Genomic DNA, 69,672 nt, shown 5'->3' with positions numbered 1-69,672 from the left:
AAGGGGCCGGACCAGCGTGTGGCATGGGGAGCCCGCATCAGCAGCACACGTGGGGCAGGGGCTCGTGCCGGGCTCCACGGGAGGGCCCTGGGAGCCAGTGAGTGGCTGGTTGGGAGGGCTGGGCTCGGGTGGCCCCAGGAAGCAGGTAAGTGGCCTCCCACCTGCTGAGGGGCCTTCCCACCAGGCAGGGCTGGAGCAGAGTCAAGGAGAGGGGAGAGAGGCTGCCCGACTCCTCGCCACAGCAGGGGAGCGCGTGCGCGGCACCTTGGGGCAGCCTGGGCAGCAGCCCTGCACCCCACAGCCTCTGGGCGCGGTTCCTGGTGCGGGAGGAGCCTCCTCCTAACCTTCCCACAGAGCCTTCCCGCAAAACCCTCCCTGTGAGCCACGGGCAAGCAGCTCAGTGTTGCCTCAGGTGGAAGTGGGAAGTATATTTTCAGACTCGGGTCTAGAATAGTCTCTCCGTAGGTTTTATTAAAGTACAGGTACAGCCCATTTGCAAACATCTGAGGACACACTGCTGCCCACTTGCCAGCCAGAACACCAAAGAAGCTGCAACAGCCATGAGGTGCCGGGGGAGAGGGGCGCAGGCCTGGGCTAAGAGGGGACTGCCACCGCCCCAGGGTGCAGGCGTGAGGTGCCGGGGGAGAGGGGCGCGGGCCTGGGCTAAGAGGGGACTGCCACCGCCCCAGGGTGCAGGCGGCCCTACAGGGCAGAGAAGCAGGCCCAGGAGAGGGCGGAGGGGTGGCCAGACCTCACCCCCACAGGAAGGACAAGAGGCAGGACGCGGTTCCCTCAAGCCAGCGCACCCTGCTCCCGCTGGGCAGCAGGCTCCTGCATGGCACTGCCCACCACCTGTGCCTACCCTGCCGCTGCCTGTCCCTGTGGTCAGCCAAAGGCTGAGTGTCCACGCAGGTGCAGCCTTCTCAACGTCCCCAGCACTAGCCACAGGGACAGCTGAGCTGACCTCTCTCCGTGCTGGGAACCCAGGAGGGAGGAGAGGTTTTAAACTGGAAGCTCTCAGAGACCCCAAAGGTGGTGGAGCACATCTCGGTGGCCGCCCCCCTCAGCACCGCCATCTGCAGAGCCCTGCCATGTTGGTACGGCAGCCGCCAGGCCTTCCGGGAGCAGGGCGCCCTGAGCACCTGTCGGCCTCGCAGGTGGAAACACTTACGCTTGTCATTCATAAACCTCCGGCAGAATTCCTGGAAAGTGCCCCGGTAGCTCATGGTCCGCAGGGAGCGGTGGAACTGATAGTAGGCCACCACCAGGTCCTTGGGGTTCCGAGCCATGTAGATGACCTGCGGGCGGCAGAGCGTGTTAGCCAACTCCCTCCAGGCGGCCACGGGGCGCGCTCTCGACCAACACCGCCTCCGACCTGGGATGCGCCCTTGCCTGAGAGTGTTCCCCAGGTAAGCACTTGAGTGTCCATTTTATTTGTGTCCTCTGGAACTCGCTTAAAATCAGTGCAAGTCTTCAGCTCCGACCTGACCCTGGGGATGAGAACCACAGTCTGGGGCTGTGGTGCACTGGAGGGGCCAGTGGATGCGGCAGCGGGTCCTTCCCGTCCTGTGGGTGCATGAGCATGAGGGGACCCGTGCTAAAACATGGACAGAATGCTGGAGGTGCATGATTGGAGAAGGCACGTGGATAGGCCTTCGGGGACCGAAGTTCCCACCCAGGAAGGGGGCCAGGCCAGGGGAGGCAGCTGTGGTGTGTCTGCACGGCCTCGGACGCTCCGGGCTGGGGGCAGTGCGGGCCGGAGGGCAGGAGGCGCACCAACATACCTTGGAGTCCCCGTTGTGAAGGTCAGAGGGCAGGAAGCGATAGGGAAGGTGGCTCTTGATGAGGCGGGGAGAGGTCAGCTCCTGCGGGCAGAGGGCAGAGCTCTGAGAGGAGGCGGGGCCAGGGGAGGGTCCCAGACCAAGCAGGACCCAGCACACCACCTGACCAACTCCTCACGTGAGACATGCCCCCGACAATGCTGGGCCTGGGGTAGAGATGAGGGTCCCTCTTCCTTTTTCTTGGCAGTACTGGAGATGGAACCCAGGAACATTCTACCTCCGAGCTCCACCCCAGCCCTATTTTTCAGTCCTTTTTATTTTTAAAACAGGGTCTCTCTGAGTTGTGAAGGGCCTCGCTAAGTAGCTGAGGCTGTCCACGAACCGCAATCCTCTTGTCTCAGTTGCCTGAATGCTAGGATTACAAGCATGTGCCACCGTACTTGTCAGGGTCCCTCTTCTTAGCCTGAGGAGTTGACCACTCAGGGCCACAGGGATCTGCTCAGAGACCTGAGGCCTCTGATCTGGCCTGAAGTGGCAGAGAATAGCCCCCAAGCCTGGGCCCGAGATGGGCTGCACGGCCACAGAGGAAGTCGAGTCCCAGCACAGAGCAGCGCCTGCCAGACCACTGCGGGGACCCCTGACCCCTGGCCCACCTGTGCTCGGAGCCCTCTTCCCTGTCACCCTGACCACAAGCCCAGCCGGGCGGCCCGCGGCCTCCGCAGCTGCCTCCCTGTGGCCCCCAGGCCTTCTGGGCTTAGAGCGTCAGGCCCCTTGGACCCGGGCTGCGTCTGCTGATCCCGCTACTCCTTTCTTTCCTCGCCCGTCCCTTCCTCATCCACTCCCTCAATGTGATTCTGTTCAACTAAGACTCCTTTCGGGGGCCAGGGCGTGACACTCATCTCACTGATGCCTGGTCCTGAGGCCGGGCAGTGCCGGCACAGGGCGGGCACCCGCACCCAAGAGGTATTCACACGGAGGAGCCACCCGGGCCCAGTGGGTGCAGGCAGCAGAGTGAACTGGGGCAGGGTGCAGGCAGAGACGGGCTCCCCAGAGCGGGGCGAGGGTGCTCATCTAGCATGAGAGCAGGCAGGCCAGAGCCGCTGCATGTCCATGTGGGGAGGCCCTGGACCCCAAGGGACGGGAGGGAGCCGAGGGGAGGACCCAGTGCATCGAGGGATAGAATGCACACGTCTCTTTATTTCTCTTACTGCAAACAGCTCCTCCCCAGCCCCCTTCACAGAGGGGACCACATGGGGGGCATGGAGCCTGCCTCCCCCGGTGGCTCCTCACCCCCACGCATCTACTTCCTTCCCCTGGCAGGCTCCCCACCCTGGTCAGATGCCGGGTCACAGCCACAGTCACGGCCATGGTCACAGGCTCTCTTGTCTGAGGCTGCCCCCACCCCAGAGCCTCCCGGACCCCTTCGGAAGCAAGCGTGACTGCGGACGCGCCCAGCGGGCCGGGCCGGGTACCTTGATGATGTCCAGGCCCGGCTGGGGGTACTCCAGGACCGGCAGCTGCTCGTCGATGTTCATCAGGCCGAGCTCGTCAGGGTCGGCCCCCTGGCTCACCAGGTAGACCACCTCCTGCAGCAGGCTGGTGCCTGGGGAGAGAGCGGGCACTCAGAGGGAGCCCTGGCAGCTCTGCGCCAGGCCGCACCTGTGCTGACAGGCCAGAGAAAGGGCTCTGGGCTGGATGCTAGATCTCGGCCGAGCCCACCCCGCCGGGTGGCACCCACTGCGCCAGCATTTAGAGGGTCTGGAGTGTGTTCTCAGGCCACGGCACGCACTGCCCCAGAGCTGGCGAGATGTCAGGGGAGATGGCGCCAGCTCTGGGGCTGGCAGGCTGAACTTTTCTTTTTTGTGGTACTGGGGATGGAACCCAGGGGCATTCTACCTCTGATCTACACCCTTAGTCCTATTTTATTTTTATTTTGAAACAAGGTCTCGCTAGGTTAATAAGAATTTCACTGTTTGCTGAGGCTGTCCTGGAACCTGCGATCCTCCTACCTCAGACTCCCAAGTACTGGGATTACAAGTGTGACCACCACGCCCGGCAAGGTTGAGCTTCCACACCGATACAGAAGAGAGCAGGGTGGGGAAGTGACGCGGGCTGTTTCTATCTACCAGTGTCTACTGAAGTTGAACACATACACGACCCAGGATCCTGAAGAGACCAAGCGAAACGGACCACTGCTGGTCTACTGACAGGCGTGTTCTAGAACAATACTGGTCATCTCAGTCATAAAGCCGCCAAGCCTTGGAGACGTAAATGGCCATCAACAACACACAGAATGAGTGGACTGTGACAGTCACACGACAGGACGGGACAGAGCAGACAGGCGGACTCCTGAGCAGCGAGGACGGCTCCTGAGCAGCACCGGCCTGCCCGCGGCAACAAGATGGCGGGCTCCAGAGCAGCGAAGACGGCTCCTGAGCAGTTCCGGCCTGCCCGCGGCAACAAGATGGCGGGCTCCGGAGCAGCGAGGACGCCTGCCTGCAGTTCTGCTTCCTTTCCCTGAGGCCAGGCAGGGTCAAGAGCTCTGGTGACAGGCGGGCTCTAAGGTGACGACCTCAGAAGGCATGGGGAGGGCTCTGGGGTCTTTATGAACATGGAGTGATGCCCCACCAGCTCGAGGCCTGCCCCCCGAGACGCAGGGAGAGGGGCCAAGCCTGCGTGAGCCGCCCTGAGACCGGCAGACAGGGTGCTCTCACTTGCTGTGGGACCAGCTGCTCATGGGCCACAGACCTGCTCAGGGGCCCCCAGCCCACAAGACAGCAGCACAGCGCGCACCGGTCCCCTGGCAGACTTGGGGGCCATCCCTCTGGGATCAACTGCACACGTCAGGTTCGGACTCCATAGTCCCCAAACTAAAAGCCTTCTGTGGCTTCCTGGTGTTCACAGGTGAAGCACGCCTGACCTGGCTCCTCCCTGCACCCTGGCCTCTTTTCTGCTCCTCCCAGCCCGGAAGCGCCCGCTGCCATGCACCACCCAAGTACACACCATCGTCCACACCCTTACACGTGCTGACATGTGACCACAGCTGACCCTTCCCTCCCGCACTGCTGTCCCCTAGCACCTGAGACCCCTCCTCTCTGCCATCACACCCACACTTTAGCCTGCTCTCAACACAGCAGCCGACCCGCAGCGTGCGCACAGGAGCTAGGGCATCCACCTGTCCACAGGGACCCCGCAGGCTCTGACCACAGCAAAGGGCCCCAGCCTCCAGGCCCATCCGCTGCACCTGCGCCTCCTGCCAGCCGCTGCACCTGCTGCTGGCCTGCCTGGAGCCCATTCCTCATCCCTTCCTCCTTCTGTGTCCACGCAAATGTCACCCGTCATGGGCTCCCCGACCACATCCTTCACCCTGTTCCCATGGAGCCAGCAGCCTGGAACAGTTGCAAAGCCATTCCTGAGGCCCCCATACACACACACACACACACACACACACACACACACACACACACCAGGACTGGCAGCAAGGCTGAGCCTGGAGCAAGGCTGAGGGAGCGTTCCTGACTCAGCCATACAGAAAGGATTCCCAGTCCATGGGCCACGGGGCCTCCCACAGCCTGGGAGGTGCTGCCATCCATCCCCTGAGCAGAGCAGGCGCCAGGGCCACAGAGCCAAAGCAGGCTGGCCTGCCTGCTCACCCTGCTGGCAGGGACCCTCCACCCAGCAGCTCCACTGAGGTCCTTTAGAAAGCGGACCGTGGCACAGCTCTGAATGGGCCTCTCCCCGGGACATCTATTTTTAGCAGCCCCATCCTTCCCGAAGGCCGACGACGTGGACGCACGTTCTCTGCACGCTAAAATCTCCATCACTATTGACCACATCGACCCACAAGCTCCATCTTCACCTCCATTAGGCATTCATGCCGGAAGACGCTGGCCTCCTGAGGGCACAGGGAAGCTCCCTGAGCAGGGGCCGCCGCCCGAGACCCCTCCACTCGCAGCGCGGCCTGAGCACCTCCGGGCTTCCCTCCTCCCTCCGCAGCGTGAGTCTCAGGGGCCGACAAGGGCGCGCTGCCACTGCTGGCACCAGCCGGGGAAGGACACACGGACCAGCGTGTGGAGCAGGCCCAGAGCCGGCTGGTGAGCCCAGCAGTCATCAAAGAAATAACAGCCTCACGCTGGCCCCACCCCAGACATCCTTCCAGGCACCTCAGATGGAAGGCCAAGCGCAGGCCTCACGTCAGACACCAGGGCTGGGCAGGAGTCTTGCCAGGCACAGCCTCTCCCAGCATGCTGTCCACAGCCACCCCCTCAGTCTCATCACCCACCTGAGCCTGCCCAGCCCCACAGCGGCCCCAGCATCCAGGCCTGCCAGGCCGGGCCCTGCCCAGACACACAGCTCCAGCAGCTCCCCCACCTCCAGACTCAGCCATCCAAGGGCCTTGAAAGACGGCCACTGCCTGGCCAGCGTGGACGTGACCTGCGGCACTGCTCCCGGAGGCCTTCTAAGCTCTGACCGGGCCCCCTACTCCTGCCCTGCCTGCTGCGGTGCCATCACACTCCAGGAGGGCAGGGAGCTTGTCTCTTCGTGGACCACTCTCCCAGTCCTGGGGGTCAGGAGAGCCAGGCTTGAGGTATGGGCACGGTCACCTCTTTCTGGAGACTAAGGCAGAGTCCCACCCGCTGACTGCCCTCCCCCTCCTACCTGGATCTCACCCACCCATCCTGTAGCCACTCGACAAACCTGAACCCTTACCAGTGCCAAGCTGCCCAGGAGCTAGCTGTCCATTACGGAAGGCCCTCCACGGGCTTCGTGCCCCCCAGAGCAAACACGAGGCGCCCTCCCTCCTTCCCAAGAGGCAACACTAGAAGGGCCACAAAGGCACCTGCGCAAGGCCAAAGTCCACCAACAGCTGACCACCTCGATTCTGAGTACTCGTGCCGGGCGCCACCAGCTGGACCACACCACCGCCTCGAGGAGGAGCCACTGACAGCCTCGGGAGGGACCATCAGCCACACGGGCGAGGCACCGAGTGCAGGGTGGGGATCTGGGAAGCGGGGCCGCCCAGGAGTGGGAGCAGCAGCCCTGGGAGGGGGCTAATGCTCCAGGGACAGGCAAGTGGGGAGGGGAGCCATGGCTGCAGCCTTGCAAGGTAGCAAAGGCCAGGTACCCAAGTGTAGAGAGGGCGAGAGGGAGGCACGGGAGGGTCCAGCCTGGCGCCCCAGCATGTCTGGCCTGTAGGGAGGCATGCTGACAGGGCTGGGCCACCCCACAGGCCAGGAGCATGAGCCACACCGGCCCCTGCTGTGCGCAAGAGGCCGGACAGGACCTGCTCCTGAGGACAGCCACGCCAGAGCCCATAGCCTGGGATCTGTGGGACCCACAGGAGCCCGGAGCTCAGGGGCAGAACCATCAGCAACACCCATGGAGGTCAGAAAAGCTCCCCCCAGAACTCTGGGACAGGATACCAGCCCAGGGTCAGAAGCGGAGAGAGCCGGGAGGCTGGGCTGGCACGGTGGCTTCCGCCACGCTCCTTCCTGGCACGCTCTGCAGGCGCAGGCACAGCCTTGCCCTCAAGGGGGCTGGAGTTTGGGGCGCTCGTGCCTTCTGCTGCTCCTCACGCCGACGGGCTCCCCCCCATCCCAGGAGACAGTGGGAGACTGGAAGCAGCCCCCTGCAGGGGAGAGCAGCCCACAGAGGCTCAGGCAGGGAGGACTCGTCGCCCCATTCCACCCGGGCCAAGTCCCAAGTGAGTCTTCTTTGGACCCAATTTCTCCAGGGAGGCTGCCTCTGCCCTTGGATGGCGGCTAGAGCAGGGCCCGGGCATGCGAAGCCAGAAGAGGTGCTGGGAACTCCCCTCCCCAGACGCAGCTGCCACACGATACCCGCTGCATCCAGCCTTCACCTGCTGCCACCCGAGTCCCAGAGAAGAACCTGCTTTGAATCGCAGCCCCCGTCGTGGCTAAGGCCTCACTGGATTCTGGGAGCCCCGCAGTCAGAGCTGTCCCGGCCCATCGCCCTCCGCCTCTGCTGGCATTTAGGTTCTCTACAGACAGCCAGCTTGGCATCTCCTCTCCCGCTCTCGGGGCTCCGGCTTTTCTATCCCATCACTTTGGAGAGGTTTCAAGAGCAAGAGACTCGCGTGTGTGCTCTGCACAGCCCTCTACGCAGTCCCTGCCACACACAGGGCAGGGACGGGGGCAGGAGCTCCCGACCACCGCCAGCTGCCCCAGCTCGCAGCGCCACCCGGCCCTCGCTGGCAAACGCCCAAGGAAGGCTTGCCGCCACACAGGCCCCGCACCAGAGCCCACTGATGATGTCCCTGTCTGGGTCCCACAAGCCCCGCGGTGGCCATTATCCCCATCTCATTTCACCCAGGAAGACAAGATGCTAAGAGTCCTGGAAGGCCCCAGGAGGCGGTGGCTGGGGCCTGAGACAAGCAAGGTGTGTGGGCATCTCTGCTGCTGGCCCCCAGAAAGATCATGCTCAGGTGCTGGCACTGCCTCGGGGCCTGCCATAGCAACACAGACCCGTGTGGACGCCTGCTTCTTTCTCTGATCTTTTCCATCGTAAGACAGCATCCTGGCCAGCCCACCGGTCCCCGAAGATAAAAGGAGACACTGGAGCAGAGCTGCCAGCCAGAGGCCTGAAGCAAGGCTATTACCCTGCAGACACAGGCACAGCACCAGATCTGGCATGGCCTCGCCCAAATCAGAACCCACACCTAAGGCTTTATCACCTGGCCCTGCTCTAGCAGAACCTGCTAGTGCCCACACATGCCCTCAGCCACCAGCAGCTCCCAGGGAAGGTGCCCCAGACCTGAAGGCTTCCCGCCTCCAGCACCTGTGCCCGCTTCTCACCTGCTGCAGGGGGAGCCAGGGCAGGTGAGCAAGTCCGCACCTCCCCTCCCCGAGCTCTATTCACAGGCTCTCCAGGGATTCTGGCAGCTGAGCCGGGGGCGGGAACTCCCGCCCCCACACACAGCGCCTCAGCCTCACCTGTGGGGCCTGCGCTTCAGGGCCCCTGAGGGAAGCTGGGTTTCCTGGTTTGGAAACAGCCTGGAAGACTGGACGGGAGCACCGCTCAGCCTCTCTCAGCGGGTTTCCTCACCCGTGGAGAAGATGGCTCCCCCAAGGACTCACGCGCTCACAGAACACTGGGTACAGCCTCGCCGACCACAATCAGAGCTGGCACCACCCGATGCCGGACCCCAGGAAGGAGACACTGACCAGGGGCACCACCTGCAGAGCCCGCCTGCCCTGCCCCTGGTGGGCGGTGCTCTGGAGACCACAGCTCGCTGCACCTGGCCGATCCCCTCGAGCGGACTCCAGGAGCACATAGGGAGCCCACACCAGGGCCTCTGGCTCGCTGTTTAGCTTCCAGCAAACTCCAGCACCTCTCCAAAGCAGGCTTCACAGGGGCTTCCCCCGCCAAAGGTCCCACCGTGAGGGAGCCCTCCCTGAGGCCCTGCCCAGCACGAGCCTCAGGGGACCCTGTCATCCAGGACCCTCCTGGGGGCCCCTGGCAGAGGACACCTGTCCACCTGGGGCCTGGGCGCCGCATGCAGGTCTCCCCACAGCGCTCTCACGCCAAGGAGCCTGGAAAATTAAGATTCCAATGAACGCGGCGTTCCAATCCTCCCGCTCTTCACGAGTGGACACGTTCAGAGGGATCCTGGGCCCAGCCTGGGGCCACGAGGCGCAGAACCAGGTCCAGAGGCCCCACCCTGGGCATCCCCCACCAAGCAAAGCACTCCTTCCTTCCTGGTCGGCGACGGGGCCCTCTGGGTCTGGAGGGAAGCGAAGGGAGGAGGCACTCCGCGGGGCCAGGACCACATTCTGAGGGCCACATGCCAGGACTCCAGGGCCCAGCCCATCGGGCAGGAGGGAAGCAGGTGGCTGGGCACCGCAGCTGTGCTGTGCTCAGGGCAGGAGCAGAGCCAGGACACCTGAGCAGGCTGGGTGGCTCTGAGCTACTTCCCGCCTTCTCTGCACCTCTGAAAAAGAGTTCAAGAGCCCCTTGCAGATGAACAATGGCGGAGCACCTAGCCCAGGGACTCGGTAACGACCTCAGGAGCCAAGGACGGGCATTCTAGGTCCCATCCTGAGCCGTGACAATGGGCGAACACACCCCTCAAGGGACCCGAGAGCTGCCCCAAGTGTGCAGGTGAAGCACGGGTTTCAGACAGGGAAGGAGGGGTGGGGATGCAGGCTCAGCAAGGGTGCCACCTCGCTAGAACCTGCCCCGCCTGGCACACCCTCCTGTCCTCCCACCCAACACGGGTCCAGGTCTCTTCTCCAGGGTGGTGTGTGGGGCCAGATCTTCAGCCCGTCGGTCATTTCCTGCCAGGAACTTTACGAATGACAGGGTGGGGACCAGGAGCCTGCACTGGCTTCAGAGCAACCAGACTTCCCTCAGTGACACCGTCTACCCTGCCCAGGAGCAGGATGGGAGGCCTGGAGAGGAAGCAGACAGGAACAGGGCAGAGAGCGAAGGAGGATCAGAAAGACCTGCAGGACACCAGGCATCCCAGGAGAGACTCCCAGAACTCAGAAGTCCCTGACCCGGGAGCGCGGCCTCCCAGCTGTGGACCGGCCTCGCTGGCCTGCCGTGCCTGGGGCCCATGCCTTGGGGAGGGTCCCTGTGACGGTGGATACAAAGAAACTTGTTAGCTGCAGGGCATGCTTAGGGAGTCAGCGGCTGCCTGGTCACCAATGGCGGCCGCTCCTGGCTCCCAGGGCTCTTCCAGGCCCTCCTCCGCTGCCCTCGGGCAGAGGGGAAGTCAGAGGTGCCACGGTGAGAGCTGAAAAGGCCCTAGGCTGAGGAGATACAGGGCTGGCTGGTCTAGGCATGGCATGGCGGCTCTGGGCCACTGCTGTGTTCCCCGCCACCAGGAAGAGCCACCAAGCTCTCTCTCCTGGGGAAACAGTCAAGGATGTGCTTCTGCTTGTCTTTGAAAGATGTACATTACAAGCAAGATGTGACTACTGGTTACCTAAAAATCTTCCTTAAAATTAAGGCCCCTCACCAGGTGTGGCGGCCACACCTCTAATTCCAGCGACTCGGCAGGCTGAGGCAGGAGGGCCATAAGAACAAGGCCCGCCTGGTAATTAAGTGAGGACTTGTCTCAAAATGAAAATAAAGGGCTAGAGATATTAGATCCGTAGGGCAATGCCCCTGGGTTCAAACCCCAGTGCCAAAAAGATAAACAGAAATTATGACCCCTTTCCCCACCAAAGTGTCCAGGAGACCCCCCCCAGCAGAACCCTCCATGCCCCAACTCAGGGTCCCACTAAAGCACCCCGCCAGCTCCAAGTCCCCAGCGAGGCCGGCTCCTCCCCCAGAAGAGCACCAACACGGGGCTTCTCAGCCTACACCTCCTCCATCACGGAGGTGGTAAGGCAGGACCACCCCGCCCCGCAGCAGCTCCAGACCCTACGAGCTCCCCAAACCGAGCCTGGCACAATTCATTCAGAGGAAAATCCTGCCCGAAAACCACATGAGCCCATTTTTAATCTTTCTTTACCCAACTTCAACAAGAATACTCATATACTTTATAACAAAAATATAAATATGTCTCACCCCAAAATATAGCTCCAAACCTGGCTTGGGGCCATCACAACGTGTATGTTCTATACTCAACTTTTCCTCTGAAGACCCCAGACCCAAAGCCCACCCCCACGGCCTGCGGGGTGTTGGGAAGACCGTGAGGCCAGGCCCCCACAGCGCCGTCCCACCCCGGCTCCTCGCACTTCCTCCTCCCAAGGGCAGCCCGCAGGACCTCCTGACTGCGGCCAGCCCGGCCTGGACTTGACTTCTCCCAACCCAGCAGCCCTGGGGCCTTCAGACCCGAGACCCCTCCACTGAGAGCCCCTGGCCAACCTTCCTTAGAGACCTGTCTGGGGCCTGCCACTCTCCACAGCGTGACAGCCACCCACCCAAGACCCCGCAAGGCCGGCCACCTTCTAACCCACACTGGAGTGCCCGGGTGTGGCACCCATAAAGTCACCGTGGGAAGCCTGTGTCCATGCTCCAGGAACAGGGCAGCTGCCTCTTTAGCCCACAAGCCTCAGAGGAGGCACGGCACCATCGCCTTTGACAGGACGCCAGGGCCAGCCCAGCCTGGATGTAAGGTCCAGGGCCTCCGCTCACCAGCTGTGTGACCTTGGGCCAGCCGCCTCCCCTCTCTGTGCCCAGGCCGGGAGGCGGGAATGCCCACCTCCACCTCCGGGCTGCAGCCAACGTGGGCTGGCTCGGGGAACACTGGGAAATGTAACTGTCCCAGGTGCTGCCTGGGGATGGAGGCCGCCCTCAGCACAGGAGCGCACTGGACAGCTCCCCGGCCAGGGCGGCCCCTGCCCCCAGGGCAGCCCACGCGGGAACCTTCCCAGATGATCCCCAGGACTTGGCCCTCATTGCAGGCCGGGCCGGATTCGGGAACAGAGAGGTGAGGTGACCTGCCCAAGGTCACACAGCCGACAGGTAAGGGGCCGGGAAGCAGGGCGGGTGGCGGCGCCGGCCACCAGCGGGGCGCTGTCCACCCCGCCGGGCGCCGCCCAGGGCTCGGCCGGGGCCCCGCGGGCGGGGCGCGGGCGGGGCCGCGGCTCACCGGACTTGGGGTAGGTGACGATCCACACGTCGCTGGGCCGCACCGGGAAGTTGGCGATCTCCTCCATCTTCCCGCGGCAGAAGGGCGGCAGCCGCACGCCGTGGAACTCGAAGTACTTGCTCTCGAACTCCCCGGGGGTGCTGGGGGTCTCGGCCTCGCTCTCCGCCATGCCGCCGCCGCCGCCGCCCGCGCCCACGCGCCCGCCGGCGGCCAGCTCCGCAGCGTGACGTCACGGCGCCGCCGGCCGCGCTCCGCGGGCATGACGTCATGGCCGCGCCCCGCACGCCGCCCGCGCGGGCGTGACGTCACGGCGCCGGCGCGCCCCACCCCGCGCGCGGCTGGCCCTCCCCGGCGGCGCTCGGGTGTTTGGGCGCCGCGGACCCCGACCCGCGGCGGCCGGGGGTCCGCCCAGGGAGGGCCGGCGCGCGGCCGGGCAGTGGCCGCTGCTGAGACGAGTCCCGGCTGCGTAATATCCCGGGAGCAGACGGGGGGGGGGGGGACTGCGGCGCGCCCCCCGGGATGGAAGGCGGAGGGGGCAGCCAGCCTGACTCGGGGACACTCCAGACACCAGACATTAGGAGCAGCTAGCCTGCCGGCCACGGGCGTCCAGTGAGAGGCGGCGAGCGGCCAGGGACGCTGTGCTGGTGCTCGCCTGGGTCTCCCTGGCCAGAGGGAGCGCAGGGGAGGAGGGTGAACCCCACGGCACTGGGCTGGAACTGGAGGTACTGGCACCAAGCCATGATTTCTTTTTATTCTTTTCTTTCTTCCTGTGTGTGTGTGTGTGTGTGTGTGTGTGTCTGTACACCCGCGCATGCTACTGGGGTTTGGACCCAGGGGCATTCTCCCTCTGAGTTACACCCCTAGTCCTATTTTATTTTGATTTTGAAACAGGTCCCCTAGGTTGCTGAGCGGCTCACTGCATACCGAAGCTGTCCTTGAACCTGCGATCCAAGTACTCCCAGGTTCTGCCTCCCAAGTACTAGGATTGCAGGTCTGTGCCACCATGCTCAGCTTGAAGCCATGATTTTTTTGATAAATCAATTTCTTGCCGGGTGCGGTGGCACACGCTGGTAATCCCAACACTTACGGAGGCTAAGACAGGAGAATTGCAAATTCAAAGCCAGCATAGTGTGACTTAGTGAGACCCTATTAAAAAAATAAAAGGACTGGGTGTAGCTCAGAGGTCAAACATCCCTGGGTTCAATCCCCAGTATAAAATAAAAATCTATTTTTTTATCTTTACTGAAAAGACTTTCAGGCAGTGATATTTCCATAGCACAAGGTACGCCCATGCCCAGATGTTCATTTCTGATACTTCCCCACCCAAAGGAACCAGGGTTCCCTGGGAAAGGCCAATCCCAGGGCCGGCAGGGAGGTACAAGATGAGCCTGTGACATCTGTTGACTCCAGAGAGGAATGTTCAAGCATGATAGGAATGAGCCGGGCGTGGTGGGCACACTGTGATCCCAGCATTCAGGTGGCTGAGACAGGAGGATCGCGGTTCGTGGACAGCCTCGGCTACTTAGTGAGGCCCTCCGCAACTCAGTGAGACCCTGTCTCAAAATAAAGAATAAAAAATAGGGCTAGGAGGGTGTAGCTCAGAGGTAGAATGCCCCTGGGTTCCATCCCTGGTACCGAAAAAAAAGAAGGAGGAGGAGGAGGAGGAGGAGGAGGAGGAAAGAAAGAAAGAAAGAAAGGTTATAGGAATTGGTGGACAGGACCTAGTTGGAGGGTTACCACTGGGGAACTCTGAAACAGTCTGAGCTTATTAGATGATAATTGGAAACAAGTGAAATATCCATCTACATGAGAATGAATACTGGTGATACAGTACATTCTTGCAAGGTAATACCCCAACAACAACAAAAAAATAAGGACCTGGTAGGTGCAAGCACATGGATGGATCTCATAGAATGCTGAACGGACAAGCCACACACAGATGGTGTGTTGTGTGATTCAGTTCAAGGACAAGCAAGGCCAGCCTAGTGCTAGCTGGGGCATGGGGAAAGGTGGACTGGGACGAGGCACCAGGGTCCCCTGCCTCCAGAGTGCGGGGTGCACCCTCCCTGCGCTCAGTGGTGCTCACCTGGTGGTAGAGATGGAAACCATCATGCGTGTGCGCGGGGTTTGTGCTCAGAAGGGCCCACACATGGGCAAGTTCCTAACTTGTTCTGTGGTGTTTCAGCCTTACCCAGCTTCTGTCTACATCCCTGCCTTGTGACTATGGGCATCGGGACCTGTGGTGAAGAGGGTCAGGGCAGACACTTCCGCCCCACAGCCTCTCGGAGTGCGCAGGACGGAGCCACCCCTGCTCTGGGGCACGCTGGGGGCGGGGAGTCGGCAGAGGTGAGCCTCTTGCCACCAGTCCAGGGACCTCACTCATCTGGGTTGGAAGCTGCAGTGCCTTTAGGGCCGTGGACCCCTGGGAAGAGGAGACTCCTGGCCCGACTTCACCGCTCCAGCCAGAACAAGATGCGTCACTCCTGCAGCGGGCAGAGGAGGAAGCTGGCGGCTGGTGGGCTGCAGGCTGCAGGTGAGTCATAGGATGGGCCCCAGGATCGTGTGAGGGTCTGCACCTGCCCCACAGGATCCTCAGTGCAGAGGAGCGATGCTAAATAGCAAAGAAAACCACCATGGCAGGCCGAGAGAGGAAGCAGGAAGGGAAGGGAAAGCTTTTTACTTGGTGACACTGTGGCGGTTCTCTCCTGCTTTTGAACAAGACCTGCATTTCAGTCTCGTTCTGGGACCTGCAGATGAGGTAGCTAGTCCTGTGTAGATGTGTATATGTAAGGACTTACTGAGTGATACACGTGGATCTGTGTATTTATACTTAAACCGCAATTTACTGTGCATGCGCACTTATATATTTATACCTAAATAAAAATATTTTAAGTAAACAGATTGAAAAATAAAGTCAGACGCAGTATCGCCCGCCTGGCATGCCAGCTACTGGGGAAGCCGAGGTGGGAGGATTGCAAGTTCCAGGTCAGCCCGAGCAGCTTAGCGAGACGCTGTCTCAAAAGAAAAATGAATTGTGGAAGAAATGGAAGAGGGTCAACAACAACAACAACAACAACAACAACAAGGGTTTTTCTCCAAGTAAAACAGCTAGTAAGTTTAGGAGCGATGGAGTTAGAAGACTCTGTAGCCATTTTAGTGTCTTCTGGCCTGTTCCTCTGGAGGACCTGACTTTATTTTGATAACACTAACTTCATTCGATTTGTTTTCGTCACTTGGTTAATGTAGCATCTGAACCAAATGATCAAGATAAACATCAGCCTTAACGTGACTCTGGGCTGGACTCTGCATCATTAAAAGAAAGTCATGGCCGGGCGCGGTGGGCACACTTGTCATCCCTGCGCTTGGGAGGCGGGGACAGGAGGATCGCGCAGGTTCGAAGCCAGCCACACTGGCATAAGAGACCCTGTTTCCAAATAAAAAAATATAAAAAATAGGTGTCTGGGAGTGTATCCTGGAGGTAGAAGGGCTTCCAGGAACCCCAGTAACACACACACACACACACAAAAAAAAAATTAAAATAAAAAAGAAAGCCATAAAGGCCATTACTGAAACGATTTGCAATACTTAAATCTAGACTATATTAAATAATAACAGTGTTGATTTTAAGTTTGCTGAATTTGAAAATTGTACTGTAGTGGGGTTTTTTTTTTATCCTCTTTTGCTCAGGAGGAGCGTGCTGAAGTATTTCAGGTGAAGAAACAGATGTCTGACTCTTACTTTCAAGGGATTATACCTACGTGTATATTACTACCGAAAGTGCATGTGTATATATGCACTGAGAGAGGGGGAGAGAGGGGTGAGGGGAGGCGCAGCTGCTGACGCACCTGCACTGCGTATTTGTTCCTGTTGCTGTTGTGAAATGACCACAAGCCCAGCTCTGCAGGCCAGAAGCCTGGCGCAGGAACCACTCCCTGAGACGCGGTGGCAGGAGGCTGCACTCCTCCTTCCCGAGGCTCCAGGGTGTCCTGACTCTCCCCACTCTTCTGCCCCCTTGGCTCTGTCTAGCGGCTGCCCACCTTTCTTGGCTCCCAGTCTCTTCCTCTCTTGGAAGGCAGCAGCGGGAACCGGGCACGGTGACTGCCCCTTCCTTGGAGGTGTCTGAGAAGCGTCTAGGCCGCCCTGTGTCCTCAAGAAACTCAGCGTGCAGCCCTCAGAGGCCACGGAGGCGTGCACTGGTCGCTGTCCGTGGTGCTGAATTGTGTGGCGGGCAGATGATCCTTTGCCCTGGTGCCCTGGCTTCGCTTTAATATTCTGGTTTGACTCATATTTTCCTATTTGTGTGTATTATATATTTTAGGTTAAGTATTTGTTTATTGTTAAAATTTCAAAAGTATTAAAACTAGATGGAATGGCCTAATAAATTTCCACGACATTGCTGGATGTCATCTACCATCGACCTGCGTTATATGGCGCCCGCCCACCCTAGATATATCTACTCCCATACACACGCAGGTTATTTTGACACAAATGCTATATGTTATGTCATTTAATTCAAAACACTTCAGATCTCAAAGATCTCAAAGATCTCATAGATCTCAAAGAAATAAATCCTTGAGCCGGGGGTGGTGGCACATGTTTATAATCCCCGCGCTTGGGAGGCAGAGACAGGAGGATTGCGCTGGTTTGGAGCCAGCCACGCTGGCTTAAGAGACCCTGTTTCCAAATTTAAAAAAATTTATAAAAATAGGTCTGGGAGTGTAGCCCGGACGTAAAAGGGCTTCCAAGAACCCCAGTACCACCAAAAAAAAAAAAAAGAAGAAGAAAAGAAAAGAAAGAAATCCTTGAAAATATATTCCCAATACGCTAACATTAACACATCTAAAAATTGATGATCAGGTCTTTCCTTTTTGGTGATGGGAATTGAACCCGGGGCATTCTACCTCTGAGCCACACCCCCAGCCCTATCCTATCCTTTATTTTATTTTATTTTTTTGGTGATACTAGGGTTCCTGGAAACCCTTCTACTTCTGGGCTACGCTCCCAGACCTATTTTTATACTCTTTTTTTATTTGGAAACAGGGTCTCTTAAGCCAGCGCGGCTGGCTTTGAACCTGCGTGATCCTCCTGTCTCCGCCTCCCAAGCGCGGGGATTACAAGCGTGCCCACCACGCCTGGCTCTATTCTTTATTTTGGAGCAGGGTTTCACTAAATTGCCGGGGCGAGCCTCAAATCTGTTACTCTCTTGTCTCAGTTTCTCAGGTGGTGGGTACAGGCATGCACCACTGCACCTGGCTCGTAACCATTTCACATTGCCAGACATCCAGTCAGTTTACACAGTCAGGCCCATTGGCATACAAAGGTCAGCCGGCGAGACACCTGCCTGGGTGCCCAGTGTGGCTGGCGTGGTGCCCCGGCAGAGGTCACATCACCCCGCTGTAGATCAGCACGCACCAGCCTCTTGGTCCAGGTGACACTGAGCAAGTCCAGGCACAGGTGCTTGACTCAGGAAGGTGGTCATCCCATGGGCTGGCCCCTGAGGACAGGCGTGTCCGGGAACTGTGGACTCCAGCGCACTCCTGCCAAGCCAGGTCTGGGCCAAGATTGATCACACACACAGAATCTCTGCAGAGGAATCTGGAGCATCAGTGTGTCGCCACAGCATCCTGGTGGGCTGGGACCACGCCTGGGCAGGGCTGGGGGCTAACTTCACCCTTGACTGGCTGTGTAACCTGAACTCGGAACTTCAGCTGGCTGAGCCTCGGCTTCCTTTAACTCACCTTGAGCTGCCCTGCCTGCCTGGGCACCTCCAGTGCCCGCCAACGGTGATGCCCTTGCCAACCCAGTCGATTCCAGAGAGACCCATCCAGAGGCCAGCTCCTCTGGTGACTCCTCCTAAAGCCGTCTCCTCCCTGGCCACAGTGCTGCTGTTGTGTGTGCGGTCTTAGCGCTGAGCTGCAGGCCCCTTAGAAAGCGGGCAGTCCAGCCTCTGGCTTTAACACCCCCCCCCCATTCTGGTGATTGAATCCAGAGGTATTCGACCCCTGAGCTACACTCCCAGCCCTATTGTTTTTTTTTTTTATTTGGAAATAAGGTCTCACTAGGCTGATGAGAGTCTCACTACTTGCTGAGGTTATCCTTGAACCTGCAATCCTCCTGTCTTGGCCTCCCAGGTACTGAGATTACAAGCATGCCTAGCCTCTGACTTTTAAAGATTCAGAATGAGGAGGATGGAGGAGAGGGTGTACTCAAGAGCGTCACAGAGCAGGGTGATGGAGCCGGGGTGGTCCAGGGACCTTCCTGCTGCCTGGAGCACAGACCTGGGCATTTCCGGCCTGGCCGCCGAACCTCCCTGAGCTCCACGTCCCTCGGCCATGGGACTGGGAGAATAATGCCCACCTCTCAGGATAGCTCTGGAGTCGGATGCGATGCTCTGTAAACTGCAGGTTGGACGTGATCACGATAGTTAGATTCCTTTTCCCTCCCTAGAAATAGCAAAGCGACTTGAGAACTCTGTGGAGCGGAGTTGGGAAACCCCAACAGACAAGCCACTTTCTGTGATGCTTAGCCTGGCTGGATGCTAGAAGCCAGCCCAAGAATGTGGTCCAGGAATGGGAGCCACAGATGCTCTAGGGCCCCAAGGTCCAGAGAGGTCCCTGGCTGGGACGCTGGGAGGAGGAAGGGGGCAGGCCCATGGGTTCAGCACACCTGTTGGCTACGGCTCGGGCCAAGGGCTCTTGGCACACAGGTCAGGGCTCCCTCGCAGCTCCCAGTCTTCTATCTGGACTGGCCCCACCGAGAGGCTGGCACGGGGCTCGGAGGATGCCTAGTGGCGATGCCGCTCAGCCACAGAGTGGCGTTACCTCGGGTTAATTTCCGTCCACCCCTAATCATTTGACGTCTCTAAGGAGCATTTAATTTTCTCCACGCAATACTCCACGAAGTCCACGTGACTACCTCCATTCACACAGGGAAACTGAGGCTCCGGTCGGGGGGGACTTTTCCCTGGGTCACCTCCATGCTAAGTTGAAGAGACAAGACGCCAGCCTGCGCTGCCTGGAGTTCATGCCAGGATGCCGCCTTCACCCAGAGACCTCCCGGCCCTGCGGCAACAGGATGCTGGGACGGCTTGGGCCTGGGGTGCCCCCAACAGCTCATGTGTTGCTACGTGATGGTCCCCAACGCAGTGAGGCTCGGAGGTGGGCGTGGCTAGGGGAAGTGGGTCTCTGGGCGGGGGCCTTGAGGACTGGGCCTGGCGCAGGAGCATCCGCGCACTCACTCCCTCCCTCCCTCCCTCCCTCCCTCTCTTTCACCCTCCCTCCCTCTCTCTCTCATCCTCTCTCTCTCCTCTCTCTTTCTCTCTCCTCTCTCACTCTCTCCTGCCATGAGCCGAGCAGTTTTCCTCCTCCACACCCTGTGACCACGACATTGCTGCCTTGAAGCGGGCCGATCTGTGAGCCAAACCGACCTTTCCAGCGCTAGGATGTCATCAGGTATCCTGGTCACAGAGGTGAAAATCTTAACCAGGACGTATAGATCACAGGGGACCCTGACCCAGCTCGGCTCTGGGGCTGCCAGCTGGGTGTCACCAGACCCCAGGAAGGGCACAGTGCCGTTGGCGGGTGGTGCTCCCTGGAGCCCACAGGGGAGGCTGGGGTCAAACTCGCTCACTCTGAGATCACATTAGTAAAAAGCAGCAGATCACATTAGTAAAAGACAGGAGGTGGGAGGTGGAAACAGCTTAGGTCCAGTGCTGGTCATGGCACCCTGGGCACTGCTGGCCCCCTTGCACTCAGAGAGACATGGCACACAGGGTGAGGGACTGAGGCTGACTGAGCAGCACCCCTGGCTGGGGAGGTCCCTAAAGGGCAGCCATCAGGCCCAGCCGCTCACCACGGAGAAGAGCAGCTTCGGAGGGACCAGACAGCTGCTGTCTGTCCTGCCAGGCCGTCCCTGTCCCCGGCAGAGCGAGCAGGAAGGCAGGGCGAGTGGCCAGAGGGCCGAGCGGGTCCAATGGGGAAAGCCAGAGGACATGGATCTTTAATGCCTGAGGAAATAGCCAAGCCGAGCTAGAATCTGGGAAAGTGCCTGGAACCTGATGTCGTGAGGGCAGCTTGGGAACAGCCTGTGCCCGTGTGCAGCGTGGCAGACAGACAGGCTCACACCTGAGCCACAGACACTCCCGATCAGAAGTTCTAAGCAACGGAAATACGCAGCCAGGTAAGCACAAGCCTCCAACAGCGCGCTGCTCTGCAGAGCAGGATGGAGAAGGAGCCGGCGGCCAAGCGTCTCCCCGCCTGAGACACAAGACAAAGCCAGGGCGACAGCGGTGATCCTGGCCAGCCCCCACTGCGTAGAGCGCTGGCTGGGAGGGGCAGCAAGGGAGGCCTGTGTCCATGATGAGGGCAAAGGGCAGGGGGCAGGCGAGAATGTTCTCAGAGGCCTGAGACACTGGACCCTTAGCCTGGAGCCCCAGGTGGACAGGGAGGACAGCCCAGTGCAGGCAGGGAGGACCATGGGGCTGGGGTCACCTGGCTCGAAGTGGGGCCACCCCCATCCTGATGTAGGGAACGAGAGAGGCGGAGGCCAGCTGAGCCCAGTGGGTGCTGGAAGTGGCTGGGGAGGGGCAAGTCCTCCTGCATCTTCACTCTCTGTCCCTCCTCACACTTCTCCAGTCCCCCACCCAGATCCCCTCAACACACTCTGTTCACCGCCTCACCTGGCCCAGATCCCCACTTCTTAACTGTGACCCACAGCTCCAGCGCGCACTTCCCCAGGGCCTTTGCACCTGCTGCTCCCTCTGCTAGCAAGACTCCTGGCCTCTCCTCCATTCTCAGTTCAACTGTGGGCTGCGCAGAGAGGCCTTCCTGACCGCCTGGCCCAGCGTGGCTCCCGCCCCACACCGCCTCGTCACCTGCTGCGGCCCCACTGTGTGCTGCGCAGCGTCTGCACCCACCTGCCCACCCCCAAGAGCCGAACACCCAGCAGGTGTGCGCCCAATGAACTAACGACGATCTCTTTGGTTCTCATGTTTATGCCCCTGTCCAGCCGCCTCTCCACCGCCCACCTCACCGGCCCAGCATCCCCGCAGGCCTGGCGAGGGGCCGAGTGTGGGTTCTGTCCCAAGGAACTGGAAGGACAGTGAAAGGCCAGAGGAGGCCCTGGGGAGGGTGGAGGACGGAGCGCGGAGGCTGTGGCGCAGGCCTCCTCAAGGCCCCCGACAGAAGCCCCGCACCTGGGATCTTGGAAGACACCGCTCCCTCCCAAGGGCGGGTCCAGGGAGCGAGGTTTGTGAGTGAGGCAGGTCACAGGGGTCAGGACAGAGAAAGGCAGAACAGGGACTTCGGGGAGGCCCTGCCCGCAGCCTCAACGGCCCCTCTGATCTGGGCACTGGGGCCTCGCTCTTCCCCCGGGGCGCCTGTGGGCCTCTGCTCAGCAACACTGCCCGGGCCAGCTGTGGGCATGTCCCGCTCCTGCCGCCTTCTCCCTCTGATGATCGGGCAGGAAGGAGGGTGGGCTGCACATGTCACCCAAGGGGGTACCGACACACAGGGCTTCTTCCACAAAGGAGCCCCAGGCCTCAAGAGCAGGTGTAGGGAGCAACGAGGGCCCCTCCAGCTGCAGGGAGCCAGGGGAGGGGAGGCTGCCTCCCTTTGTCCAGCAGATTCAGGGCCCTCCCTGCGCAGGGCCCGCCCGGCTCCTGGGGACGAGCCAGGCGCAGGCCTCTGACCGCACTGCCCAAGCCAGGGGTCAAGTACACGTTGGGGTCAGGAGAGGCCGGTCTCCGGGCTGGCCCTGCCCGGCTCCCCGCCCGCCCGCTGGCTGCACTGGCTCCGCAGCCAGGGCTGTGGACGCAGCTGCTCCTGGCCGGAGGGGCCCCCGTGCCCGGCGCTGGCGGCAGGCAGGCTGTGGAGGGAGCAGAATCAGTGTAAGCCACAGCCTGGTGTTCAGGGCCAGTGGGGCGGCCGTGTACACGGCGCCTGGCCACCGTCCTCCTGTCCTGCTCTGAGGAGACGCCCAGGCGGTGTGGCTGAGCTGGGAGTGGCAGGAGGGTCCCGGGGGGCTGGTCTGACTTCTGGCCCAAACAGATGACTGGCGAATGGGGCAGAAGGGTTGCTAGGGTGCCCGTGGGAGGGAGGGCAGGCGGGGAACAGCGACGTGGCCCGCAGGCCACACAAAGGCAGATCCTCCCGGGAGGCTCTGTGGGGATGTCTGGAACAGTGGGGTGGGGTGGCAAAGTGGGGGGACCCTTTGTCCTCCGCAGGTCACACCGGCTACCAATGTGCCTGGCCATGCAGCCGCACCGCACGGGGGCGCAGCAGTGACCAAAGCACGTGGCAGTGTCTACGGGCAGGATCCCGGGAGAGCCGGTGCCCCGGCCGCCGCCTCACCTGCACCACCTGAGGAGCTGCGCCTTCACCCCGGCCTGGAGCCCGAGGGCCAGGTCCTTCACCAGGCCGCACATCCACCGCAGGTCTGCGGGCGCGTCGGGCAGCCACACCAGCACCCTGCAGGGAGGGCCATGTCAGCCTCACCTCCACCCCAGCGCCGGCCTCCCGGGCCCAGAGTACAGGGCTGCACTCCAGGCACTGCATGGCACAGAGGGGGCCATCCAGGTCAGTAAGAAGGGCAGGACAGAAGCGCAGGGTGCCCGCGAGCTGGGATGACCCGTGCCGGCCTTTGAACTTGTGGGCGTGGCCAGCCTTAGGGTCACTGGCCAGGGTGGAAAGGCAGGCCTTCAGGGTCAGGCTCATTTTGGGGCGGGGGTACCAGCTCTCCTGCTCATTAGCGATGTGACCTGGGAAGGCCAAGAAACCTCTCTGGGGCCCTTCCTTCCTTCCTTCTTTTTGGTACTGGGGATGGAACTCAGGGGTTTTCTACCTCCAAGCAACACCCCCAGCCCTATTTTTATTCTGTATTTTGAAACAGGGTCTCACTGAGTTGCAGAGGGCCTCACTCAGTAGCTGAGGCTGTCCACGAACTGCGATCCTCCCGTCTCAGCCTCCCGCATGCTGGGATGACAAGCGTGCGCCGCCACGCAGCTCTCTCTGGGCCTCTTTCCTCGCCTGTGGGCTGAGGACCAGGAGGCCCCCGTAGTTTCTCAGCCTCCCTCCATCCCTCCTCCTTCTCCCCCTGCGCTCTTCCACCCCTGCCCTGCCAGTAGCCGGCAACTTTCCTAGAACATCATCCAGACAAGACTCTCCTGCAGTTCCTGCCACCGTCAGGACGAGCCGGCGCCAGGGCCAGGCGTGCAGCGCTGTGTCCTGCCTCACAAGCCCTGCAGGGCAGCACGGGCAGGTTGTCGCCCATGGAGAAAGCAATGCCAGATGCCTCAGACTCTGGGCACTGCGAGGCCACCCACCACCCCTGAGGAGGGCCCCAAGCCAGGGCTGTTCTGTGGAGAGCAAAACAGAAGCTGCACCATCAGCTCCCTTGTCCTGGACCTTCTGTCTCCATTAATGTGACCTGCATGTTGAACGTGTCGGGTATGGAAATAACCGGGGGCAGATTTCCCTGAGGCCTGGGAAAGCTCTCTGTCAGAGCCCACACAATGCATGGTATTTTATTTAGTTAGTTATTGCAGGTCTGGGGATGGAGCCCAGGGGCATTCTACCTCCAAGCCACACACCCAGCCCTGTTTTTTGTTCTTTATTTTGAAACAGGGTCATGCTGAGTTGCGGAGGGCCTCACTAAGTCACAGAGGCTGTCCACAAACTGCGATCCTCCTGTCTCAGCCTCCCAAATGCTGGGATTACAAGCGTGCGCCACCACGCCCGGCAGTATTTTTTTTTTTTTTACTGGAAACTTTAGACTTTACATTTATTCTTTCTGATTTCAGCGTGTAGTTTCTGTAAACAGCTCAGAAGGAAACGCTCTCAGTTGAAAGCCTTCTCCTGGCCTTGGCCACTGACAATTGAAGCAGTGGGGCTGACCCAATCATTAACTCAACATGAGACAGGGCAGAGACTCGTGGCTCACTGTCATAGAGAACAGAGAATTTTTTAAAGCCCAGATCTGCCGGTGACATCTCCCTGCTTCAAGCCTTCCCTGTCTTACCAACTCTCCCCAGATAAAGAGCTCACTCAGCTGGCTGCAGAGACCGCGGGGCCTGCCAACCTCCCCGGCCCTTTGCACAGTCTGATGATTTCTGCCACGATGGCCTCCCTTTCTGCTCCTCCAATGTACCTTACTCCTTTCTACCCCAGGACTTTTGCACACGCTGCCCTGTCTGCCTGTAACGCTTCCTGCTTCCCCTTTTTGCCAAGTGGACTCTTAGCCATCCTTCGGATTAGGGCTCATAAATCACTTCCTCTGTGACGGATGTGGTGGCACACGCTTGTAATCCAGCATTTGGGAGGCTGAGACGGGAGGATCGCAGTTTGTGGACAGCCTCAGCTACTTAGTGAGGCCCTTTGCAACTCGGTGAGACCCTGTTTCAAAACAGAGAATAAAAAATAGGGCTGGGGGTGTAATTGGGAGGTAGAATGTCCCTGGGTTCCATCCCCAGTACCACACACATAAAAAAAAACCTCATTACCTCTAGGCAGCCTTCCCTAGCCATTTAGCCCCCAGTGTGACCTCTGCCAGCTACAAGCCAGTGTAGACCTCTCCTAGGGACCTCGAGGAGGAGCTGAAATTGTGCAGGTGGAGGGACAGCTGGAGCTCCAGGGCTGCCGGCCCCACCGGCCAGGGCCGCCCCCAGGAGCCCCCACAGCCAGTGGTGCTGTGAAAGAGACGGGCAGAGGGGCCATCAGTCTGCAAGTTAGAATATCAGTGAGTGCTTAGCGCCGGGCAGGGCGCCCGTGGAAAAGGCACCTGGGGCCCAGAGCGACCAAGAGACCTGGCCCAAGCCCCAGGCGGTACCCTGGGAGGAGCCCACCATCTCTGAGGCCCTGATGACCGCGCAGTAGCCATGGGTCCAGGGCAGGGCCAGGGCGCTGCCCAGCGCTCCGATCCAGCTGCCCACTCTGCAGACGTGGGCAGGGCAGGGACATGCTGCTAACCCACTCGGCGCCAGCTCTGCCCGCATGGCCCCTCCCGCGGCCCTCCCTGGCCGCCAGCCTCACCTTCTGCCACGGTAGTAGACGTACTCGAAGGGCAGCGTGCAGGGCAGAAGCAGGTAGGTCAGCGCCTGCCCGGGCACCGAGCGGCGGAAGCGGGCCCAGGGGCGGGGGTCCCGCTGGCAAGCCTTCTGCAGCGCTGCAAGGGAAGCGTGGCATGGCCCTGTCCCTCCCTCAGCCCCCCAGGGCTCCCGAGGGGGGGACAGACAGAGACCCCTACGGCCCCAGGGCGCAGGCCCCCACGCGTGTCGTCGCGGCAAGCACGTTGCGGATTAGCCACACCAGCCGCGGCCACCGCAGCGCCCCCTCCCAAAGCCCCTACGTGCTGGACCACACAGCTCCTTGACTGTGCCAAGGCTCTGAGGCTTCACGGGCTGGGCAGATCCTTCCCTTCCCGGCAGCCAGGACCCGGGGCAGCTCTCTGGCGCCCCCGTATGGCTGTGGAGACACTGCCGGGGCCGGACCCCAGGGCTCAGCACAGGCCCAGGACCATCAGGATACAGGAAGAGGGGCCCTCCTCCTCCCCTCGCCTGCCGCCGCTCTCCCTGCCCTGGTCCTTCCCCCAGACTCCCAGCTCCAGCTTCTCCCTGCCCAGCTGGGTTCTCTGGGATCTCCCCGCCTGCCTCCCTCCTCTGCAGCACCCAGGGCCACCGGCCAGCCCATCCAGTCCCCAAGCTCACTGCTGCTAGCTTCAAAACCTGCTGCGGCCTCGAGGGCCACCCAGCCCCCTCCCCAGCCCCAGGACCTTTGCATGGAAGCCTCCGCTGAAGTCTCCCGGTAGCACAGGGAGCTGCTCCAACCCCCCCCCCCCCACCACACACACCATTCCATTTGCCTCGGGACCTCGTACTTTCCCGTTGTGATTTGGGACTAGCAGGGAGCAGACGAACCTGTCCCGGACAGAGCCTGGCTCTGGCCTGGGAGCTGTGCAGCCTGGGGCTGGGGTCCCCCTCTCTGTGCCAGCCCCTCGGGGCTGTACAGTGGAATGACTCTGTCCCACGCTCAGCATAGCTGGAAGGGTGGCGAGAGCCCAGCTCCCTCCGGGGAGCGCAGAGCCCTCTGTGTGTCCCCCCTGCTCTCTGCACCCCTGCCTGCCGAGCGTTCTGGGCACAGACCTGGGTTCAAATACCCGAGACCTCGCCAACACTGCCCCTCCCCAAGGCCCAGTTTCCTCAGCAGGGAAACGGGTAAGGATGGCACCGAGGCCAGGGTGCAGTGAGGAATGGGTGACCCAGCACACTTGGCACTTGGTAGGTGCCCAGTGAGCGGGTCCCATCCCCCCTGCTCTTGAGCACCCAGGTGCAGGGCCCTGGCCCCGGCCCGAGTGCAGGGGCGGCCAGTACCGGCCTCCAGCTCCGCCGAGAGCTGCTCAAAGTTGGGCACATCCTTGGCCAGCACATTGGGCACGTCCCAGTTGATAGAAGGGTGGACCGTCTGAGCTCCGTCAGGGCCTGCAGCCCGGGTCCCCTCGGCTGGCACTGGGGGCTCCCTAGATGCCAGCGTCCACAGCACCGGTTCCTTGGTGAGTCCTGGGCCAGGGAAGGGCCAGAGGAGGTGATGAGTCAGTACAGCGGAGGGCCGGGCATGGTGTCGCACACCTGGAATCCCAGTACTTGGGAGGCCGAGACAGGAGGATCGCGGGTTTATGGCCAGCTTCAGGTACTCAGGCCCCTCTGCAACTCAGTGAAACTCTGTTTCAAAATAGAGTTAAGCTGGGGGTGGTGGTGCACGCTTATAATCCCAGCATTTGGGAGGCAGAGACTGAGGATCGTGGTTCGCAGACAGCCTCAGGTACTTAGTGAGGCCCTCCGCAACTCAGTGAGACCCGGTTTCAAAATAAAAAATAAAAATTGGGCTGGGGGTATAGTTCGGAGGTAGAATGCCTCTGGGTTCCATCCCCAGTGCTGCTAAATAAGAAAATAAATAAATAAATAAATAAATAAATAAATAAATAAATAAATAAATAGAGTTAAAGCCAGGCATGGTGGTGCACGCTAGTAATCCCAGTACTTGGGAGGCTGAGACGGGAGGATCACACAGGTTCAAAGCCAGCCTCAGCTACTTAATGAGACTCTCCGCAACCTAGTGAGACCCTGTTTCCAAATAAATACAAAATAGGTCTAGGAGTATAACCCAGTGGTAGAAAGACCCTGGGTTCCATCCCTAGTACCACAAAATACATACATACATACAATTCTTAAAAATAGGGCTGGGGTGTAGCTCAGAGGTAGAATGCCCCTGGGTTCAATCCCCAGTACTAAAATAATAATAATAATAATCATCATCATCATCATCATCATCAGTACAGCGCAGCCTCCAGTGCCATCCAGAAGCTGCACCCGAGCCCAGCTCTGCGACCTGTGGGCTGCACCCTGGCCCCGGGCCCTCCCCGGGACCCCTTCCTGCCCGCCCACCCTGCTGCTCTCTGGCTGCAGTGACGTCACAGCCCAGACCCTGAAGCCACAGCTCAACACCGAGCTGCGTGACCTACCCCCTGTGCCTCAGTCTCCTTCTGCATAAAAAGGGAAATGAAGACCTATTTTATAGCCAGGCCTGGTGGAGCATGCCTGTGATCCCAATACTAGGGAGGCTGAGACTTGAGGATTGCAGGTTTGAGGCCAGCCTCAGCAAGTCAGTGATACCCTCAGCAACTCAGACCCTGCTTTGAAATAAAAAATAAACTGGGACTGGAAGTGTAGCTCAGAAGTTCAATCCTCAGTAAAACACACACACACACACACACACACACACACACACGAGCGCGCACACACACACGTGTCTTATAAACTGTTCTGAGAATTAGAAGCCACAGACACAGACTCGAGGCCAGGTCGGGGGTGCTGTCCGCCTGGCCTCCAATGTCAACTCTGTATTCTACCTTTCTTTTCTTTTGTAGTACCGTGGATCGAATCCATGAACATTCTACCTCTGAGCCACACCCCTTCTCATTTATTAATTTGAAGCAGGGACCTGCTAAGGTTCTGAGGGCCTTGCTTCGTTGCCGAGACTCGCCTCTAACTTGAGACCCTCCTCTCTCAGCCTCTCCAGCATTGGGAGACACTGGCCGCCGGTGTGTCTTAGACTCCGCCCCGAGGGAGGCCGCCCACCCCTCCTCCTGCCTGCTGCCTCATCCAGGCACTGCCTGGCTCCTTGGCTCTGCGCTCTACTGAGAATCTGGTCCTCACAGCTGGTAAACCCAGGTCACCCACCGCCGCCTCCTGAACGCCCTCCCTGCTGGCCTCTCCGTCCCCAAGCCGAGGGGAACGCCTCCTCTGGGTCCCACCGGGCTGAGCCCCTGCACCCCTCTCCCCTGTCTGTCACTGCCACCTGCACCAGGCTCCAGAAAGGGTCCCCAGCTCATGCCAAGCACAGAGACGTCTGCGAGGGAGAGCGAGCCCAGGTCCCCGGCGGCTCAGCGCCCGGGCGACAGGGTCTGCCTGGCACGGCGGAGGGGCCCGCCCCGGACACCTACCTCGTGACTCCAGGAACCACAGGGCGTCCAGGTAGCCTTGTCTGCAGCTGTCTGCTACCATCTGCCAACACGCGGGCGGCGGGAGGGTCAGCCGCGTGCTCCCAGCCCTGCCCGCCCTCCCGGCGGCCCCTCAGCGGATCTGTCGCCGTGCCCCTCCCTGAGACCCCATCCCTTCTCTCTTGAAGCTGTGGCTTTCAGCTCCTGCCCGGTCTGCCCTGCCCCAGCCTCAGCGCCCTCCTCTTGAAAACGGGGTAACAGGCCTGGCCAGGGTGGCTCGGCTTCCCGGTGCCCGCTGGTTCCTCTCTGCTTTTTTTTTTTTTTTTTTGGTACTGGGGATGGATTCCAGGGGCATTTTACCTCCGAGCTATACCCTTAGTCCTGTTTTTTATTCTTTATTTTGAAACAGGGTCTTGCTGAGTTGCAGAGGGCCTCACTAAGTAGCTGAGGCTGTCCTCAAACTGCGATCCTCCTGTCTCAGCCTCCCGAATGCTGGGATTACAAGCGTGCGCCGCGGGCTTTCTCTTTACCCAGCTCGAGGCAGGCCGAGGGGGCCAGGAGCCCCACAGAGGGGGAAGCGCCCGCAGGCCCAGGAAGGGGCTCTGCCCCAATCACCCTCAGACCGCAGTACCACCTCCCTGAGAGCCTCTACTCCCTGTGTATAAAGTGGACCGAGGCTCTGCCCATCCCAGGGGCATGGGGAGGGCCAGAGTCAATAAGCATGATGGCGCTGAATGTATTAGAAAGCAATGCACCAACCAGAGGGGGACGGAGAGCCAGGGAGGGGCAGGTGTGCGTTAAGTGAGCAACTATTTGTTGCTGAATTATTCATCTTCCAGAAATTGTAAGGGCAACAAGCAGGAAATGTAGGTTTGCTGCCATTTTCTGTGTGTGCTGGGGCCTTGCGTCCATGAGCAATGGCCCACATGGTCACAGTCTGGGGCTTGGGTCAAGACCCTGGTCCCCAATGGCTCAGCGTCTGGATTCCAGGCTGTGACTCTGATGAGCTGCTTACCCTCCCTGAGCAGCGGACAGCATGGCCACAGAGCCAGACGTCCCTGAGCGGGCTGGCCCTCACTAGCACCCCTGGGGGTGGTCAGGCTTCAGTTTGGAGAAGGGTAGGGTCGCAGCAGAGTCCACGGACCCAACACCGCGCGGGGCGGACCTACCTCGAGCTCATACGGCACGAGCGATGCGAAGCCCAGGAAGAAGTTCCTGGTGGAGATCTGGAAGCTGGCGTTGAACGCGTTCAGCTCGTGCAGGCTGGCCGAGGTGCTCCGGGGGCAGATGTCCACCGTCCCGTGGAAGGGCGAGACGGTGATGGTGGACGGGGAGTCCGAGAATGGGAGGTTGTTGCTCAAGGCCCCGTCGATGTAGCGCTGCGGGGCAGGGGCGGGTGAGCCGTGCTCCCTCTCTGGACACCTCCCTCCTCCCGCACCGCCGGCTGCCCCGGGGTCTCCAGGCCGGGACGCTGAGCCCCCAGCACTGGGGGGAGGGCCGGCAGGTAGCAGGTGCTCGGGGAGCACTGGCCTTCAGGCAGGAGCGGGAGCAGGGACACCCAGCGTGCACTCACCTCCCCTCTGAACTCGGGGGGTATCACCCCACAGTAGAAGGGAAAGTACAAGGTGCAGACCAAGGCCTGCAAGGGAAGACAGAGTGGACAGGAGCTGATCTCAGGGCGGAGGGGAGATGGAGTCCTGCGGGCGGGCAGAGGGGGGGAGCTGCGGATGGAGGCGGCACCCCGCCGGCCTCTCAGGTGGCTCAGCGCCCTCCCTGGCGGCCTGTCTGACTGACGCCACCCTCTGGTCTCCGCAGAAGGCATCTTTGATGATGGGGGCCCGCTGCTGATGACCCCTCCCCACCCAAAGGCAAACAGGAGCACCAGTGAGCCGTCTCTCCTTCACCCTCCGCAGAAATTCCCCTCGAGAATCTTTGTGTGTCTCCCAAAGACTATTCTCTGGGCATTGATCCAGACGCACCTCCGGCTGGGGGTGGGGGGGCACATCTGAGACCCCAGTGTGTGGGAGGCTGAGAGGGGAGGATCGCAGGCTCAAGGTCGACCTCAGCAGCTTAGCAAGACCCCACTTCAACGTTAAAATAAGCTGGGGAGCCGGGCGTGGTCGCGCACACGTGTGATCCCAGCACTCGGGAGGCCGAGACAGGAGGATCGCAGTTCGCGGCCGGCCTCTGTTTCTTAGTGAGGCCCTCCGCAACTCAGTGAGACCCAGTTTCAAAATAAAGAAGCATCCCCAGCACCGAAAGAAAAAAAAAAGGTGCCTACAGGGCTGGACATGTCGGCCCGGGGTCCAGCGCTTGCCTACTGCATGGGTAGCGCTGGCTTGGGTCCCCACGACTGAGGATGGGGGCAGTACTTACAAGACAGGCTGGGCAGGGGCTGGGCGGACACCCTCTGGCAAGAGCAGCCCCCTGGGGGGCCTGGAGAAGCCCGCTCTGTCCTCAGTGCAGCCATGATCTCTCCCCCAAGCTGGCACCACCACCACCCCGCCTGCTCTGCACCTGTCTGCTGGATGGGAAGCGGACTTGGAGCCTCAGTGCCCCTCTGCACACCCGCCAGGCTCCCCGGATGCTCGGCCCTGGGGAGCACCCGAAGGTCACCCTGGCACTAGGCAGGGCCGCCCGCCCGCCGCCCGCCCTGGGCCCCAGCACCCGCGCACCTGGATGAGCTCATCTTTGGAGGCGAAGTCGGTGACTATGAAGTTGGTGCCGTCCGGCCAGCGGGTGAGCGATATGCCCAGCTGCCGGGAGGCCAGGATGTGGCTGTTGTCCGGCAGACTGTCCTGCAGCCGCTGCCTGATGTGCTCGATGGGCGCGTAGGCCGGGTGGAGGATGCCCAGGCTCAGGCTCTCCACCTGCTTGACCATGCCCAGCAGGTTGGAGCAGCAGAAGTCTGCGAGGGGAGGGGCGGTGGGGCCCAGAATCCTCAGCCACCTGGGTGCCGGGCACACCCCACCGCCAGCTTCCCCGGGTGCCGCAGGAGTAGAGCTGCTTCCCTCGGCAGCTCAGCCTTCCAGAGCGGAACCCTGGCTTCAAATGTCCCAGTCACCTCTTGGTGCCAAGGGCGAAAGGCTCTGAGCCCCAGAGCCGCCTCTGCAAAAGCAAAGCCTCCGCTCCACACTAAATGGGGCTGGGTGTGGAGGCTTCAGGGCACAGCACCAGGCGCCAGGGCCTCTGGCCTCCCCCTCCAGTCAAGAGTCAGCTTCCCAGCCCAGAGCAGTGGTGCACACCTGTAATCCTAGTGCTCGGGAGGCTGAGACAGGAGGATTGCAAGTTGGAGGCCCGCCCTGGCATCCTAGCACCCCCCCCCTCCGCTTCCAAATAAAAAATAATATAGTGCTGGGGGTGTGGCTCAGGGGTAGAATGCCTGTGGATTCGGTTTCCAGAACCAGATCAAAGCAGCTTCCCTTGGGGGCCGGCCTCTCCCGCCGAGCCCGGACTCACCGACCGACTTGCCGCAGATGAAGCTGACGGCGTTGAGCGCCCCCGAGGAAGAGCCGTACCAGCGGCGGGCGCCCCGGAGGAGGCGCGGGGCGCGCTGGCGCAGGCAGTGGGTGGCGCCCACGTGGTAGAGGCCCAGGAAGCCGGCGCCCGCGAAGGACAGGCTCCAGCTGCCCTCCTCCGAGAAGTCCATGGCGGGCGGAGCCGGGATGCGGCGCGGGGAAGAGGGGGCAGAGGCCAGTGGAGCCTGGGCACCGCGCGGGGCTGCAAAGACCACTTGCGGGTGGCGACCGGGCGGGAAGGGGCCGGGGTGCTGCGCTGGACCCGGAGGGCGCCCAGAGGTGTCCTCTGGCGGGAGACCGCGCTCACGGCGTCCTCTGCCCTGCACCGCCCCCAGGCCGAGTCGGCCTGGCCCGGCCAATGAGGTTCCCGGGCGCAGTCGCCCCCAGCCAGGCGTGCCCCGGAGGCACCCACAAGCCCAGCGCCGGCCGCCCCCACCTGCCCGCCCGCTCAGATCTCAGCCACAGATGTCCAGATGACTGGCCACGGGACCGGTACCAACCTGCCACCCGACCTGCGGTAGTCTTGGAAGACGCGACCTGCTTTCTCAGGGAGAGTGGCTGCCAGGAAGCGGCCAAGCTCATCCAGGACACCTGGCTTTTGAGGTCAAGCCGGCTTAACCCTGCAGCTGTGGCTGCAGCCCCGCCACCCACACAGGCCTGGCCCTGCCAGACTCATTCTGCAGGACAGTGCTGACCACATCACGCCTGGGGCTCCGATGTGGGGCCCCACCGAGACCTTTCTGCTCGGATCGCTGCTAGCCACACGGCCCACCAGTGCCGGGGGCAGGGATGGCAGCGGGGACAGCGCTCGGCCCAGGCCCAGCCCTCCCTGCGGCGCCAGCGATGTTCTTTGCAGGCACCCTGACCGCCGTGTGTGTGCGGAGGGACCAGGTGTGCAGGGGCGAGGCTGAGCCTGGAGGGGCGTCCCACCCCGAGGTGCTGGGGCACGGGTGGGTAAGTACATCAGTGGTCTTGAACGTGACAGGTAAACGCAGAAAGACGTTTAGTTCGTGCTGCTATTCGTGTAAACATTTAAAAATACTCTCTAAACATTACTCTGTTTTTTTTTGTTTGTTTTTGTTTTTGTTTTTGTTTTTTTGCAGTACTGGGAATGGAAACCAGGGGTTCTACCTCTGAGCCACACCTCCAGCCCTATTTTTTTATTTTTATTTTATTTTATTTTATTTTATTTTGCAGTACTGGCGATGGAACCCAGGAACCCAGGGGCATTCTACCTTCGAGCTACACCCCCAGCCCTATTTTTTATTCTTTATTTTGAAACAGTCTCACTGAATTGCAAAGGGCCTCACTAAGTAGTAGCTGAGGCTGTTAGTGAACCGCGATCCTCCTGTCTCAGCCTCCTGAATGCTGGGATCACAAGCGTGCACCACCACGCCCGGCTATTACTCTTTTTTATTTTTTATTTTTTGTGGTACTGGGGGTGGAACCAGGGGCATTTCTACCTCCAGGCTATACTCCAGACCTATCTTATACTTTATTTGGAAACAGGGTCTCACTAAGTCGCTGAGAGCCTCGCTAGTAGCTGAGGCTGGCCTTGAACCTTGCGACCCTCCTGTCTCAGCCTCCCAAGCGCTGGAATTACAAGCGTGTGGCACTACACCTGGATACCCTGTATTTTAAAAATAGTATAGCTAGCCAGGTGTGGTGGTACACACCTGCAATCCCAGTGCTTGAGAGACTGAGACAGGAGGATCACGGGTTAAAGTCCAGCCTTGGCAACTTAGTGAGACCCTGATTCAAAATAAAGGGCTGAGGGTATAGCTTGGAGGGAGAATGTCCCTGGGTTCAATCCCCAGGACCAAAAATAATTAAGTAATAGAAGTAATGGTCTGGAGGGTCACAGATTCTGTATGCTTGGGGTGTGCCTATGGAGAATTTTTTTTTTTTTTTTGTGGTCCTGGGGATGGAACCCTTCTACCTCCGGACTACACTCCCAGACCTATTTTATATTTTTATTTGGAAACTGCGTCTCTTAGACCAGCAAGGGGCTTCGAACCTGCGCGATCCTCCTGTCTCCGCCTCCCAAGCGCGGGGATTACAAGCGTGCCCACCACGCCCGGCCTGTGTCAGCCTCTTAAGGACTGGGATTACAAGCGTGCCCACCACGCCCGGCCTGTGTCAGCCTCTTAAGGACTGGGATTACAAGCGTGCCCACCACGCCCGGCCTGTGTCAGCCTCTTAAGGACTGGGATTACAAGCGTGCCCACCACGCCCGGCCTGTGTCAGCCTCTTAAGGACTGGGATTACAAGCGTGCCCACCACGCCCGGCCTGTGTCAGCCTCTTAAGGACTGGGATTACAAGCGTGCCCACCACGCCCGGCCTGTGTCAGCCTCTTAAGGACTGGGATTACAAGCGTGCCCACCACGCCCGGCCAGCCTATGGAGAATTTGAGGCAAGGGCCCCAGAGAAGGAGAAGGGAGAGGCAAGAAGCAAAGTAAGAAAATAAAATAGAAGCCGCTCTGGGGTGCGATGCTGGCGGTGGGAGGGGCACTGAAGGTCGGCGGCACCCCTGGGGGGCATTCGCTTCCCGCAGGGCTCAGCGTGTCCCCAGGTGGCTTCATCTGCGCAGCTGCCCTGAGAGGGTCTGGCCGAGCCCATTTTACAGAGGAAGAAACTGAGACAGAAGCCAGGACCCGACGGAGCCCAGTCAGCAAGAGGCTGGGCCGGGCTCTGCCAGCCCCGTGGCCCTCGCAGGACTGAAGCCAGGCCAGGAGCGGGCGGGCTGGAGGAATCCCGGGCTGGGCAAAGCTCCGCCCTCTGAGGCCCTCCGGGTGGAGGCTGAGCCTGGAGGCCGGAGGCGGCCAGGCCCCCAACACAGCCAAGATGAGCCGCAAACACGGCGGCAAAGCGTCCACGTGTAAGTCGTCTTGTAGGAGCCAGAGGCGGGGAGCTGATGCTCCCGCGAGAGCTTCCCCATGCCTTCTGCTTTTGAGGGAAGGAGGGACAGAAGGAAGGAGAGACAGACAGACAGACGCAAGAGGTTACAGGACCACCTTAATGCTCTATGCACCAAAGAGGCCTGAAGCCCTATAGGGACTTGGACGCAACAGAAGCAAGTGCCTTCAAATTCAGGACGGGGGCGGGGCGGGGGCGGGGCCCAGACTCAGGGCGCGTGCCCGTGGACCACGCCGACCTCGCTGACCACGCCGACCTCGCTGACCTCGCTGACCACGCCGACCTCGCTGACCACGCCGACCTCGCTGACCACGCTGACCACGCCGACCTCGCCGACCTCGCTGACCACGCCGACCTCGCTGACCACGCCGACCTCGCTGACCACGCCGACCTCGCTGACCACGCCGACCTCGCTGACCACGCCGACCTCGCTGACCTCGCCGACCACGCCGACCTCGCTGACCACGCCGACCTCGCCGACCTCGCTGACCACGCCGACCTCGCCGACCTCGCCGACCACGCCGACCTCGCTGACCACGCCGACCTCGGCCTCCTGTTTTCTAGGATCGTCAGGAGGGGCCGGGAGAACATGGGTTAAGGATCCAGAAGCCAGTGGCAGGCGTGGAGGCGGCCGCCGCTGATGGCGGGGCGGGGCATTCGTCACGGTTTTCCACCCAGAGAGAGAGGAGATGGGCTTTCGGGAGGCTGAGGCGGGGGTCGCCTGAGCTCGGGAGGTCAAAGCCGGCGCAGGCAGCATCGTGAGACCCGGTGAGAGAGAGAGAAAGAAGGCGGGAGGGAGGGAGAAGAGAAAAGGAGAGATGGAGGGTGGACAGAAGGAAGCGAGGGAGGCCAGCCTGGGCTCGCCAGCTCGGCGGGTGCCCACCAAGGCCTGTTGAAGGGGCTGCAGGAGTGGGCAGCAGACACACTGGCGGGACCCAGAGGGCTTGTCCTCCCTCTGCCCTCCAGCGCCTGGCACACCTGCCCTGCTCTCGCAGCCCCGAGAGAGCTCCTTAGGGGAGTCACCTCCTCTCTGAGCCAGTGACACCTACCACTCCACCGGGCACGCAACGGGCCTTCCAAGTCACTGTGGGGAATGCACACGTGCAGAGCTGGCACAGCTGGGCCTGGCGGGGAGAGGCTGGCATGTTTGCTTGCTGGTACTAGGGTTAATCCAGGGAAGGTTCTACCTCTGAGCTATACTTCAGGGCTTTTTGTTTCTATTTTATTATATATTTTTATGTATATATTATACATTATAATAGATTGTATTATATATTATTTATTTCATATATTTTATTTATATATATTATAACATATATATATGTATGTGTGTGTATATATATATGTGTATATATATATATATATATATATATATATATATATATAAATAAACTGGTCTCTGCTAAGTGACCATGCGCTGGCTGACCTCAAGCCCGTGATCCTCCTATCTCAGCCTCCCAAATACTGGGATTACAGGGGTAAGCCAGGGATTACAGGGGTAAGCCACTATACCTGAAAAAGGTTTTGGAAAGAAGAAGTACAAACCAGAATGAGGTGTGAGAAGGAAAAAATAGACAGATTAATACATTGGAACAGGGCCAATTCTGGTACCAACAGGCCATCAGAGACGGGTGAGCTGGGGACTGAGAGGGGACCTCATTCCTAACAAGCACTCCTGGGATGGAGGAAGGCCTCACGCACTGTGCCTGCAGCCTCCGGTGCCTTTGTTTGTTTGTTTTTAGAGGATTATACGGGATATGAATATGTGGGCATATGGAGATCAACCATCCCTGGTGCACCATAGCTCCGGTGCCCGGGAAGCAGAGGCCAAGGGACTCCTTGGAGCAAGACACACCCTCTTTACTTAATCGTGGATCAGATATTAACTCTCCTTAAAGAATTAAGCAGACAGACGTGGTGGCGCACGCTTGTAATCCCAGTACTTAGGAGGCTGAGACAGGAGGATCATAGGTTTTAGGACAGCCTCTGAAACATAAGACTATTTTTTCTTTTCTTTTCTTTTTTCTTTCTTTTTTTTCTTTCTTTTTTTTTGCAGTACTGGGGATGGAACCCAGGGGCATTCTACCTCTGAGCTATACCTCCAGTCCTATTTTTTATTCTTTATTTTGAAACAGGGTCTCACGGAGTTGCAAAGGACCTCACTAAGTAGCTGAGGCTGTCCACAAACTGCGATCCTCCTGTCTCAGCCTCCCAAATGCTGGGATTACAAGCGTGCGCCACCACGCCCAGCACAAGACTCTTTTTCAAAACACTACAATATATATATATATATATATATATATATATATATATATATATATATATATATATTTGTACTGGATTGAACCCTGGGGCATTCTACCTTGAAGCTACATCCCCAGCCCAATTTTATTTTATTTTGAAACAGGGTCTCACTAGGTTGATAAGAGCCTCACTACTTGCTGAGGCTGTCCTAGAACCTGTGACCCTCCTCTCTCAGCCTCCCAAGTACTGGGATTCCAGATGTGCACCATCATGACTATCTCAAAAAAGGGACGGGGTATATCCCCAAAGTAGAATGTCCCTGAGTCCTATCCCCAGTACCACAAGCACACACACACCAAGACTTCAACAGTCAGGCCTAGTGGTGCACGCCTATAATCCCAGTCAATGGAAGGTTGAGACACAAGGGTCACAGGTTCGAGACCAGCACACGGTAACTTAGGGAGACCTGGTTTCGAAATAAAAATGAAAAGGGCTGGGGGTGTAGGTTGGAGGTAGATTGAAAAAAAAAAAAAAAAAGAGGAATTGGACCAGAGAATAGCACCCTTGACCTAGGACCCGAGATAGCGTGAAATCCAGGCTCCCTGAGAGGAGGATGAGAACCTCCGCTATGAAAGCGCTTCATAATCTTGAGGCCCTGTGCCCTGGGGTCGCAGCACGTGCGGCGGCCTGGGCTCCAGCTCTGGCCCCAGCACGCCCTGGCTGGTGGCTGAATTGACCCACACCGAGCCCCTGCACAGAGGATTCCAGCGCTGCCTCCTGCCAAAGGATTTGGAGGAGACCGGTTAACACAGGGAAGGGGTTTGGAATGGCACCTGGCACGTGGTCAGCACAGCCCATGGTTCCTACTAGACACTGCTTTTTTTTTTTGGTGGTACTGGGGGTGGAACCCAGGGGCTTTTCTACCTCCAGGCTACACTCCCAGACCTATTTTATACTTTATTTGGAAACAGGGTCTCACTAAGTTGCTGAGAGCCTCACTAAGTAGCTGAGGCCGGCTTCGAACCCGCGCGATCCTCCTGTCTCAGCCTCCCAAGCGCTGGGATTACAAGCGTGCGCCACCACGCCCGGCTAGTCACTGCTTTAACTGAGGGGGCACAAGCCTTCCTGTGTGAGCCCTCGAGGTGGGGGCCCATGCCTCCATCTCTGTCTGCACACACGCACTAAGTCAGGCTCCATGAATGTTTGTGGACTGAGTCTTTGACCCATGGCCCGGATCGGCCACTTTTAGAGGATGAGTGGAAGGGCTCGCCTCCCTGGCTACACACACTCACCTTTCCCCTGACCCAGAAGTGAGGGCCACCTTGCACGTGTGGGCACAGCGAGCAGCAGGCCCCAGGGGACAGGTCAGCCCAGCCTCCCTCCCACGGAGTGCGTGGTAGAGGGCCCAGTTGACCCCGTGCCTGGGGCACCCCGCTTGCCTCAGACACTTGTGCCGTCCTGATTCACCCGGTGGCAGGATCCCAGGGCTGTTTCTTCTGTCTCTCAAACTCTGCCTTCAGGAAGAGCTGGCTGGAAGGGGGCCGGGAGCTTTCTGAGTGTGGGAAATGCTTGGTCCAGATTGCAGGGGTGTCTGCATGCAAAAGACATGCCAAATTTGGATGTGGTAAGCAAGCCTGTAATTCCAGGACTTGGGAGGCTGAGACAGGAGGACCACGGCCTTGAATACAGCCTCAGCAATTTTGCAAGACCCTGTTTCAAAATAAATGTGATCCCAGCATTCGGGAGGCTGAGACAGGAGGATCGCGGCTCGCGGACGGCCTCAGCTACTGCTTAGTGAGCCCTTTACAACTCAGTGAGACCCTGTTTCAAAATAAAGAGTAAAAATTAGGGCTGGGGTTGTAGCTCGGAGGTAGAATGCCCCTTGGTTCCATCCCCAGAACAAAAAATAAATAAATAAATTAATTAATTAAATAAAAATAAAATAAGGTTGGAGGTATAGCTCAAAAGTAGAATGACCCTGGGTTTTAGTTTCCAGTACCAGAAGAAGAAGAAGAAGAAGAAGAAGAAGAAGAAGAAGAAGAAGAAGAAGAAGAAGAAGGAGGAGGAGGAGGAGGAGGAGGAGGAGGAGGAGGAGGAGGGGAGGAGGAGGGGGAGGAGGACGAGGAGGAGGGGCGGGGAGGAGGGGAAGGGGGGGAGGAGGAGGAGGAGGAGGAGGAGGAGTATAACCACCCAGCTGAGCACTGGTGACCAGGGCATATCCTCTGGTACATGTATGTCATAACAATTTTTAAAATCTTAAAAATAAGCCTCTCGTGTCAGGGGAAGTGGGGGCCTGTCCCTTGCAGGCTTCTGGTCAGCATTGGAGAAGACATTTGCAAAGTACTCAGTATGGTCCCAGGTGTGTACTCCTTAGCATTTGATCTGTTAAAAATCCCTGTCACGATACAGAGAGGTTCTAGGTACCTGCTCTGCCCAGAGCCGCAGAGTTGCAGGTAACAGGATTCCATGCCTGCCCTGGGACAGCCCTCATCCAGTCTGGGAGACAGGTGTACGCGGACGACTGGTTTGATCACTGCTCAGAATCAGCCGGGCCATCGGCCCTGCCCCTGGACGCCGGCTCGAAGTGGCCCCGCTGGGGGAGGGACTTGGCAGCGCCGGCCCCCGCCAAGGCCCAGGCAGCAGGAGGCTCTGCCCAGCACATTCACCTGCGGTTTTCCTGTGGCATTTGGTGCTACTATGCGGAGCCAGGCTTCCTGCAAGTTGGGGTGAGGGACGGAGGGGCAGCGTGTGTGGCCACCCTCCAGGAGACCCCCCAGGACCACGTACAGCAGGGTCAGTCCACAGGACAGCAGAGGTGCGTGGTCGCTGAGCGGAGGTGGGGGTGGGGAGGGGCTGCACCCGGGACTTAAGGCTGGGGCGGAGGACAGGGCTGGCTGGGAAGAGCTCTGCAGGGACCGTGGGGAGCCTGGAGGGGCAGCGGGGACACGGCCACCAACGTGACCAGCCCTGACGGCACTGGGTACTGGACCCAGACGCCAGCATTGACTTAGTAAGATGAGGCCCAGGAGCAAAGACAGGCCCTGGATCCCCAGACGGTCCCCTCATCGGCCAGAGTTAACAGATGGGGAAACTGAGGCAGGAGGGGGAGTCACCCCTCCCCTCCCAGATTCCCCTCCGGTTGTCAGAGTCTCAGTACCCAGGGGACAAGCCCTGAGGCTGTCTGTGCTGGAGCAGTTGACAGACCGAATCAAAGATGTGTGAGTTTGGAAACAGGGGCAGTGAAGCCCGCCGCCATGTCAGGAAGGGCTCAGCAGGTGTGGCGCCAGCCCTGCACCCTCTGGAGAAACTGGCAAAGCCTCAGGGCCCGGGCCTTAGCCCACCCCACTCACGCCGGGATGCGGGCACCCAAGCCCGGCACGACCCGCATTTCTCCCTTCTCAATCTGAGTCCCTCTCCCCAGGGCCACCCTCCCTCGCCCGTCCCTGGGTGCCGCTGCCTCCCGCCCGCCCGTCTTTCCCCTTCTCTCCCTCTTCTCCCCGGAGTTTTTAGGGACCAGCCTCCCCACAGACACAGAGCGCTTCCCCTCCCGTGTCCTCCCAGAGGCCTGGAGAGAGGTGCATCCCCTGCGCTGCGCCACGGTGCAGTGTCTGGCTTCTACGCACCTGTGTTAATTTGGTTTTTTTTGGTGGTGGTGGTACTGGGGATTGAACCCGGGTGCTCTATCTTTGAGCTAGACCCCTGGACCTTTTTATGTTTTATTTTGAAACAAGGTCTTGCTAAGTTGCTAAGGCTGTCCTTGAACCTGCAATCCCCCAGTCTCTACCTCCCCAAAACGGGACTACAGGCACGTGCCACCACGCCTAGCTCATGTTTGTCTGTCTTTCTTTCTTTCTTCCTTCATTTCTTTCTTTCTTTCTTTCTTTCTTTCTTTCTTTCTTTCTTTCTTTTTTTCTTTTTTTCTTTCTGTTTTTGTAGTACTGGGGTTGGAACCCAGGGTCATTCTGCCTCCAAGCTACACCCCCAGTCCTATTTTTTTATTCTTTATTTTGGAACAGGGTCTCACTGAGTTGCAAAGGGCCTCACTGAGTAGCTGAGGCTGGCCGGGCGTGGTGGCGCACGCTTGTCATCCCAGCATTCGGGAGACTGAGACCTGGAGGATCGCGGTTCGCGGACAGCCTCAGCTACTTAGTGAGGCCCTCTGCAACTCAGTGAGACCCGGTTTCAAAATAAAGAATAAAAAATAGGGCTGGGGTGTAGCTCGGAGGTCGAATGCCCCTGGGTTCCATCCTCAGACCCCGCCCCCCAAAAAAAGTAGCTGAGGCTGTCCGCAAACCATGATCCTCCTGTCTCAGCCTCCCAAATGCTGAGATTACAAGTGTGTGCCACCACGCCTGACCTGGTTCATGGCTTTTGTTGTTGTTGTTGTTTGTTTGTTTGTTTGTTTTCCGTGACTGGGGATGGAACCCAGGGGCATTCTACCTCCGAGCTACACCTCCAGCCTGATTTTTTAATTCTTTATTTTGAAACAGGGTCTCACTGAGTTGCAAAGGGCCTCACTAAGTAGCTGAGGCTGTCCTCAAACTGTGATCCTCCTGTCTCAGCCTCCCAAATGCCGGGATTCCAAGCATGCGCCACCACGCCCGGCCCCTGGCTCGTGTTTTGAAGAAATAAAACTGACTTGGTGAATCCTGGGGCAAGCAGCGCCGGGCTCTGAGGTCAGGCGGGTGCCCAGCGATCCTGGCCTGGCTTCAAACTGCCCCCACCCACCGTGCCCTTCACAGGCTGGCCTGCTCCCAGCCTGTGCCAGCACGCAGGCCGGCTGCCCGCAGCTCCTGCCCCGCCTGCTCTCTGGCCTCCCCACCTTGGAGCTCTTTCTAGAGGCAGAGCGCAGCCAGACGTTCTAAGCCTGCGGCCTGCCACCGCCCACTGTGGAGGACCAGGCATATGTGTGCTGCTTGGCAGGGCCTGGTCCCGCCCCGTGCCTGCCCACTGGGTCAGCTGAAACGCTTCTCTGCCAGAAGAGGGCCAGCTGCTCCTTCTCCAGCCGCCCAGGAGAGCCACGGCTCAGTCTCCCAGGCTCCTGTCTCTTGCCCCAGGATGGACCGGACCCGGGTCTCCTGCCCTTTCCCGCTGTTTATTAACCTGTGGGGGCATGTTCTTAAGGCTGAGTGGGCCTCTGCCCCTCCCCAGTGCTGTCCAGTTTCTTCATCACGAGTGACTCCAGGGCACTTTGAGAAGATGAAGGGGGAAAAATGGGCATGGTGGTACCTACCCCAGTGCTTGGGAGACTGAGACAGGAGGGTCTCAGGTTCAAAGCCAGACTCAACAACTTAGAGAGGCCCTCAGCAACTCTGTGAGACACTGTTTCAAAATAAAAAGCAAAGGCCGGGCGTGGTGCCACATGCTTGTAATCCCAGCATTTGAGAGGCTGAGACAGGAGGACCGCAGTACAAGGCCAGCCTCAGCTACTTAGTGAGGCCCTGTTTCAAAATAAAGAGTGAAAAATAGGGCTGGGGTGGTGGTGTAGCTCAGAGGTAGAATGCCCCTGGGTTCCAGCCCCAGTACTGTCCCCCCCCAAAAAAAGAATAAAAAATAAGGCTGCGGGGGATAGCTCGGAGGTCGAATGCCTCTGGGTTCCAACCCCAGTACCACAAAAAGTTAATAAATAAAATAAATAAAAAAGAGGCCACAAGAGAGGGAGGGGCCGGTCCAGAGCCACACAGCAGAGGCAAGGCAGCCCCTGGATCTGGCCAGGAGGTGTCGGCAGCTTCTGCGGGAGGGCAGAGGAGGCCAGGTTATGGCTGACCCCTCTCAGCTTCCTTCAGACCTGGGTAGTGGACCTTCAACCTCTCGGTGACACAATCCCCTTGAGAGTTAGAAGGAAGCTGGGCCTTCTGCAGGGAAGAACCCACAGCACCGGCCAGGACTCGGCGGCTGGGCTCCCAGGAGGCCGAGTCATCAGCTCTGAATCCCGGGCTGCAGGGATGGGGCCAGGGCTCAGGAAAGAGGCCTGGAGCACAGAGGATGCCCTGACTTCCCCTCGGTGTGGGCCTTCCATGCTGGGAGCCCCTCCCCCCACCTCCACCCCCACCCCCACGGTGGCTTGTCCTGTTGAATGCCGGGTAACAAATGTCCAAATGGCTGAATTGAGGATGTGACCACCCCTGTACTATTCCTGGAGGGGGGTATCTCCTGGGTGACAGGCAGGGGTTCACTGTCAAAGTGCAAATCCCAGACACCCAACAAAACACAGGGACTTCTGACTCTCCATCATCTGCCCTCCGACTTCCACACCTGCCGAGGCTCAGGTCTCGGGCTCAGTGAGCACGGCCTCACGTCCCCAGCGAGGGGCCAGGGCTTGCCCAGGTCACAGCTAGTGTGGAAGTGGTCCGGGCTGGGTCCTGCCTGGGTTGGGGGTGATGGGGGTCACCCCAGAGAAAGCACAGGCAGGGACTAGGGACTCCAGCCTCCCTTTGACCACAGCCCTGGGGCAGCATGCAGAGATTCCCTATCCCCTCCTCCAGATTTAGGATAAAAACTAGTAGATCCCTGGGCTGCTTCCTGGGGGCTCCACAACCTCTTGAAAATGGGGGAGGGGTGCTGACCCATGGCTTAGTACAATTTACTCAGCTGTACAGCCTCCAAGGTGCTAAGAACTCTTAGTCACCTATGGGTACCCTCTGCACGCCCCTGGCATTGTTGGGCTCTAGTTGGAAAAGAGCTAGTCAGGGCCGGATTGGGACAGCGCTCAGGGGAGTTAAGTAAACCCGCAGGAAAGGAAATCCGGGGCTCCCCGCCCAGGCGGAGGCTGAGCTCAGGCTTTATAAGAGTGATCGGAGCGGTGGCGCACTCATAATCCCAGCAGTCAGGCGGCGGGACCAAAGGATCATGGTTTTCCTACAACCTCGGCTACTTAGCGAGCCCCCTTGCAACTCAGTGAGACCCTGTTTCAAAAATAAAGAAGTAAGAGGGATTGGGACGAGATGCCCACACCCGCCACCCTGGGGGTTCCACTGGGCGAGGGTGGGAAAGTTTCTAAAGAGAAAACAGCGCAGGGGAGCTAAGCTGTGGGAGAGGAGAGAGGACCTCCCCGAATGCATATGCATGAGAGGAGGGTTTCCAGACCCATTGAAGCTGGCGGCCAAGCCTGGAGGCCATTCTCCACTCCTGGGAGCCGCCCCTCCCAGGTCCTCTCTCTGGGACACCAGCTTCCTCTGTCCTCGGCTATCTACTTTCCTAAATATACCTCTTCTGTTCCTCTGTCCCATGATTTTCAAAGACCCAGCGAGAGATCAACACATTCTATAGAGCTTTTCTTTCTTTCTTTCTTTCTTTCTTTCTTTCTTTCTTTCTTTCTTTCTTCCTTCCTTCCTTCCTTCCTTTCTTTCTTTCCTCCTCTCCCTCTCCCTCTCCCCTCCCTCCCCCTCCTCTCTCTCTCTCTCTCTCTCTCTCTCTCTCTCTCTCTCTCTCCTTTGCAGTACTGGGGGTGGATCTCAGGGGCATTCTACCTCTGAGCTATACCCCCAGCACTATTTTTATTCTTTATTTGGAAACAGAGTCTCATTGATTTGCAAAGAGCCTCACTAAGCAGCTAAGGCTGTCCTGGAACCACCATCCTCCAGTCTCAGCCTCCCAAATGCTGGACTCGGCCCCTCAGAAACAGCCATTCTTTCCTCCTCTTTCTTGGGAAAAAGACGCAGATGGTGCTCTGTCTCCAGGGCCCCATTAGAATCCTCTGGTCCCAGGACTCCTCCGGCACCTCTGCGAGCCGCCCCCAGACTCTGCTGGGAAGAGCTTCCCCTCCCTGGCAGGTTCAGTGATCAGAGGCCTCCCACTAACTGCAATAAAGTAACAGGAGAAAAGACATCTATAAATAGATGCTCAGGGGAGCTGCTCTGTAACAAACACTCAGAGGTAAAGCTTTAACATACCAACTTAATGAAAAAGGAGCTGGAGCAACAGAAAATTAAATAAAAAGAAGGGGGAGGGAGGCAGTTTGGGGCTTGAGTGGGAAAAGTTCAATGAAGTCTGGGAGTTCAGATAAGATTTCAAATATATCTATAATATAATATATAAGCTGGGCGTGGTGGCGCATGCTTGTAATTCCAGTACTTGGGACGCTGAGACAGGAGGATCACAAGTTCACAGCTAGCCTCAGCAACTTGTGAGGCTCTCTGTAACTTAGTGAGACCCTAAAAAATCAGGCTGGGAGTGGAACTCAGACGTAGTTTGCCCCTGGGTTCTATCCCCAGTACCAAAAAAAAAAAAAAGACCAATATATAATATATAAAACATATAATAATTATGTATTATATAATATTATAAAATAATTGTCATTACATATGTATGTTATGTGTGTGTGGCACTGGGGATTGAACCCAGAGGCTTTTACCTTTGAGCTCCAGCCCAATTTTATTCCTTATTTGAAAACAGTCTCACTAAGTTGCAGAGGACCATGCTAAGTCGCTGCGGCTGGCTTTGAGCCTTCAATCCTCAGTCTCAGCCTTCCAAGTGCAAGGATCACAAGCGCGTGCCACCACGCCCGGCTTGGATGTTTCCACTTTAAAATAATCTTTTTTGCCAGGTGTGGTGGTGCACACTTGTCATCCCAGTAACCTGGGAGGCTGAGACAGGAGGCACAGGTTCGTGGCCAGCCTCAGTTACTTAGTGAGGCCCTCCGTAACTTAGTGAGATCCTGTTTCAAAATAAAGAATAAATAATTGGGCTGGGGGTGTAGTTTGGAGGTAGAATGCTCCTGGGTTCAATTCCCAGCAACACACACACACACACACACACACACACACACACACACACACACACACAGGGCTGTGAGTGTAGCTTGGAGGTAGAATGCCCCTGGGTTCAATGCCCAGTACCAGAAAATAGAATAAACTAAATATAAGAATCTTTTTGCCCAAACTGCAATCCCTTCACCAGAGATATTCTAGCCCCTCTGAGACTCAAAACCATTGATCCTGTGAACAGAATCAAATCTCCGGGCTGCCTGCCACTTGAGTACCAGTATTTGGGACTGTTAACAGGAAGGAATCAGGTTTCTGCAAGGCTGACCGTGAAGAAGACGCAGGGACAGGTCCTGGTGTCATCTCCCCAGACTCAGGGCTCAGCAGGACCTTGCGGGGAGGGAGGGAGGCAGCAGAGAGACCTGAGAGTGTCCTCCGAAGGACTCAGTGGGTTTCCACGTGTCGCTGCAGAGCGGTCACTAAAAAAGGGTGTTGTGAAGGCCCCGTGGCTTCTGGGGATCTACAAAAAGGCTTAGCAGTTAACGTGAGGTGGCGCTTCCCTTGACCAGAAGGTTAAGGAGTGTGTATGTCGGAGGATGTGTGTGGGGCGATGGTCCCCTGTTGAAACAGGGGTGTTTCCTCTTATTAGGACTCTTGGCCGATGGATAGATCCTGACAAATGAAGTCCAAGGACTAGCGAAGGGTGTGGGAACATGAACATTTTATTTATTTATTATTTATTTATTTATTTTTGGTGGTACTGGGGTTCCTGGAAACCCTTCTACCTCCGGGCTACACTCCCAGACCTATTTTTATACTTTTTTTTGTCTTTGGAACCAGGGTCTCTTAAGCCAGCGCGGCTGGCTTCGAACCTGCGCGATCCTCCTGTCTCCGCCTCCCAAGCGCGGGGATGACAAGCGTGCGCCACCACGCCCGGCTTTGAACATTTTATTTTAAATTAGGGAAAGATGGAGGACAAAGCAGCCCCCCCCAAAGTGGGGGTCTTGGAAGAGAGAGATCTTGAAGCCCTTGGGGAACGGGCTTTGAAAACCTTCGTGACGTTTTCTATCTGTTCTTCTAGGATTGGTCAGAATTGGGTTTGGGGGACCAACGACTCTCACAGAGTTTCAATCCTTAACTTGAGTGATTCTCTGAGGCTGGCCAGGGCCCTGCTCCCTGGCACCCAGCAGCCTCGCCTTCTGCTCAGCTCCCCAACCTTGCAGATGGCCGCCCTGGTTCCTCCTGCTCCCAGGCCCTCACCCGCCCCACTGCTGCAGCCCTCGCCCTCCCTCTGGTTCTGTCCATTCCTCAGTCACATGGGGTTTAGGGAGACTGATCTGGCTCCTTCCGGTTGGATAGGGTCATAGATCTGGGTTAGAGGAATTAAATGGTTTGGCATCCATTTGATTCCGGTAAACTAGATGTCAGATGCTTAAGCCAAAAGGTGGAAGAAACGCTGCAAAACGAAGACCCCCATGCTTGGCCTGGTGCGGCGGTGCACACTCGTAACTCCAGTACTTGCGAGGCTGAGACGAGAGCTCAAGGCCAGCCTCAGCAACTTAGTGAGACCCTGCTTCAATAAAATAAAATAAAATGAGGCTGGAGGTTTAGCTCAGAGGCAGAATGCCCCTGGACTTTGCTATCTCCAGGACTCCAAAAAAGAAAAGAGTCATTTTTTTTGGGGGGGGGTGTGTCTAAACAGAGAGTCAGGTATAGTGGTGCATGCCTATAATTATAATTCTATACTTGGGAGGCTGAGACAGGAGGATCAAAGTTCAAGGACAGCCTCAATAGAGTGAGGCTTTCATTAATCCAATGAGACTCTATTACAAAAACTAAAAATATAATAGGGGTGGTAGTGTAGCTTGGAGATAGAATGCCCCTGAGTATAATTTCCAGTACAAAAGAAATAAATAAGAAAGAAAGAAAGAAAGAAAGAAAGAAAGAAAGAAAGAAAGAGAGAGAGAGAGAAATGGCCGTGGAGAAGATAAGGGGCAGGTCCTGTAAGTGCTCCCTCCAGCGTCAGGGGCGGGAGGAGCAGGAGGAGGCAGCCAGGCTGTGGGCAGGAGGGCGGTGTCTTCTTGTGGCTGGTCACTAAAGAAAGGTGTCACAAAGGCCCTCTGGGCTCAGGGGATAGAAAGATTTGGGGGCTAACATCTAGACAGGGCTTCTATTACCCAGAGGATTGGGGGTGAAAGGGCAAAGGAAAGGGGTAGGGGAAAGCAGTTTCAAGGGAGCCCCCATTACAGTCTACTTCCCGTGGCCCAGCCTGTGCGAGCCCCCACCTCTCTCCAGAGACATGCATTCCTCAGCTATATCCTTTCCACTGCAGACACCTCCGATGCCTCTTCCTTCTCTCTTGGTTAAACTACGTGCTAAAATCCTCACCTTCTCTAAGTATCCCACACTTTTCTGAGAAGAGGTGAAGAAAAGGACACAGCCCTGCGGTCTCAGCTTCATCCTGCGACCACTGATCTCCCAGGGACCCTCCACCCTGGCGACAGCCCTGCAGCTCCCCTCGGATAATCCTCCCTCCCGTCCTTACGCCTCGGGCACTTCCCCACGATCTCCAGGTGCCATCCTGTTCACGACCTGACCCACCCGTGTGCTCTGTCCCCGTGACAGTGGGTGGTCCCTTCCTGGCCTCCTTGCTTGCCCGAGATCAATGGCTAACTTTGATCTTGGTTAGCCCTGGTCACCTCCCCTGTCCATCTTATCTTCTCTGAAGTCCGGTTCTAGCAACATCCCCTTTGCACAATCCATCTCTCCATCTCGCCCCGCTCTTTCCACCAGCATGCATACCTACTTTAATGCCGCCTTTTAGAAAGCCCTCCCCTGGCCCCGCCTCTCCTTCCACATCGCTACATCCCTCCTTCCCTGCTTGATAAACATCGGGCCAAGGAACAGACAATGGCTTGTCATGGTTCTCCGGGTGTTGATAGAATCTGTCCTGTGCATTCTTCCCTCAGCCTGGGTTCAGACTTCTCTGTCAACATTTCCGGAAGAAGACTAAAAGCTGCCGGCCGTTCTCCTCTTTGGACTGACCCACCAGGGGGGAGGGCAACTACAGAAAGCCTCTGCCTGCACGGGGAAGGGAAAGAGGGAGGCCAAAGGACCTGGAGCCCAAGAGACACTACAGCCTCTCCACCTGTCAAGGCACCAGTCATTGGAATATTACGTTCTGACCGAGGGAACATTCAAAATGGAGCCACTCACGCTAAAGTCCCTGATGCTAAACTACTCATGTGTGAACTGTTCATCTCTCCTAAGAAACTAGAAATAACACTTGTGATCCCAGTACTTGGGAGGCTGGGACGGAAGGATCACAGGTTCACAGCTAGCTTCAGCAACTTGGCAAAGCCCGCTGCAACTTAGTGAGACTCTGTTTTAGGGTAAAATGGGGCTGGGGTATACCTCAGAGGTAGAACGCCCCTGGGTTCAATCCCAGTACCACAAAATAAGATAAAATAGAAATCAGAAATAGAGCGATAGCAGCCAGCTTTCCCATATGGACCAGTTTGGGTTAGTGTCATAATGCAGTTCCCTCTGCCTGACACCGACACGAAGGCAGGAACCTAGGACAATCTGACGGTGACCCATCAGTCCACCCTACTGTTCCGTCTCCCCACCTTGCAAAGTAGGTCACTTGGAGACGATTACTCCCCGTTTGCGTTTCCTGGCTCATGAGAGCGCTAATTCTATTTTATGGAGTTAAGTATTGCCACACTCTAGAATGGAAAACAAAGCCAATTCAAAAAAATTGCTAAACTGGGATGTTGTAACTCTGCCCACTGACAGTGGCATAAAAATATCGGTGACTTCTGGGAATAACAGAGGGACAGACTCTGCTAACACTGCTGCGGCCTCTTGCCTACAATGGAGTTTGAAGGACATACTAAATTTCAACTAGAGGTGCTGAAAATGAAGACATAATTCTTTCCCATCCGAGTTGATGGACCTGCTGAATTTCATTCGTCGACTTTTGAAGCCCAGATCTTCCTAAATGTCATAAGACTATGTTACTTCCCTAACAGCCCCAGGGCTTCCCATTGCAACTAGAAAAAAAAAAAATCTAGAGTCCTTGCCTGGCCTCCCAGGGTCCTGGCACGGCTCCCAGCTGCTCTCCTGACAGCTCCCCATCCTCCCCTCTCTCACCATCTTGCAGCCCCAGGACCTTGGTTTATACTCATCCATTAGCTGTGCACGGCCATGTTAGCCACCGGGCAGGTTCTTTAGGGGTAATCCCCGCTCCTTTAAGTGACTATTAACGCTCCTGTGTTTGGTTTCAGATAAGACCCTCCAGAAGAAACTTGCAGGGAACCAGCTCACATCGTGAAGTCTGACCTGTTCTTTTCCGGTGACCTAAGTAAACATATACTATAATGACAGCACTCATGATAATACCAAATGTCCTGCCCACAGATGCTCCTGTCTGTAGTTTTCTCAACAGGTGGTTAGGCAGAAATGGGCACGGGTTAAGGATGAGGCTCCCTCCCCGGGGAATGAAGCAGTCGCTCCACCCTGGCGCCAGGTGCGGCCTTTGTACATCTAAAGGAATAGGTCTAATTGTCTACGGGGCGGTACACCTGACAGCGCAGGCGCAGTGAGCTGTGGTGTGAAACAGGTGACCTACCAAATAAATAACGTTTAAGGAAGAGGTTTTGAGAGCAGATACAGAAACTCACCGCGTGGAAGACGCCATGTCCTGCCTACTCCTGGAACAGACCTCTCTGTGACCCTCTCCCTTTTTTTTTTTTGTAGTGCTGGGGTTGTGGCACTAGGGGAATTCTAACTCTGAGCTATACCCCCAAACCTTTTTGGCTTTTATTTTGAAAGAGGGTTTCACTAAGTTGCCGAGGGCCTCGCTAGGTAGCTGAGGCTGGCTGGGAACCTGTGATCCTCCTGTCTCAGCCTCCCAAGTACTAGGATTACAGGCCTAGGCCACCACACTGTTCAATCCTTCCAATTTAACTCAGCCTTATAAAACTGTCCACTCAGAGCCGGGCGTGGTGGTGCACGCTTGTAATCCCAGCATTTGGGAGGCTGAGACAGGAGGATCGCGGTTCATGGCCAGCCTCAGCTACTTAGTGAGGCCCTCTGCAACTCAGTGAGACCCTGTTTCAAAATAAAGAATAAGAAATAGGGCTGGGGTGTAGCTCAGAGGTAGAATCCACTGGGTTCCATCCTTGGTACAGCAAAAAATACAAAAACAAAACAAAACAAACAAACAAAAAACTGTCCACTCAGTTTGCTAAATAAATCTTTTATGTTGATTCTAACTGTAAATCTTTTATGTTGATCCTAACTGTGTCACTCAGATAAAATCTTCCTTTTGGGGAAGACAAGGATGGAGGCTGTCTGCTGCCCCTGACGCATGGCGCTAACTGGGCATGCTCACCGACGCGCCGGCCTCTAAACACCATCATGAGTCTTTCCTCTCTGAATATGAATTTCTCCACTGAAAGCCCCTTGCTTTCTCTGTTTGGGAAAACACCACTTTGAGAATCGTCCCCACTCGCTGCGGTCAGCCTTCTCTCTTCTGCTGTGCTCGCGGCCTTTGCCTTGGGCCTGGGGAGAAGCCTTTGCACTGAGTCCCGGCCCTGCTGCACACCCCTGGCTCCTGAAGAGTCTGCCGCGCCCGGGGCTCCGAGCACTTCGAGGGTGGGCCTGTCTGCTGCAGGTGCCTAGAGCCTGGAGCGCTGCCCACCCGCATCCCCTGGCCCTCTCTGCCCCCACCATGGGCAGTTTCCCGTAGCGGGCTCCTGCACCCCCGGCTCAGCCTGCTCCCACCAGCACATCAGCCTTTGGGGGGCTTCCAACCCCGAAGCGTCACACTGCCTCTTTTAATCTACAGCTTCCTGTGATCTAAACATTACCATTTGCCCTGAAACGTGTGATTTGAGGGTTGAGATAATTAAGTGTGCTGGGCATGGTGGCACACACCTGTGATCCCATTAGTTGGGAGGCTGAGCTGGGAGGAGGTTAGGTTTGAGACCAGCCTCGGCAATTAGCAAGACTCTCAGAAACCCAGACACATCCTGTTTCAAAACAAAACCAAATAATAATAATAATAAAAGGGCTGGAGGGGTGGGTAGCTCAGAGGTAGAATGCCCCTGGCTTCCATCCCTAGTAACTCACACACACACTCAAGAGTTAGCTATTAGTTATTAAGACTGGAATGGGACAACAGACTCATGACTGCTGTGGTCATGGCTCCGCGTGAACCCAGGAGTACCTGGTGAATTACAGCTGATGACGCTGACCTGGCTGTGAACGTGTGGACAGTCGATGAATCCTGACGTCGTGGAGCGAGAGCAACGCGCCTGCGTGTGTTGGTGGCACGGCTTGCTGGGGCACCGAGAACCTGGTGAGAGGGTGGCCACTCACTCTGTCAAGACAAAAGAACAATGGCGATTTCAGGGTCTTTATATTTATTATTATTATTATTATTATTATTATTATTATTTGTGGTACTGGGGATAGAACCCAGGTGCATTTTACCTCCAAGCTACATCCCCAGCCCTATTTTTTAGTCTTTTTTAAAATTTTTGAAACCGGGTCTCACTGAGTTGCAGAGGGCCTCACTAAGTAGCCGAGGCTGTCCTTGAACCACGATCCTCCTGTCTCGGCCTCCCGGATGCTGGGCTTAGAAGCATGCGCTACCACGCCCGGCTTATTTTTTTATTATTTTTAATATTTTTATTGGTGCATTGTAGTCATACACCTTAATGGAGTACAAGATGGTAGAGGCACGAGCGCATACATCACCCAGTTAGCCCTTCCTCAATTCCCACCCCGTTCCCTCCTTCTCATGCCTGGCTTAGTGGTCGACTTCGATGTGTGTGTGAACGTACATCATGTACATTAGGGGGTCCCCCTCCCCTCCACCCCTCAGTTAGGTCGCCGTATTTGCTCATTACAATCCTCCTTCTTTGTCTAGAGTTCCACCTATGACCTATGACCTATGACCTATGACCATTTTCTACCGCTTTCCAGGGTCTTTTTAGACTTTGTTGACTGAATAACAAATTCCTTTGCAACACAAGGGACTTTCCATTCTTTTTTGCCTCCTGCAAAGTTCAGGGACTACTTAAGTGAGTTTGCAGATGATAAAACAGAAAATAACTTTTCTTGACAGCTTACTGCGTGGTTTGTGGATAGCGGAGTGACCCTGCCGTGAGGAACTTTCATTCCCACATCTTTATTTTTGACAGTCATTTCTCAGCATTTTTCTTATGAAAATGAAAAATAAGCAGAATTGATATTGAGCCCTGTCTTATTCTTATGAATAAGGGTGTTCATGCATTAAAAATATGTGCGATAACTCAGGCCAGAAGGAAAAAAAAATATCTTTTAACACTTTGAGACCTATGGCTACAGAGAATTTTTTAATTATCCTATTTATTTCTGTGGAGGAGATGTCTTGGATAAAGGGCTTTCAAGCTTTTTTATATTTTATTTGGAAACAGGGTCTCACTAAGTTGCTGAGAGCCTCACTAAGTAGCTGAGGCTGGCTTCGAACCTGCGCGATCCTCCTGTCTCAGCCTCGCAAGCGCGGGGATTACAAGCGTGCGCCACCCCGCCCGGCCGAGCTTGTTTAAATACATAATGAATAGTAGCTGTCAAATCACTGGGGAATTAGATTCCATTTGATTCAGAGTATGTCTTAAAAAAGGGATATTTATGTACACGCATACTCACACTGGCAACTGCGTCCTTTGTGACTATTTACTCATGAATAACTATTCCCTCATAAAGAAAAAAATGGAGATATTCATGGGGTTCAGAACACACAACCAAAACACAGCACTTGTGCATGATAAATATGTTAAGGGTCAGGAATTTGAGAAGGGCAGGTGTCAGAAGGCCTGAGTCTCCCGACCCAGGGCAGATCATGAGACCTCTTTAGAGAGGCCCTTCCTTCTCCAGAGGGAAGCTCTGTCCTTATCTCTGTGGTAGAGGCGCTGAAGGAATCTAAATGAACAGGCTTTGCCAAATTCCCCTGGTCCTGTCTTGTCCTTAACTCCTACCCTGACCTATCGCCTCCTCTCTCCTCTCTTTCCTCTCCTCTCCCCTTCCTTCCCTTCCCTTTTCTTCTCTTCTTTCTCTCTCTCTCTCTCTCTCTCTCTCTCTCTCTCTCTCTCTCTCTCCTTCCCTCCCTCCTCCCTCCCTCTCCAGCAGTAGGGACAGAACCCAGGGGTGTCCACATATTGAACTACACCCTCAGCCTGTATTATGTGTTATGTATTATGTATTATGTATTTTGTATTTTGTATTATTTTGAGGCAGAGTCTCACTGAGTTGCCCAGAACCTGCCTTGAACTGGCCTCGAACTTGCGATTCTCCTGTCTCACTGTCTGCTCTTGATCGATCGATCGATCTATCTATAATATATATTAAAATAAAAAATATATATATTTAAAAAACTGACTCAGGCTCGCCCATTTTTTCCGGCCTTCATCTCCTTCTGAAGGCTGCATGTCATATAGGTCTTATTTTAAATACACGGCTCCATTATTCTTCCGTTCGTCCCTTATCAGCCTAATCTACGGAGCCTCAGCCAACAGCCCAAGACACTGCCCTAGTTTAAATATTTGTGTCCTGGCCAAAATGCGTGCTGAGACTCGTGAGCCAAAGTGCTCTGAAGAAGCCACATTCGTACTGAAGAGCGTGCGACTGAACGTGGCTGAGCAGAACACCGTGGCTGTGGAGAGACGGGCTGTCTGTAGATGAAAACCTTGTGGAGTTATCTTTAGTGCCCCCCCCCTTTTTTTGGTCCTGGGGGTTGAACGTAGGGGCATTCTACCTCTGCGATACATCCCCAGCTCTATTTTTACCTTTATTTTTTTAAACAGGTCTCACTAATTTGCCGAGGCTGGCCTTGAACCTGCAATCCTCCTGTCTCAGCCTCCCAAGTACTGGATTGCAGGTGTGCCCCCCCTGTGCCCGGCTGACTTAGTCCCTTTTGATAGCGATGCTGGTTTTCTCCTCTTAGTGGGTGTTGGTCTTGTGAAATATGAAGAATAAAATCCACAGAGACTAGAAGGGAAGGTAGGAGATAGAAAGATGGAAAAGTTCCCCCCACAGCTAACTCCCCCAAGGAGTCACTTCAAGGGAGTAACTTTGAAGGTCGTGGGAGCTGAGCTTTGACTCTGCTCTGTGGCTCCAGACTGGTTCCCTTGTGATCGGTCGGGTTTCAGTCCTGGGGATTGAGTTTCTGTGGTCCAGTTTCCAGCCCCAATTTGAATTTCTACCTTTGTAGCTAGGTGGGCTCTTCTAATCCCCTGGGGCTTGTCTGCTTCCCCCACCCTTCACCCCCTCTTTTTTTGCGGTACTGGGGATGGAACCCAGGGGCTTTCTACCTCCAAGCTACACCCCCAGCCCAATTTTTTATTCTTTACTTTGAAACAGGGTCTCACTGAGTTGCAAAGGGCCTCACTAAGTAGCTGAGGTTGGCCTTGAACCCGCGATCCTCCTGTCTCAGCCTCCCAAGTGCTGGGATCACAAGCGTGCGCCACCACGCCCGGCTCTCTTTTTCCCTTTTTGATCACTCTTGGGATTTGTTTACACGAGCTGCCCTGAATTGGCGGCCCACAGACGGAGCTGAAGTTTCCATGCCTGCTCATTGCTACCCCATATCTTATTAGCCACTCCTTTTGCAGAAGTTTCTTTTACCCCTTTCCGTTCCTAGGTCCTCTGTCCTGAACTGTCTATACTCTTAGCTCCTCAGCAGCCACTGACTACCAACCTCTGGGTCTGACCTAACGTCCTCCTGACTACTAGGTAAAAGTCTTGGAATGTATTGCTAAGCGTGACGCGGCCCTGGCCGCCACCAACCCCAAAGCAAAGACTACAATAAAATAACGTTTGCATCCTGCAGAAAAGACCTCCCTCCTCGGTTTTGCCTTGCCTACCCGACGGCCTATCAGGGTTTTTGGTAAATGCGTCATTCGTGACTTTCCTCTGTCCTGTGACTATAAAAGTTCATACAGAACCAAGCGTGGTGGCATACACCTGTAACTCCAGTACTCGGGAGAGGCTGAGACAGCAGGATCACAGGTTCCAGGCCAGCCTCAGCAACTTAGCAAGACCATTCCAAAATAAAAAGTAAAGGAGGGCTGGGGGTGTGGCTCGGAGGTAGAATGCCGCTGGGTAACTTGAGTTCGTGTTCCTGGGCCATGGCCACTCATATCTGGCTCAGAATGGGCTAATTTTGTATTTCCTTTCGAGCGGCATTGTTATTTACAGGACAAACTTAACCCCCCACGCAAGGTACTTGGAGATGGGCAGCTGTGCCGGGCCTCTGCCTGGTGAGTGAGGGAGGGATTTTACCCTTTGTTCTTCTGATATATGAGAACGCAGGGCTCTTCCCACTTGCTCTTTTACCAGCTGCCATGCGAGGATGCAGCCAGAGACAGACCCTGGTGCCTTTGTCTTGAACTTTCCAGAACTGCGAGGAATAAATGACAGATTTTTGTTTTATTTTGTTTTGGTTTTGTGGTACTGGGGATTAAATCCAGTGTCATTCTACCTCTGAGCTACACCCCCAGCCCTATTTTGTATTTTATTTTGAAACAACTCACTAAGTTGCTGAAGGTCTCGCTAAGTTGCTGAAGTTAGCCTTGAACCTGAGATCCTCCTGTCTTAGCCTTACAAGTACTGGAGATTACAAAATTAAGCCTGGCTTAAATTTCAGTTCTTTATAAATTACCCAGACTCTGGTGTTCTGTTATGGCAATACAAAACTAAGACAGATGGACATCAAAATCTCAGCTCCTGTTCCAATTGCCAGATCAAATAACTGTGGACAAAGCTTTGAGAAAAAGAAGAAAGAGGTTTTATTGATTTGCTGGTAATGGGAAAAATACAGTATACAGGCATTCTGAAAATAGCTGATTTTCCTGCTCTCAAAGGGAACAAGGTTTCTAAAGCTTAGAACTCCACGGGCTCAGCGTCCGGTATATTTATCAGAAAACATAATTCATAGCCAGGAGTGGTGGTGCACGCTTGTAATCCCAGCACTTGGGAGGCTGAGACAGGAGGATTGCAGGTCCAAGGACAGCCTCAGTAAGTAGTGAGACTCTCATCAACCTAGTGAGACCCTGTTTCCAAATAAATAAAATCAGGCTGGAGGTGTAGCTTGAAGGTAGATTGCCTCTGGGTTTAATCTCTAGTATCACAAAAAGAGAGAGAGAGAAGAAAAGAAAAAAGAGAAGAGAATCCATGTTTAAATGGTGTCGACCAGCTGGATGTGGTGGTGCACACTTGTAACCCCAGCATTTGGGAGGCTGAGACAGGAGGATCGTGGTTCGAAGACAGCCTCAGCTCCTACTTAGTTTGGCCCTTTGCAACTCAGTGAGACCCTGTTTTAAAAAATAAAGAATAAAAAATAGGGCTGGGGGTGTCGCCTGGCGGTAGAATGCCACTGGGTTCCATCTTTGGTACCACAAAACAAACAAACAAACAAACAAACAAACAAACAAACAAACGGTGTCCTCCAGATAGGTTCCACTCGCCCACTGCACTGGTTCTTCATTTCTGGTCAATAAACTGATTCGTCAATAAACTTCATTCTAGTCAATAAACTGGTAAGACTGTCAAGTGCTACTTGTGTTTCTTCAACAGTTTAGGGTGGGGGAGAAGGAAGAAAAACATGTTTTAAAATAAGCCACCTGCCAGCCGAGCACAAAGGTTTATATTCAAAGCATGAAATGGACCCCAGCTGCAAGATGTAGAAGAACCTTTTCCCTCCTACGATGCCAACTTTAAAATGTACAAGGAAGATGGCTGTGCTGGTGGGCACACTGTAATCCCAGAGAGAGGAGGATCGCAGGTTGGAGGAACCAGCCTCAGTACTCAGCAAGGCCCTCGGCAACTTATCAAGACCCTGTTTCAAAAATTTAAAATACATGTAAAATCCCCGCGCTTGGGAGGCCGAGACAGGAGGATCGTGCAGGTTCGAAGCCAGCCCCGCTGGCTTAGGAGACCCTGTTTCAAAAAAAAAAAAGAAGTATAAAATAGGTCTGGGAGTGTAGTCCGGGGATAGAAGGGCTTCCAGGAACCCCAGTATCACCAAAAGAAAAAAAAAATTTTTTTAAATACATAAAATAGGGGTGGGGTATGGCTCAGAGCTGGAATGATCCTGCGTTCAATCCCAGTACCCAGTAAATAAATAAATATGTGCAAGGGACCCCACCATCTTTCTTGAGTCTATGGATGGGGTTTGGGTACTGCTCAGTGGTAGAATGCCCAGCACGCTTGAGGCCCTGAGCACCGCACGCACGCACGCACGCACGCACGCACGCAGTATCTTTTGAGGCCCATGAGCGAGTGCTGGAGGACCCATCCAGATAAGAAGGCGACAGAGGAAGAGAAGACGCTCAACTGCTAGAGTGATCTTGAGATGACTCCTCAGGCCGATGGCAGATCCACCGTGGGGTGGGAGGTACACAGAGGTGACCCCCGGAATCCGGCTAGCAATGGAGGGGTGGGGGCTGAGGTGGGGCAGGGCCTGCGGCTCACCAGAGAGCTGTCACCCTCCATCCTCCTTAGCCCTGCGCCCAGCCCCGCCGCCTCCAGAGTGTCAGAGAGACCAGGGCTTCCTGCCAGTGTGATCCTGGCTAGGCCCCTTTGATCCTCTCTGCTTCCTTGGCTCTGGAGACAGCTGGTTGCCCAGACACGTCCCCCGAGGCCCTTCCCTTCTCTGCCAGACTCAGGATGCCACTAGCTGCTCCCGGGGACCATCTCCGCGCGCTCTGTCCCTCTCCCTACATTCTCCACTCTGGTGCATGCGAGGATGCAGGACTCGCAGACAAGGCCACGGAAATGCAGGAGGGTGGTTCCAGAGCTCCTGGAAAAGCCAGGGGAGAAAGCTAGACAGAGGTCAAGAGGGTTGCAAGATATTGACTTTGGCTCTAGAGGAGTTAACCCAAAGGTGCCCAGCACATCCGTGATGGGGGATGTGCTGGCATTGGAAAATTGCTTTGGAATTAATTTCAAAATGTAAAAAGTAGTCAGGGCCTGGGTGCTGCACAGGTGCTCAGGCAGGGAGGGGAGGCAGAGTTCCCCTAACCAAAAGTGATTACCAAGGACACAGAAGAGTTGTAGCCCAGGGCCTTCATATTTTAAAGATTCGTTTATATAATAAATAACTTCTAGCAAATAGAGATTAAGAAAAGGCTGAGAGCCGGGCGTGGTGGCGCACGCTTGTAATCCCCATGCTTGGGAGGCTGAGACAGGAGGATCGCACAGGTTCAAAGGCAGCCTCAGCAACTTAGTGAGACCCTGTTTCCAAATAAAATATTAAAAAAAAAATAAAGGTCTGGGAGTATAGCCCAGAGGTAGAAAGCCTCTGGGTTCCACCCCCAGTACCACCAAAAAAAGGCTGAAACTCCCCAAGGACGCAGGAGGACGGTACAGGCCTTCCTCAAAGAGGGCATACACCATGTGACCCCTGACCTTGTTAACCCAGTAACACATCTTGGCCCTAACAAAGGCTCGCACCAGAGATAATGGGCGGGTCCGCACCTACATCAGGAACAGATAGAAAGACTGTTGGTTAAGCAGGAAGATAATGAATCCGTATAACAACTCTTCTGTGTTCAAACCCTCAGTGTCTCCAGGCACTCCACTGTGTCTTCTCTGATGCAGTGCTTTATCATTCTGTCCCTCCTTTCTCCCTCTGTACTAAAAATTGCTTAAGAGTGCAGCAGTAGAGTTCTGGCTATTTTTTTCTAATCTAGCTAAGAACAAGAACCCACGTATACATCTCTAACTGTTATAATCTGGGCAGAGGCAGCCGGGGACTGCTATCAGAGGAGCATAGACCGTGGACCACGCTGAGCAGAGCTGCCCTGCCAACACAGTGTGGTGGTGGTAACCCCAGCTCTAAGTCCGAGAAATGCGGGACCGATAGATGGCTCTCGTCACACTGAGGACAGCAGGCCGGAATCCAGGCCTTGGCCGGCAATGGCCACGTCCCCTGGGTTGGCCAAAGGGTGATGTCTGCATGGAGCATTGTGAAGGGGTGAGCCAGGCAGTCCCCACCCAGGCATGCTGCCGGGCAGGGAGCACTCACCATCATGGCCAACAGGGCGATGCTGGCCATTAGCTCTGGGGCAGCAGCAGGGAGCATCCTGCTGACTTCTCTGTCCGTGGATAAGCCCACCGGGCTCCCCATGTTGTCCAACACTGACTCTCCTCTCCCAGCACAGCTGGCTCCAGCGGTTCTGTTCACCAAGAACCAGGAAACTTGGAGACGGGGGGTATACAGAAGAAGGGGACGGCCTGGATCTGGGGCTGGGGACAAAGTCCACCTGAGAGGAGCTCACCCATGAGGACCAGTCCCAAAGAGTGGGGTTCTGAAGCCAGGTGGAGCAGAAAAGGGTTGGTTTTGGGTTTGTCTTTTCAGAGCTGTGGACCCAATCCAGGCCCTTGAGCATGCCAGGCAAGCACTATACCCAGCCATTTGTTTGTTTACTTTTGTAGTACTGGGGATGGAACCCAGGGGCATTGTACCTCCAAGCGACACCCTCAGCCCTATTTTTTTTATTCTTTATTTTGAAACAGGGTCTCACTGAGTTGCAAAGGGCCTCACTAAGTAGCTGTGGCTGTCCGCAAACCACGATCCTCCTGTCTCAGCCTCCCGAATGCTGGGATTACAAGCGTGAGACACCATGCTCAGCTATACCCAGCCCTTCTTAATTTTATTTTGACACAGGGTCTTCCCAAGTTGCCCAGGCTGGCTTTGATCCCGTGATCCTCCTGCCTCAAACTCCAGATAGCTAGGATTTTAGGCATGTGTCACCTTGCCCCGCTCTGAGAAGGAGTGTGTGTGTGTGTGTGTGTGTGTGTGTGTGTGTGTGTGTGTAACCCAAGGGCATTCTACCTCCACATTATATCCCCAGTTCTATTTTCCTGTTTGTTTTGAAACAGGGTCTCACTGCCCTGCTGAAAGTCTCGATAGGTCACTGAGGCTGTCTTTAAATTGTGATCCTTTCCGCCTCCCAGGTACTAGGATTGCAGGCATGGTCTACTATACCTGGCCAGAGACGGGTTGACTCACATGTGCCAGAGGGAACCTGCACAATGGAGCATTACTCAGCCTTAAAGAGGGAGGACGTTCTCACACGTGCCGCAATACAGAGGGACCGTGAGGACTTTACGCTAAGTGCCAAGTCAGGCACAAAACACAAATTTAGCCACATGCACAGCCCAGAGAGCAGAGCGGTGGGGACCCGAGCGGGGAGGATGGGAGGTGGAGTTCAATGGGCAGAGCGTCATGTGGGGAAGGTAAAAAGTTGGAAAAACTTCTTAGTTCGGGAAGATAAAAAAGTTCTGGAGGTGGATAGTGGTGTTGCCCAATGTGAACGGATTTAATGCAACTGATAGACATTTAAAACACTGTTAGCCGGGCGTGGTGGGCACGCTTGTCATCCCCGCGCTTGGGAGGCAGAGACAGGAGGGTCGCGCAGGTTCGAAGCCAGCCGCGTGTGCTGGCTTAGGAGACCCTGTTTCCAAATATAAAAAAAAATGTGAAAATAAGTCTGGGAGTGTAGCCCGGAGGTAGAAGGGCTTCCAGGAACCCCAGTACCACGAAAAAAAAAAAAAAAAGCATTGTTAAAAATAGTAAATTTCATGCTATATATATTTTACCATGACTTGTTTGTTTGATTTTCCTTATGGTGGTGGTAGTACTAGGGATTGAACCCAAGGGCATTCTACCCCTGAGCTACACGTCCAGCCCAATTTTATTTTTTATTTTTTATTTTTTGCAGTACTGGGGATGGAACCAAGGGGCATTCTACTCCGAGCCACACCCCCAGCCCTATTTTTTAATCTTTATTTTAAAATAGGGTCTCAGTGAGGCGCAAAGGGCCTCACCAAGTAGTTAAGGCTGGCCACAAACCGTGATTCTCTTGTCTCAGCCTCCCGAATGCTGGGATTATAAGCGTGAACCATCACGTGCAGCTTATTTTTTATTTTGAAACAGAGGTTTTCTAAGTTGCTGAGGGCCTCACTAAATTGCTGAGGCTGGCCTCAAACCTATGATCCTCCTGTCTCAGACTCTAAAGTACTGAGATCATAGGCGTGCACCACCTCGCCTGGCTTTTATCATGATTCAGAAGACAAAAAGTAGGCCAACGGGGAGTCTGGAGGTGTGAGAGGTGAAACTAAAACTGGGCGATCAGAACCCCTGGCCTGAGGCCGACGAGGGTGGGGAGGAGCAGGGCAAGCTGTGCGGGGTGGGGGTCCAGCTGAGCCCGGGGTGTGGGGAGGCCAGTCGTGGGCAGAGGCTCTGCCCCCTCCTCATCTTGCTCTTACTACGTTTTTTGCCAATGGCTGAAATTAGCTGGTTCTCCCACTCACCCGGAAGCCTCTCTGTGAGTGGATCCAGACATCTGGCAGGTTGGCAGCCAGCGCGAGGCCTCCCACAGCCAGCCAGGCCACGGAGCTGCGCCCGGGAACTGGGTGAAAGATTCCAGCCCACGGGGGGAGGGGAGCAGGCCCCGGGGGCCTCTGGCCACGGCCTGGACCCAGAGCAATCAGAGCCTGCAACTTGCTGTTCTGAATGTCGACGGACATGTGGTTGATCCTAATGACTCCCGGTGATTATGTTCTATACAGCCAGCGTACACACTGAAAACCAGCCAATAAGGAAATCACTGCTCCCAGGGGAAATACAGGCAGGTTTCTGTGTGCCTCTGGGTCACAACACTACCTTGGTTTCCATCTGTCTGTCTGTCTGTCTGTCTGTCTGTCTGTCTGTCTTCTTGTGGTACTTAGGATTGAACTCAGGCACAGTCTACCTCTGAGCTACACTCCCTGTCCTATTTAATTTTTTTAAAATGGCCTCGCTAAGTTACTGCCCATGGCTTCAAATCCGTGATCCTCCTAGCTCAGCGTCCTGAGTACTGGGGTTACAGGTCTGAGCCACTACACCCAGCTCTCTTCATTTTTTTTTCTAAGCAAGCACTCTACTGTGAGTTGCACCCTGAGACCCCTCCCCTTTCTTTTTTTTTTTTTTTTTGGTGGTACTGGGAGTGGCACCCAGGGGCTTTTCTACCTCTGGGCTACACTCCCAGATCTGTTTTATGCTTTATTTGGAAACAGGGTCTCACTAAGTTGCTGAGAGCCTCACTCAGTAGCTGAGGCTGGCTTCGAACCTGTGCGATCCTCCTGCCTCAGCCTCCCAAGAGCAGGGATCACAAGCCTGCGCCACCGCGCCCGGTGACCCCTTCCCTTTCAAATGTGTGTTTTCAGCGTGGCATAGTGAGACACACCTGTCATCTCAGAACTTGGGAGGCAGAGACAGGAGGATCACAGGTTCAAACCCAGCCTCAGCAACTAAGTGAGACCCTGTTTCAAAATAAAAAATAAAATCAGGCTGAGGGTGTGGCTCAGGGGTAGAATGCCCCTGAGTTCAATCCCCAGTACCAAAAATAAAACCTAAAAAGAAAAGTAACTGTGTGTGGTGGCGTACGCTGGTAATCCCAGTTCTTGGGAGGCTGAGACAGAAGGATTGCAGGTTGGAGGACAGCCTCAGCAACTTAGTGAGGCTCTCTGCAACCTAGTGAAACTCTGGTTTACAATAAAAATTAAGTTAGGGCTGAGGGCGTAGCTCAGAGGTAGAGCACCCCGGGGTTGAATCCTTAGTGCCAAAGAAAGAGAGAAGGAAGGAAGGAAGGAAGGAAGGGAGGGAGGGAGGGGAAAGAAAGGGAAAGCGTATGTTTTCTGTTTAAAGGCACCTCATTTGGCATATGTTGTTGATTTAACACTGAACTCACGGCAAGCAGCTTCACTCGGGCCTGAGTGAGGCTAATTTCACACACGTTTTCTCTGTAAGGCTCATGGCACTTCCTCACGCTCAGGACCCTGCGACGGCACATCAGCAGAGCGTGGGGCCATGGAGGACAGCAGGGTCACCAAAAGCACGCTCCAAACGTGGAAGGCGGGCCTGGGTCAGAGGAGGGCACGTGCTCCCTGTCTGGGCAGGCCCATCATCCCTCTCCGGGAGCGCAAATGTCTCTGCCGCTCGGCACCACTCACTAACGTCCACGATGAGCAACAGGGTTTGAAGTCACAGCTAAATTTCCGTCCGTAGGCAACATTTTATTTACTTTTAATTTTTACTATCTAATGGAGGGTGTGCTGGGGCTTGGACTCAGGAACATTATGCCTCTGAGCTACACCCCAGCCCTGCTTTGTTTTTTATTTTGAAACAGGGTCTTGCCAAGTGGCTGAGGCTGGCCTTTACCTGGGATCCTCCTGTTTCTGCCTCCCACATAGTAGGATTACAGGCATGTGTGGCTAAGCAGAAAAATCCTTAAATACAGAATCTGTGAGTAATACAGATTCAGCAGTGTGTATGCTTCCACTCCACGCGCATTTTCTCCGTCTTCTAGTCTCTGGGCCAGCGGCTTGGCCCTCTCCTGTCCAATGAGATTAATAATCGGTAGGATTCAGAGAAGACGGTATGGACCAGGTGGACCCACCCCTGACATTTGTGGGCCCAAAACAAGAGGCTTTGTCCAACTATCCCAGCTTGTCTAGGATACAGGATTTCTGGTATAAAAAAACCAGGAAAAGTCCCAGACAAACCCGGATGACTTTGTCGCCCGCCATATTACACGGAAAATACTGAAAAGCTTTAGACAGAAATTGTTTAATGTAACTGGAAACGAAACTTTTTTTTTTTTTCAGTACTGGGAATGGAACCCAGGGGCGTTCTACCTCTGAGCTACACCCCCAGCCCTATTTTTTATTCTATATTTTGAAACAGGGTCTCACTGAGTTGCAAAGGGGCCTCACTAAGTAGCTGAGGCTGTCTGTCTGCGAACCGCGATCCTCCTGTCTCAGCCTCGCAGTGAAACTCTTATTAAATATTTTTACCACAACCAAATGATTTGCAACACTACCGCTTCTTACCTGCCGGGTTGCCAAAGCGAAGAGAAGGCCCTTTACCCACCGCTACCATACAAGTTCCATGACAGTACAAATCACTTTTATAGTGAAAACTACCGCCCAGCCTTGGTGCACAGCTGTTGCCAGTCAATCCCACAGTGCATCACGAGGCCGGTGGGTGACAGCAAGGGCCGTAAGTGATGGCTGTTTTGGTCCTGGGAAAGAGCGCTTCATTACACAAGCTCCTGTTGCCTCCCTGCCATCTGACTCCGATACCTTTGTCTTCTTTCCCAAGTGTTACAGCTGAGTGTGCCCCAATCTGCAGAACAGTGCCGGCATCTGATAGCCAGGCACAGCCGCGAGTCTCTGCACCTGCAGCAAAGCAATCGCCCTTTTGCGGGAATAGGTCAAGAGGTATGGAGACATCTCCCTGGGATCTAGCAGTGAGCTTAGGATAGGAGATGCTTCCAGCTCTGAGTGTGGGAGAGAGGGGAGGGGAGCGGAGGACGAAGAGGAGAGAGGAGACGTTTGAACTTGGACTTGGCGTACAGAATCGTGAGGGAGAAGCGTTTGTTTATAAGCCGCCGGGTTGATTCGTTACGGGTCCTGGATGGGGCACGGCGGGGGCCGGGAATCACCTAGTTTTCAGCCTCCCTAACTGCTGCGCTCCTACGAAGCCCGTACCTGCCCCTGCACCTGTCGGCCACGGTTTTTACTTAAGAGTAACACTGAAATGGAAACGCCAGGGCGCTGCCATTAAATGAAAAATTCCACTGAATTGAAGACGATCGTATGAAAATAATCAACAAACCGCAAGAAAACAAAGACACCACGTTAAATTCTGTTTTAGGCTGGCTCTCCCGCGTGCACAGGAAGTGTCGAGGGGATGTTAAGGACCTCGGGGGGCGCCCTCGGAGACTTTCTCCCGGACTCGAATGAAACGGATATAGACAAGGGAGCCCTTTCCTCCCAGGACATCCACAGCCTCGGCCTCGGGAAACGCGGGAGCCGGGAGCCCCGCCCCGCCGGAGGAGGGCGGGGTGGGCGTCCTGCCCGCCCATTGGGCCCGCCGCCAGCTCATTTGCATGGTCCGAGGGGGCGGCGCCGCGGGCGCGGTGACGTCACGCCGGGAATGCCTGGGCGGCGGCGGCGCGCGGGGCGGAGAGCGCGATCGCGGAGGCGGCGGCGTGGACCCGCGCCGCGCCCGGCCGGCCGCCGCCATGTACGACCGCGAGCGCGGCTGGAGCCTGTCCTTCGCGGGCTGCGGCTTCCTGGGCTTCTACCACGTCGGGGCCACGCGCTGCCTGAGCGAGCGCGCCCCGCACCTGCTCCGCGACGCGCGCATGTTCTACGGCTGCTCGGCTGGGGCGCTGCACTGCGTCGCCCTGCTGTCCCGGATCCCGCTGGGTGCGTGCGGGGCCCCCGCGGGGCTCGGCGCGGGCAGGGGGCGCGGCTAGGCGGGGTGCGGGGCCCCCGAGGGCGCCCGGAGGAGCCGGGGTTGGACGTGGACGCAGCAGGTGCATCCTGGAGGTCCCCTGGCCAGACCGACGGCCTCTTCACGGTGTCCTGTCGCCCCTTGCTGGGGACCGAAGGGGCTGTAGGTGGCTGTGCTCGGGAAGGGGGACCTTCGGGCGTGGGAACCTCCAGAGGACCGGGGCACCCTCACCCGTGGTCCCTGGTGGCTACTCCTACCCCCGGACTGTGGAGCCAGGTTGTCCAAGAGCAGCCGGGAGGCAGGAGAGGGACTGGGGTGGTGCAGCCCCTGAGATCAGAGCCGCCCAGGGACCGATTGGCCATGGGTGTGACCAAGAGCCAGGCTTTTGTGTGTATGGGGGTGTGTGCTGGGGTCTGAACTCGGGTGCAGTTTACCACTGAGCTACACCCCCAGCCCTATATTGTTTTTTTATTTTGAAACGGGATCTTACTAAATTGCTGAGAGCCTCCCTAAGTTGCTGAGGCTGGCCAAAAACCTGTGATCCTCCTGTCTCAGCCTCCCAAATACTGGGATGACAAGTGTGCACCACCACGCCCAGCTTGAGCCAGGCTTTAACTCCCATCCCAGGGTGGTCACCACCGCAGGGACTGGAGACACCTGGGCTTTGGGTTGCAGGTTGTCTGCATACAGCCCTTGGGTGACCTCCAAGGCTAGGTATCTGGCGTGGAGTGATAGTCACCGCTGGGAGGTACTTGGGGGTCACAAAGTTGTTAACTATTTCCTGCTCCAGTGTTTGGGACCCTTTCTGGGGGCTGAAATGGACCCTTGGATGTCCCCCCCCCCCCAATTTGTCCTCTCCTGCAGTCTTCACTGGCCTGGGCCAGCCCTCCTCCTGGCCCCCAGCTCAGTGTCGTTGGCAGTGAGATGTCCAGAGTCTGAATTTTGGCTTGATTAAAAGTTTGTCCATGTGGCTGGGCGTGGTGGCACACGCTTGTAATCCCAGCATTTGGGAGGCTGAGACTGGAGGATCGTGGTTCACGGACAGCCTCAGCTACGTAGTGAGGCTCTTTGCAATTCAGTGAGAACCTGTTTCAAAATAAAGAATAAAAAATAGGGCAGGGGGTGTAGCTCGGAGGTGGAGTGTCCCTGGGTTCCATCCCCAGACCCGCAAAAAAAAAAAAAAAAAAAAGTTTGTCCATGTGGTCGCCCTACAAACTACAAAAGAAATAGGTGGGCTTTTTGTCTCCCTGGCCCAAATTACTAGGATGGACTCCTTCCCAGGACCATGTGCCACAGCCCAGGGGTTCTGAGCCAGCTGGCAGGGCCTGGGGGGAAGTGGCAGCATGGGTCTAATGATGCCCAGTTGTCTGCAGGCAGGACAGTAATGCCCCTTATCAGCCCGAATTTATCTGGGCCTTTCTTTCTTTCTTTCTTTCTTTCTTTCTTTCTTCCTTCCTTCCTTCCTTTCTTTCTTTCTTTCTTTCTTTCTTTGTATTGGGGGTGGAACCCACAGGCTTTTCTACCTCCGGGCTACACTCCCAGATCTATTTTCTACTTTATCTGGAAACAGGGTCTCACTAAGTTGCTGAGAGCCTCACTAAGTAGCTGGGGCTGGCTTAGAACCTGTGCGGTCCTCCTGTCTCAGCCTCCCAAGCCTGTGGCACCATGCCCAGTTTATCTGGGCGTCTTTAACAATTTATTCTTTGCTCTACCTGCCAGGGCTAATGAGGAAGGAAGCTGGCAGACAGAGCCCCTGCTGGGGAGGCCAGGCTGTCATTGGGTAGGATTAGTGAGCAGACCCTGGGCTGATGGGATCTGGGGATTAGGAGAGAGGCCACCCTGGCCGACTACCAACCAGTCTGTCTTCCCCAGAGGGAGAGCGGAGCAAAGGGCAGGTGGTGTGACCTACAGGAGGGTCAGACTGGCCACATGACACCCTGGGCTTTAGCAGTGCTCTATGCCAGCTCCCATGTCCCCGAGTGGCCTCTGGGTCCCACATGGACAGATGTTTGATTGGGACAAGGTTTAAATGCACTGATCCCAGGAGCCTGAAGTTCACTGACTCCCACCGAGAAAGGGTTTCTAACCAGGCAGAGACAAGACACAGGGCTGTGCCCGGCAGGACACGGGAAGGCTCGGGGGCCATCAGGTCCTGGACAGCAGATCTTAGGTTTTGATAGGAGCTTCTCCCTGAGGCCTCGGGCTCCCGTTTTAACCCTGTCCCACAGGAGGGAACCTTGAAGGATTATTTCCCGAGGGCTCTGACTTGGGCACAGGGCCTCGGGGCATCTGTGCAGAGGCTGGATTTGGCAGAAGAGATGGCTAGAATCTGCCAGCAGTGTGCAAATCCACCCCTCTGGCCAGATTCAGCATGAGCCTGTGAGCTGAGCTCGGAGTTGGATCAGGACAGGCGGGGGTATGCATGTCCTTGTGCAGTCCAGGACGCATGGCTGAGTGAGGTGGCCCTACGGTGGGCCACCGGGGTGGGCCTGGCCAGGGACTGAGGTCCGGTAGAACGTGCCCTGGATTTGCTCAGTCTGGTTATTCTGGCTCGGTCGACACTGGTTATTTAGCACCAGTACCCGCTGGGCAGAGCACCTCATAAGTTATATTTTACCTAATTCTCTGTCTTCAAACGGTGGATAAAAGCTGGGCATGGTGGTGCACCCCTATAATCCCAATTACTTGGGAGGCTGAGACAGGAGGATTGTAGGTTCGTGGCCAGCCTCAGCTACTTAATGAGGCCCTCTGCAACTTAGTGAGACCCTGTTTCCAAATAAGGAATAAAAGTAGGGCAGAGGTAGAATGTTTCTGGGTTCAATCCAAAATTCTGCTAAATAAATAAATAAATAAATAGGCAAAATCTAGTCCTACCTGAGAAAGGTACAGTCTGAGTGTTGGATGGTGGTGAAGTTCCTTGCTGAGGTCCTCTGCTAGTAAGAGCTGGACGCAGGATTCCAACTCAGGTCTGAGCCTGCATTCTTTCTTGTGCACCCTCTGATGTTGAGGGCATCGATGCCACGGCTGTGGTGCTGGATTGTCCTCCGTCTTTGGCTTCCTGGGCCTGCCAGTCGGGAGCTCTCCAGATGCATGGGCCACCGGGAGTGGGAGGCTCATCCC

At 56.4% G+C, this 69,672-nt stretch overlaps 3 protein-coding genes across 3 annotated transcripts in view; 1 reads left to right on the top strand and 2 right to left on the bottom strand.

Annotated features, from left to right (window-relative positions):
- Positions 1-12,514, bottom strand: part of SULT4A1 (sulfotransferase family 4A member 1) — a gene marked incomplete at both ends in the record, with an annotated part of 21,432 nt that extends 8,918 nt beyond the window's left edge. Inside the window, 4 exons of the mRNA XM_080706448.1 lie at positions 1,172-1,298; positions 1,785-1,865; positions 3,254-3,384; positions 12,346-12,514. Coding sequence (XP_080562574.1) covers positions 1,172-1,298; positions 1,785-1,865; positions 3,254-3,384; positions 12,346-12,514 — 508 coding nt within the window. The remainder of the gene's footprint in view (positions 1-1,171; positions 1,299-1,784; positions 1,866-3,253; positions 3,385-12,345) is intronic.
- Positions 12,515-22,070: 9,556 nt separating this feature from the next.
- On the bottom strand, positions 22,071-32,482 carry PNPLA5 (patatin like domain 5, triacylglycerol lipase; the record flags this gene model as incomplete). Its single annotated transcript, XM_080704764.1, has 10 exons — positions 22,071-22,209; positions 22,582-22,647; positions 22,695-22,811; positions 25,371-25,503; positions 26,708-26,893; positions 28,837-28,897; positions 30,003-30,212; positions 30,407-30,472; positions 31,509-31,741; positions 32,293-32,482. The coding sequence occupies 10 exons, from the start codon at positions 32,480-32,482 to the stop codon at positions 22,071-22,073; spliced, it is 1,401 nt and encodes a 466-aa protein (XP_080560890.1).
- A 33,855-nt stretch (positions 32,483-66,337) lies between these two features.
- Positions 66,338-69,672, top strand: part of PNPLA3 (patatin like domain 3, 1-acylglycerol-3-phosphate O-acyltransferase) — a gene marked incomplete at both ends in the record, with an annotated part of 26,937 nt that continues 23,602 nt past the window's right edge. The window contains one exon of the mRNA XM_080704763.1: positions 66,338-66,524. Within this exon, the coding sequence (XP_080560889.1) occupies positions 66,338-66,524 (187 nt within the window). The remainder of the gene's footprint in view (positions 66,525-69,672) is intronic.

Source organism: Muscardinus avellanarius (assembly GCF_963383645.1).
Source record: "Muscardinus avellanarius genome assembly, chromosome: 11".
Lineage (NCBI taxonomy): Eukaryota > Metazoa > Chordata > Mammalia > Rodentia > Gliridae > Muscardinus > Muscardinus avellanarius.
The sequence above is the reverse complement of the archived record's forward strand: the minus strand, read 5'-3'. Positions and strand labels throughout refer to the sequence as shown.